The sequence below is a fragment of the Perna viridis genome, chromosome 1 (genome assembly GCF_037379345.1).
Source record: "Perna viridis isolate PV_CMFRI_1.1 ecotype Kerala chromosome 1, ASM3737934v1, whole genome shotgun sequence".
Lineage (NCBI taxonomy): Eukaryota > Metazoa > Mollusca > Bivalvia > Mytilida > Mytilidae > Perna > Perna viridis.
In genome coordinates, this window is record NC_142445.1 from 43,766,258 (window position 1) to 43,834,363 (window position 68,106).

Below are 68,106 nucleotides of genomic sequence, written 5' to 3' on the forward strand. Positions count from 1 at the left end.
GTTTTTGGATTAAGTGTCTGTTCAATAAGAAGTAGCTACTCTCTGTAACTATAACTGTTTTGATCGTTTTTAATTTCCATGCCAACCTTTTCTTGGTCCTTTCTGATTTTAATTAGAAAAAAAATTAATAAATTAAAAGTTGGTAATCTATCCTATCATGCCTCGTAACTTGTTTAGATGAGTCAACATTTTAATATATTTTTGTTATAGTCAGTAAGCAAATTACAAGAACACTCATTCTGTGCATGCAGAAAAGAAGACAGTGGACTTTGGACCCTACATTATTTAGCTGCATGATTCTGCCAAAAAAACAAGAAGGAAATACCATTTTGTTTTGCTTAGGTAATCAAATTGTATCGCTTTCCAGTGTTTTCGAGTTACATCTTGTTAATAGTTTTTCTTATTCCATGAACTAACATTTTTGTTTGAACGGTGTATAATTTCCAAAACAACGATTAGGCACCTATATACTAGTAAATATCTATTCGGACAATAATTGTTTTATATATTTAGACTACCGATTATCATCGGCCAAGGTTATAAGCTCTATTTAAAGTTTTGTTTTCTTTAAATTTCCACCAAGGTTATCAATCTTCTTTTAGTATACTCTTACTAGCAGTTTTGCCAAATGTAATAGTGATTATAGCATGCTATTGCGTCATCAGCAAGTTTTCATCTTCAGTAATGTTGACAGATTTTGATGATCGACATAAAAATGATGCAATGATTTACCGGTTTAATTACGATTGGCTAAATAGCACACACCTATTTTCTACATGTGCATTAGAGCATTTCGGTGTTGGTTTTTCTTAACCTTTTAAAACTCTATAAAACTTAAATATTAGTTAATAGTCTTAATAGGTTTGAAGAGTGGTTGGAATAAACCGCAAAGAAAACCATGGGGCACACTGTTATGTGCGTTTGCACCGTATATTTTACCGCAATTGTAGGATGTGCATTTTCTTCTCCGAGATTCAGCTCAGGAGAAGGCCAGCAAAATGATTCTAGTTCAAGTTATACTGAAAAAGACAACGGAACGACTGTAGCAGATATTTCCACTAAAGTTTCTAATTATTCCGAGAACCGTGAGGACGGCAAAGATATTCACGTGACCCCTGAAATCGTGGACACCGGAGGAGGGACGGCAAATGAAACAATTTCCACCCCGATTAATGATCAAAATAACGCGTCAAATGCTACTGCGGATTTCTATATTGCGCCTGAGCAAATTCAGAGACTAATTCAAGAACGGCACCTAAATGCCATAAAAGATCAAATTTTAACGAAACTTCGTTTGCCATTTCCGCCAAAACTGAGAGGACCCATGCCACAGCTGCCGTTAGAGGAAATCGAGAAAGTCTACTTTGAATCGAACAACGACGGAACTTACAGACCGAATTCTCACTATTACGCCAACACAGTGAGAAAATTTATTCCAGGGAAAGACGGTAAGATAGTTTTTGTATGAACTACATGTACTTTATTAAATAAGATCAATGATATTTTTAAACGTATGAACGTTTTTAAAATGCTTCCGCGATGTGAACAGATTGTAGATGATAATTTGTATTCTCAAGGACGAACAATTAAAAGAAGTTGTATTCAGTAACCTATACACCAATCTTAGTCATAGGTTTAGTATCTAAAATCAGTTTTCACTTCATTGGTAGAAAAAAATCTAAAACTGTAGAATGATTAACGTTACAAGTTGTCAACGAAGGGGAAAACGGAAAACCTTCTTACCATCATAAAATACGCATTTTTTTTTCATTTTATGCTAGGTCGATGTAAAAAAGATACGAAACTTTAATGATAACACCCATTTAATGCACATGTGACAATCTCTAGATACTTTATATTGCAGAACCAGCAACTGTGACGAAGTATTTAGTAATTTAAAAATTGGTTGAAATGCATGTGCACTCTTACGCTATTTTTATTTCCGATAAAAAAAAATCACCACACTTACTCAGTACTGTTTTGTGCGAAAATATCTTCTAGATTTGAGTTGTTTCCTGTCAGTTCCACAAAAATGTATATTAACACTTGCCCGATTCCTACATTGTCCTATATTATAATAAGTACATAGCTGAGTTGAACAATTTTACCTGGATTTATGGCGTAGCTGACCAGTGACGTATAAGGACCGATGATCGACGAAACAAAGAACATATTAAGAATACATTAAACCCAGTTTATACCGTACATTGGTGTTTTGTTCCGTAAGACAGATTAACCTTTATAATTTAAACGTCTAGATATACGACATTCATACCTCTAACTTGTTTTTAGCTCACATGGCCGAAAGGCCATGTGAGCTTTTTCCATCAATATGTGTCCGTTGTCCGTCGTCGTTCGTTAACTTTTTCAAACATCTTCTCCTCTGAAACTACTGAATAGATTGTAACCAAACATTAGATGAATGTTCCTTAAGATTTTTTAACGATTTTTGTGTGGGGATTTTTTTATCTGAAAAAAAAAACCATGGCTATCATTACAAAAAATAAACCAGTGGGTCAAATTGCAGAATGTTGAAAATAACTCGAAAACAGTTGGGTCCAGCTAAAATCTGACTGAAGTAAAATTCTTCAACATAATAGGATGGACATATGCCGACATTTTCAGAAAGATCCGTTGACGATTGAATGTGTGATAGATCATGAAATGGATTTTCCCCCCGAATTTTACATTTCCAACATTGAAAATCGTCTCTTCTGATTCTGAAACTACTAGATGGATTGAAACAAAACTTAGCATGAATGTTATGTAGAACATTTTTGACAATCTATGTGTGGAGATTTTTGATCTTGCGAAAAACATGGCTGTCGATACTAAAAAAGACCATCGGAGTCAAATTGCAGAATTATGCAAATAACTAAAAAAAAGTTGGTTTTAGCAAAAAATGACGAGAATACAATTTTTCAGCATGATGAGTTGGATCTATACCGACATTTTCAGAAAGACCCGTAGACCGAATAATGAGTTATGGGGCCTGAAAAAGTTTTTTCCTCGAATTTTGCATTTCAAAGTTTAAAAATCTTCTCCTCTGAGGCTAATAGTAGGATGGATTGTAACCAAACACAGCATGAATGTTTATTAGGATATCCTTAACAATTTATGATCTGTCGAAAAAAAATGGCAAGGATTACAAAAATAATGAGGATTTGTGGAAATAATTCGAAAACCAATGGGTTTAGCCAAATTTTCACAGGCTAAAATTGTTCGGCATGGTTAGACGCAGACATATGCCGAAATTTTCATAAAGATTTGTTTCAAAGATGGTTGTTGGAGTTATTTCCCTGGAAGAGTTAAAATGACTATGCGAGGTTTTTTATAATATGAAAAAAACTAAGATGCTCGATCTCTATTGATTAAAAGATTCTTGTGACAATAGTACAGTAAGGCTTTAGAAAGCTTAAAGGACTTTTTGATCAGGTGAGCGATTCAGGCTCTCTAGAGCCTCTCTCTTTTTTTTTTTTTTTTTTTTTTTTTTTTTTTTAAATCAATTGATAATCAAAATAATATACTAGTAGTTTTTTTTATCGCACCTCATATCAAGGCAAGACCCCCATATCATTACCAGGAGTTTGTTTGAGGGTCGAGGGCTAATTTGTGGTGCGATATATAAAAGAAAACACATGATTTGGCGAGTGTGCGATTTGCCTGTGACGGTATGGGAAAGCAGGTGTAAGATAACTTTAAAGCCACATTCAATTAATAGGAAATCATTCCTTTTACTAGGGATATTGTCATCGGAGTAGGTAATGAATTTAATAAATTGAAAGAAAACTCAACATAACAACAGATGATACCTGATATGAATTTGTTATATAACAATGAGTTGCACGCTTTGTCTATCAGAATTTTAATAACGACCGTCTTAAATTTAATAGATAGTGCTTCCTATGATTTCCATTAATCTGCGTGAAAATAATGATGGTTTAGTATATTTAGTATGGGTATAATCTTTAGTTTTGTCGCCCTTTGGTCTATACAACCTACATAGTCACATAAAATGAGATTTTATTCTATTCTTCGCGGATACTAAAATACGTGTTTTTTTTCAGTAACGGACAAATGTTTAAAGAAATCTACTGGATGCTACCACTTTGATCTGCGTGGTAGAGTTGACCCTTCAGAAGTAAAAAAAGTACAGTTATGGATCTACAAATTATTCAACTATAATAACCAGTATATGGAAACATTTATTGTCTCTGAGTTGGGACGAATCAAAAGAAATAGAAATGTCCTGCGAATGAAAAACTTGGTAGAAAGGTATGAGACAACACAGAAATATGGATGGTTGAAAATTGATGTCACTAAGACAACAATGAAATGGCTTTTGAAACCAAGACTTAACCATGGGATGGCTGTTATTTGTAAGGATTGTCAACAAAAGAACTATAAAAGGATTTTCAGTACCAAGAATGAAACTCAACCATTTCTCGTCATAACTACCAGAAAAGCCCACAACAGGGGAAAACGTAGCCATGACAACCTGTGTACAGACAAGTCGACAGAATGCTGCCTCATGCCATTCACTATCAACTTCAGCGATATTGGATGGGACGCCATAGCCTACCCCCAGTCTATACCTGTCAACTACTGCAGAGGAAGTTGCCATGGTAATCTATTTTTGTTTATTGCATTTTGGTGATTATATTGATCGTTGTTGATTATAATTTGTCGTTGATCATCTTTACATCAACAGTGACCGTTTGCTTTTAGATTCTATGAGAAATATAGATTTTCTATTACATTTATTTCTCCACACGAAATAGTAGTTTTAGCGATCGTGCTAAAGCATTATTTTTACTGTCGAGGGTGGAAAAATCTTTTAAATCCAGACTTGGTTGAAGAATGAATGTTTTCTCCAATGGAAACTTGATGAAACTCGGGAAATATGAAATGGCGGAAAACTGCTTGCGGAAATAACTCACCTCTTCGGGTTGTTAAAAAATTACTAATTTAAAAAGGAGACCATGTTATTGTGCAAGTCATAAATATCGAAACTAATCTGTTAAATGTTCATGAACATTAAATTGAAACAAAATAATTTCCTTTTCTTGACTAATTAATCGCGATTTATACATATGGAATTTTGAATTTCCCGCGCCTATTCCCGACTTGCGTGTATTTATAAAATAACGATATGCTCGGACTCATGATTTAATTTCAGTTGTTACGCGTTCTACGATTGCATAGACATCTCATATACCAAATTTCATTTCGCATTGCCATCATAGACCGAACATATATTGCAGTCATTCCAAAAATGAAGACTGGTCTGCATTTAACACACAGCAAGACAAAGACTAAAACTACAACGTTTTTGATGTAGAAAATATTACGTAGAAATCAAGTCAAACAATACAAGGTTTGTTTTCATACCAAGTTTGGTTTCAATTGGTCAAGTAGTGTCAGAGGAGAAGATTTTTGAAAGAAATTTAGTGGATACAGGGAAGGTTCCGGCGGTTTGAACCACCACCTTGATTTCTTTGAAAATTTGAGTATTTTTATTGAGGAAATATTGACCATTCACAACCTGGAACTCCCACCTTTCCAAAATCTCTGAATCTGCGCCTAATCAGATACACATAAATGACAATATGTATAAAGATTTATGTTGTAAATAGCATTGTAAGAACATTATATTTTATTTCAGGCCGGTTGTCAATGACAACAAACCATACAAGTTTAATCCAGACCTACCGATGGTTAGCCGCCAACGACAAAGAAATGGAACAATTGACGCCATGTTGTGCGCCAGTGTCATTCTCCTCTCAATCTATTTTGTACTTTGATGGTGACAAATTACAGGAGACCAGGATACCAAATATGTCAGTGACTCGATGTGGGTGCATGTAACTTTACTTTGTATTGTCTTGTTGAATCTCTGTTTTATTTCCCCGAAAATGTTGATTTCGACGCTTTGTTTTAAAACTTTTTATTACGTTTTTCGTTTTTATGTTCAATTCTAAGCTGGTTTCTATCGATGCATTTTACACGCTCCTGTGTTTATTTTCAAGAAAAGCTACTATATAGACAAATATAGCAAATTTCTAATGATATTAATTTTCTTAAATTCTATTTTGTACTGGCACTACTTTCAGGATGTAGATATTTCTATTATTTACTCTATCAAACGCTCAAGATTTTATGTTTTTCAGCCCTGAGATATTGTTTACTGTACGGAAAGTTCTCTTAATAGAAAATTATGTACTTAATACCTCTTTTGTGTATGGACTTTTAAATTGATGACGTATCAAAATGCAAATGCAATGCAAATATTTTATCACGATGAATACTCAAGGATATTTTACTGTAATAGAAATGGCAAGTAACAATGCAGTGTAAATAGACTTACTCCGTTTATATTCAATGCAAAATATACATTTGTCCTTTTTTAAAAGTTTTGTGATTATTGGTTTGTGAGAAAATAAATGCGTATTTTTATATTAATTCCTTCTATTAAAAGCATTTTTACAACTTTTGTAAGTTTTTGAATGCCTCAGTACTAAAATACTTATGCATAATCATTGTTGACACACAGTGTTCAGAAGTGTGTTATCAAGATGAGTAGTTTGTAAGCATAAACTGCCGCAAACCAGGTTATAGTTCATTTCGTGTTAAGTCGAGGATACTTCCGCGAGGTAGGACCTGAGTAGAACAAAACTTTCCTCGCGAAATGTATGCGTAGTGCATACTCATCGACTATTCCAGGATCCATCTCGTGTAACCTGCTCTATCCTTATGAAACATGATCTCTCAAAATGCATATATGTCGACATTAGAAATGGAGTTAAAGAGGAAATTATATTCCCTCGAACCATCAATATTTTATACTAGGGCTGAGAAGGAGGATATAACCGAAAATGCATTACTTTTTTTAAAATAATAACTAGACTGTTAGCATACATCACTTTGAAAGCACCATAGAAACTTTCTGAAATAAATTTTCACTAAGAACAAAATAACTTCAAAATTTATATTACAGATATATTTCAACATGCTAAAGAATGATACTTCTGTTCTTGATTTAGACATTCTGGAGGGAGTGGAAAGTTCTGTTAAGATGATAGGTACATTTTTAAGATATGGTGTTTTTTTATAATGACCACGTGCGTTTTTATTTCTTTTAACTTAACAAGCCTACACCACACCTAGATGAAACTGCACTGTTTATAGAAGATATGTTTAAACGTCGTGGACACGGTTTTGAAAAATTTGACCGCTTGATTCTGCAGGGAGGGTCTGGCAAATTTTTGTGGAGTCAGAATATGTATTTCTAAAATAAAAAAAATCCATTTTAGAAAGGTATGTCGCTTTGTGCCAAGTTACCTCAATTTTGCCTTTAGTTTGCAAGCTTTAAAAGTCCAGAAGTCATTTTTTTTATCAACGTTATCTAAATAAACATAAAAAAGTAAATTTTGATTAGGTTATTGCTGTTAACTAGAAATTAAGAATCCAGAAAAAGAAGACCAATGCTACCCGAAAACACGGATATTTCCGTCGTTGATTCCTTTATTGTTCTGGATGTGAACATAGGTACCAGTATCGTATTGCATATCCAAAAACATGGATGCTATAAAAATATAGTGCATTTTCTTTTTGCCTCTCTACAAACTAATGTTTTGTCAAAAGATATGAACAATGACTTATAAAATAGAGCAAACATCACACTGGAAGATGAAGAACTTTTTAAGAGAAAATCTAACATAATATCATAAAAATGTTCCACTGAAAAGGTTGGTTTGGTGAGTGCAAAACGAAAGTGAAAGTAGGGAAAATGGCTATTTATAGTTCAAGACTACTTTTCTGTCCGATCTTCGTGGACTCACCCTATTTTCTTTGCGGGAAATTATTTTTTCACATGTCCTTAGAAATGCTACATAAGTAAAAGTTTTATTGAATCAATTTACACATTTTTTTTAAATCCTAAAAATATGCACTTCACTATAGAAGTCTATGGGAAAATTAATATGATACTGAGACCATAAACGTCATCTCCAGGATTCAGATAAACAAAGGTGGATTGTGTCCCCTGGTTCCACGTGGTCGAATCTCCAGAATAAGTACTCACGAGTTGAATGCCATTCTTTACTATTTGTGTTTGTATATCCTCAGTGTCGTGACTCATTATCACTACATTAAAGAAGTATAGGCCGGAGACAAGAGCTTTAAAAACTTCCGTAACTCTATCGTAACCAGACCCATGCCCATGGCAGCCGAGTATGTGGAAAGATCTTGGCTGGTATGTTTTAACCACAGAAGCCAAGTTGCTCACAATTCCAGGCGGGTTCAAAATAAAGAGAATTTTCACTAATCTACAATTTATTACGATTATACAGAAAATACATGTTACAGGATGAAAAGTTATTTTGACATCAGAAAATTACGAAAACTCACTTGTACGGTGCGCTCAATCAAGTTATCAAATTCCTTAATACGGATTGGATCCACATGGCACAGGGGAACAACACGACATGCATCAACAAGCGAGGAATTCTCCATATAGCGATAACTTAGTTATACTATAATCAACAATATAACCTTTAACCTCGGACCATTGTCCGGAACACAATAACTTCCTGTTAAGGCATGTCATACTAACGTCAATAATTCACAATAACCTCAGGCCATTGTCTGGAACCTCGGAACATATTGTCCGGAATACAAATACTTCCTGTTAAGGCAAGTATACGTCAAAACGTCAAAGAAACATCAACAATAACGAGTTAACTTCCAGTTACGGCAAGTTGCAACTCTCAAAAACAACATTCCTCTTGCATCACTTGTCTCCAAAAACACACAAAATAAATCCAATCTTACATTCAGTATGCCATCGTATATCCCTGAACATCAAGTTGGATCGGCCAAATATGCCAAGTCTCAAGTCTTTATTTGACTGGCTATCCCATTATATTCCACTACTTAATTTCAATCTTCAATTCCTCCCCCCCCTAAAAAAAAAACCAACTGAAAATTAAAGCCCTAATATACTGTTCAACACCAATTTAACACCAAGTATGCACCAAATATTTTAATTATCATATCTTACATAACTGATCTAAATTAAGCACCAATTCAACACCAACTTACTTAGCACCAACTTTCGATAAATCAAAATCTTTGACAACTACTTAAACAACATCCTACATGGGTAACATGATACCGTACTTCATCACCTTTCCTATAGCAAATCACTTAAAATTATAATAAACTTCTGGATATAAGACTAACGGTACAATGACTAAATCAAAATATGCTTATCAAGACATGCAACTAATTATCATGAAAATATACTCCTCTAAAATATCATGCGTTATAATAATGTAACTGTTGACTTTTATCTGGACACTTAACCTACCTGTTACCTGGTACATATTTCCAGCTTTTAAATGGGTTGCACATTTGTTTTTTAGTTTCTATGCATATTTAAAACCCAGCATAAAAATGAGGGTACATAGAATGTCTGTACACATCTCTTGTAAGCATATCTCATCATAAGCCATTAAAGGGATTTTGAAGACTTTATTGGAATGCAGATGTGCATGAATGGATACAGTGACTTTCGGGGAACTCCAAAGGGAGATAATACAACTGAAGGGTTTTACATGTTAAAACCTCGTAAGCGCAACTCCTCCTAAACCATTCAAAGGATTTCGATGAAACTTGTAGGAAAGGAATCTAGATAATGGAGATATTCCAACTTAAGTGTTTTACATGTTAAAACCTCGTAAGCATAACTACTTATTGTTTTTATTGGAATGCTGTGCATCATATGCAGATATCCATGAAGGAATATTGTTACTGTCGGGGAATGCAAAAGGAGAAAATTTAATGCACTGGTTATTTTTTCAACAGCATTTGAAGCGGTCTATTCGTGTGCAGACAAAAAGAAATAATTCTACTTCTTGTCATTCAGTTTTTAGATTTCCGCCTTAATGATTATTTAAATTTATTATTTAATGACTTGAAGTAACTGACTTTCAAGTTTTTTTCCATCACTTAAACTAATACACTTAAATTTGATGCCTATTTGCACAATTACAGCAGAAACAAGAGTTCAAACTACAGTCCCTGTTTTCCACAATAACAGATTTACATAGAACTCAAGACAAATGCTAGCCCTAATAAACTGATCAGCAATTCAAATAGCTTCCAACAATGGAAGACCAAATTACAAAATCAAGGCCTTAAACCAAATTTAAATCTAGTGAAAAACTGGGTCCTTTATATCGTATAAATGAATCAAGTGAAGTCCAAGACATAGGTCATAGAAATTGTTAACGTCCCGTTCAAGATAAGATGTGCCATTGAACCGCAATACTTAAGGAGGAAGACCTGGGGTAAGGGACATAACTCTTGAAATCAGAAATATGCTTGTATCACCATAGCCTTTCAATCTTTCATTTGAAACCGAATGAAATAAATCAAAGTTACTTTGATGCTTACTTAAGATTGATGTAAAATGGTGAATAAAAACGTTCAAATGATTTGTAAGAGTTGTGCCCCTTACCCTAGATCTACCTCTTTAAATAAGCTTAACATTTTACATTGGTTCTATTTTCAGGTAAGTTGTCTGAGACGTAAGATCAGCAAGTAGTATCAAAGTCTACTAATAATCAGCTAACAAAAAAGATACAGATATTGATCAAATGATACCATGAAGCAGTCATTGTTTAGCTCTAACATTTAAAACTGAACTTGTAAAAGGACTCGCTACTTAAATTAGCACCCATAGATGGTTATGACGCATTGCTGTCTAACAAGAAATTCTTTCCTTTCTTATTTTGGCGTTGAGTGTCAAGGAAACGTTTGTTGATTGGTTTTATTTTTTCTTGATTTAATAAGTATAATGAAAAGCCTTAACACTTTAATTCATGAACTATTTTTTAGAGTTGTATGTCTGTTGGGGTTTAACGTCCGAGCAGCAACATTTCAGCCATATTCAGACAATGAACATGAAATGGATGATAAAATGAACATGAAATGAAAAAAAGAAAGGATGGGTCACAAGGATAATATGGTCGACAAATTTTGATTGCCACTGGAAAAAGGGGGGATGGGTGAGGTCGGGCAATTTAGCCTCCTGTGGCGGAGCGCAAAGGTTCCTACTCCTATCGAATACCACAGCAGGGTTCTTCAACGTGCGAGGAACGTGGCATCTTTCCCAACACGCTGCACCGCTATGGTTTGCGTATTATAGCCTGACAACCCCAGCATGTAACACGCCAGGGGTACCCCATTCCACCACCTGGGGCACACATCCCAGTTGCTCTGTGGACAGAGCGCCTAGCCCCCGGCTAGGTTTCTGAGCACTATTTAGTCGCCTTATACGACAAGCTTAGCGCTGCTGCAGGCCTATTCTTTTAACACCCGGACCTGCACGGGGCTTTTAGAGCTGTATCATTTCTTTTTTTCCCTTGATTTGATAAGTAGAATGAAAAGCCTTCATATTTTATTATTAGTACTACTAATATAATATTAGTTGCATGATTTTAAACGTCAATTCCTCACTCATTCAAATAATCCATACAAAACAACGTTTCGAACAATTAATAAAACATTTGGACAAGGACTACCAGTAACATTCGTTATAATTTAAATTATAAGGAATTTTACTAATTTACAAACAGATTATGCTCAATAACTTGGTTTGGGTTAGTTTACACTTTGGAAAGCAAGATTATTTCGTATAACCTGTTTAAAATTTAGAAACATTTCTAAATAAGATGATACACAAATATTTTCATTTATAAATACTGATCGATATTTTCCTCATTAATACGCTTTTGGAAATTTAACTGTGTTGGTTATGTTCAACGCTTTAAGTAGCCGTCTTTTAAAAAAAAAAGCAGACAGGAGGTGATTCATGCATGTCAAAAACCACTGAATTAATTTTTATTTCTTATTCAGAATCAGTTACAGACAACATAATCAGTAGTCATAGTTTTTCATTTGGGTGTTGCGCATTTGAGATAATATTTATGTAGATTGTACAAAAAATTGACCATGGCATGAGGAATTGTTCTTGATTTTGTTCGATTTTGTTAATTTTAGTGGGAGATAAATGTATGATTTTCTCAAAAGTACAGATCTTAGTATGGGAAGGACAACCGTTACGTGAAAATATAGCATATGTAGATTGAAAAAAGCATTGTTTGTTCGGTGTGTTTTTCTTCGCAATGAATCAATTTAATGTGGACAGTGCGTGAATATTATATGGACTGGTACTTAATAGTATACTTATTGGTCTTTGAAGTTAAAAAAAACTGGGAACCTTTTTATTATACAATAATAACAGGATAGTTTATTAACATAGAAATACCACTCATATTAATATTGCAGATTTCGGCTCGCTGTAACTGCATTTCAAGTAGTAACCTCTCATCAGCGGCATAAGAACCAAATATACATAGGGAAATAAAAAAATACATAATAAAAAAATAAATTTCCTCGAAGTACTAAAAAAAATACTGAAACATGAAGCCAAATCCAGCACTAAGAACTTCTACCATGTGCAATACAAGGAATGAAGCCTTGGTGTTTTAGGGCTTCTGAATGTTGAATCAATGATATAAATCGGACCAGACAAGTCTGGATACCGGGCTAACTTTTATTACGAACCGTTATAGAACAAATACCTATACATGTATAACTTCACGATCTTCAGTTTTGCATTAGGGAAGAAAAAAAAACGATGATAGTAGTTTAACAAAAGAGTTAATTGCATTTCATGATATGATACATCTATTACTTTTAGAAAAGCTATTTTTTGTAAGTTTATATTAAGTTATATTGAAGTGCCATGTTCAGTCTAAATTACAATATAGTCTGTTGGATTTGCATGTATGAAACTGTCATTTTCAGTTATGTCTTTTTGATACAAATCTTCGATAATATGTTCGTTTTGGAGAGTTGAACTAGAAGTTTCATGTTCAGATGATATTTTCATAGCATTTTCTTTTGCTTTTTTCAAATAGGAATTTTCAGATTCCGACGTGCATTCCTGATTATTTGATGACAAATTATTGTTCGTTTCTATTAGCACGAAAGAGGTATACCCAATATTTGATCCATCTACGACATTAGTCGTCGTTTTATTTAGTTGTTCCTCGTCTGTTTGTGTGGTGAATGCTTCTGGTGCTTTAATATATGATAAACAGGACTGATCTAAGTCTTTTTCTTGTTTCTGGCATCGTTGTGTTTTACAGGGCGATTGCGTTGACTCAATACAGCCAGAATGACAACTTTTTTCTTTAAAGATGGCTAAACTAATATGATTTTGTGGTGTCTTTGACTGCACATTGCAATCGTTTTCAACACATGAAGAGAGAGCTTCATGTAATGTTTCAGTATGTTTTACATAGGAGTCTACATTATTTTCAATACTCGAACTCATGGGACCTGATGGAGATTGAGTATGCTGTAATTCATCAGGTTTAACAAATAAATTTGTCGGAAATCCAGTCTTTTTCGTAGAACATGTAGCGTTGGCAGACATCTGATCGGCAGTTATATAAGATTTGACAGAGCAGACATCGTTCGACGTTCTGTTTTCCTCCCTGAACGAAGTACACTTCTCCATTGAAATTCCATTATCATTTGGGGACAAAACTTCATAGCTATAGGCACAGTTTGTTTTTCGTCGATCCAGTGATACAATCTGCAACATTTGTTCCTGATTAGCATATGAATCATCTGTCATGGTTTGGGCACTCGAGAAGGAAATAAAGCCTTCATGAGTGTTTTTCGGACTTATCTCGTTTACGTTTACTTCTATGTCTTTTAAATAATCTAAATTCATGCTACTTGACAAAATTGATGTAATTGTTTTGTCATTCGAACTGATAACCTCATTTAACGAGTTAACTAAATAGTCGTCGCTGATTGATGCAAATTTTTCAGACTCATTTTTCCATTTGTTTGAATTTGAGATTGTCATTCTGTTTAAATCTGTCTTTTCATTAATCACACTTCTGTTTCCAACCTTTAAGAAAAAAGATGAATGTCTTAAAATTACCATAACTACTTAATACTGTTTATAAAAATGATGTATTTACACACCACAAAGATTTTCACAGTAAGCAAATTGAATGGAAATTATTCTGTTTGTATTTTCATATGATCAAATTTCAGTAGTAAATGCTTCCTGGTTGGATAGAAAATCATTTCATATACAAATTTTGTTATGTGGTTGTGACGTCATCAATACTCGATTTGCTCACTTGAAAATAATCTGTTTTTCCGGTAATTAAATGTGCATCGAGATTATTTCCTCATAGACAGGAAATAACTTTCTTTTGCAAACGGAATAAATACCTCGATTTCAACTTTCCAAATTTCATCTTGTGCAAAGAAGTTTTTCACAGCTTTAAATACTTCTGCAATTTTTTTTCTGAAACTAAAATTGAAGTAACATTTTCAGACTTTTTCATTTGGATAATGTATAATGTTAAATACGACCAAATTACAACCTCTTTCATTGTTGCAATATGGAATAATCAGTCACTCAATGAAACAAATGTAATGGAGATTTTTGTAATACATTCGTTTCCGTGTGTAAATTTTATGTTTTTAAATGCCTTCAAATATACTCCTTTTTAGTAAACAAGTAAGAAAATTATAGAACTTTCACTTCCGGCTGACATATTCTTATAAAATCATGAGGATACAGCCATCCTAAGTAAAAATAAGGAAACCATTAAGGTATTTAAATGGTTCAAGGTGCTATGTTTGCATCCTCTAAGTCAGCGGTAAAATCAATGTCACTCTTGCAGAAATAAAACAAAAAAATGGATTCAGATCAAAAATCGAAACAGCAGGTGAAAAATTTCATACCCTGATTTTATTTCACAAGAATTTATAACATGATTAAAAGGGGTTTGGGAAGGGGGGGGGGTAGATAGGTTGTGATGAACAGGAGTTACATGTAGCAGCTTGTTTCATATAAAGGAAACGTTTATTTCACACCAATCTCGAAACCCCTTAATCAGTCAGATCGACAACTAAATATGCGGGATCAAATTGGCATTACATGATAAATATTTCCTGAAAGAAACATACAAAGCAATAAAGCATCTTAGGAAGTGTTGAGGGTACAAAATGGGTACCCTTATTACATATCCCATATCTGAAACAACGGAGAAGTCTATGTTATGCTATTATGACCTCACTTAAAAAAAATCACGTATTCTGTAAATAGTGAACTGTAATGGAAGCTGGATGTTTAGCGCACTATAAAACCAACTTTTAGTTTAACGCACTTTAATTTTGAGGTTTGTACCCTGATGTTGTCATTGGTAATACGGACTGCCTATTTTTATCAGTTCGGTAATTTTGTTATTACCCTTCACTTGTAATATAACAAGTAAGGATATGGTGAATACTAGTATGTCAACAACTCCACCAAGATGAAAAATGACAGTTTTCATTGGTTTCAAATTTTTCATTTTTTGAGTTATGGGACTTAGAACACAAAAGTTTCTGGTTGCATCATGTGCTTTATTACAATAGTGTGTCCATATGAATAAGGATATTTTTGATTTTGTTCTTGCTAGGTATTTGCCATTAACAGGCAAATAGAGTGAATCTAAATTCAGACTTTTAGAAATATCACTTATTCAAAGACACGGATGGTTTGTAGTTTATTTCTGTATTCATTTCTTTTTATGGAACAATCAATTGTATAAATGACTATGTGTTTCAAATGACTCAGTCATACAGAATGACAGTTCAGGTTATCATTTTAAAACTCACTATTGATGAGAATTGAAATACTCTTGTCCCAAGAAGTTTCTTTTTTTTCGTGATGCAATACCAGTAAATGCACAATGTGCAGAACATTTGTCGTGGTTTCCAACTTTCCGGTTTTTACCCTGATATTGCAATTTAATTACACGGACTTTCCTTTTGACTTCTGACTAGATTTTATCAGCTCTGAAATGTTTTATTATCCATTTGGGTTTAATAATTCATCTGCTTGAGTTGGAGATTCAAAGATGTGACGAACAGTAAGACGGTTAGGCGGACAAGTCATCTTGTACACTATATACCACCTGTTTTGGGTTATGACTATAATAACATACATGCACGCTAGGTATACCTTTAGATAATCCCATGAAAAAATGATTTGATATTTGACCGAAACCAAAATCGTTGACAAAATATAATGAATAAATAAGTAAGTTACGTACCTGATACCCAAAACAATGACGAACACTACAAGTACAGGTATAACACCGTACATAATTTTCATATTCCTATCAGAACCTGTCTCGCTACGTACCCCTGAAACAAAAATCATGATATTACTCGGTATAAAACCAATTATGATAGACACGTCTCGGCATCTAGCTCACAAATATGGTCTTTTTGTATTGTTTAACACATGATATTCATGAAAGTTTTCTGACTATGTTGGCTTGATGCAATTATTACCAACTATTACTTACGCAAAATGATAAATGACAAAAACAATGATAAAGACATTTAAAACAAAGAAGGCATTACATGGCTTAGCTTTGTAAGAAACGAATAAGCGCAATACGGACAAAGTGAAACCGCAAAATAATAATCCTATCCCTTTAGAATGTAAGTAAATAATTTGTTTCATAAATAATAACTTTTTACATTTCAGGTATCTTTTCATTTGCAAATAAATAAATTATTTCCAATCTGTGTATTCAAAACCTACCGGATTTTGGATAATTAAATTCAACCTTTGGACCTTTTCCAAATCTGTATTGAGTATAATAGACCATCTCATACACTGTTCCTGGGGTGATATTCGTCAGTGTGATGTTACTTGTAGAACGTCTTGCTAGTATTGTAGAATTCCTCCAAGTTACATCTTAAAAAAGAATAACAAAAAATCAGGATCATAACATATCAATTTCCTAACCTTCAAAACAGTGTTTGATATTATCAATAAATATCAAATTTACCTAAATACAATTCGTTTTTTTTTATGAGACAAAATCTGTTTCCTTCACATGTTATAATATACACGGTCTGTAACTCGAATTTCTAGTATTCAAAATTTTAATGTCATTATTCTAACAATGTGCAAAATCTATTTATACAAGTTATCAAAATAAAACTTGTATACCTTTTCCAATTATTTTCAGGGTGAACTCTTGTATTAAAGACTATTAAGGTTTATTTTCTCTAACTTTTTTTTAAATCGCTTTGGATGTGTAAACTAAGGTTTAAAGAGTAATCAAGGGAACCATGATTCTTGCGGAAATAAAAAGAATGCAATCCTGGGACAAAGAACAGACACATTATCTTTTGTTTAATTTACACAATAAACTGATTATTTGATTTTTTTTACACAACCGATTGTCTATACACTATGAACCATTTTTTTGACGCAATGAACTGATTATTTGTACACAAAGAACCAATGCCTTGTACGCCATAAACCGATTGTTAGTACGCCATAAACCGATTGTTAGTACGCCAAAAATAGATTTTTTGTACACCTTAAATCGAAGTATTGGACATCATAGACAGATTGTACATTATAACAACTACCTTGATGTTGTTTATAGTGAAGTATATAGTAGAGTGGTCTGTATCCCAGTACCTGACAAAATGATGTCGGTATCATAACCGCCACAGAGTCAAAACCTATTTCTATTACTTTGGGTTTCATTACATGGAACTCTGTAACACGAAAAATACAGGAAACTGAAATTAGACTACACTACTGAATGAGGCAAACATTTGTACTGTTAAAAGTTTATTGATATTTATGTAATTAAGTTAAATATGATAGAAGTAAATTTATTTTCGCCAGCTTTACTTGAAAATGTTGAAAATATGGCTTCAAGTTATCAGAAGTTAATTTGTACTGAAGGGGAACATCTCTAACCTTCATGTAATAATTCATTAACCTCTTTTAAACAAGTGAACAATTAATAGATTTAAGTAATTCATGTGTTAACGTTTACCTTTTATAATTTGCTTGAATAAACAGTCTGCCCACACCACTCCTGATGAGTATTGTGCAATGGACAGAGCAACACCAAACTTCAAACTGTCAAAATCACGTCTAGGAAATTTCCATGATAAAGAAGAATTTGTTGATAGAACCCATTGAAGATTTTCCTAGAAAATGAATCATTATTATAACAACAGTAAACAATTTCAAGGGAAATAAATAAATGACAAGGAATCAAACAAGGAACTAGTAACACACACACACGCGCGCGCGTAAAAAAAAACTTGAAACATAACAAACATGCGCACAAATCACAAGTAATGTTAACTGCATGATAAAAATGAATCTTCTCGATCAAGTTGAATGGCAGTTCCCTTGTTATCATTGTCATGAATGAATCTTCTAGACTAACTTAAAATGAAAAATCTCTCCATTTTTATAGACTCAGATATAACATTTCTATTAAGTTCAAGTGACAATACAAGACCATACAATTGTTATGATGTTACCTCTTGATGATATTAAACGGAAATTCCCCTGTTTTTTTTTTTTTTTTTTTTTTTACATTTAACTCACCAGACAAATAACTCTGTTACTCTCATCTTTTGTTCCAACGCACCAGTAGTATGTCAAATTTACAGGGTCATTGAAAATTTTTTCAAGACTAATGTTAACATATCCAGTTTCTTTGTCAGCCTCTACAACGATGTCTTCCGGTTGTAGTAAGTCTAAATATCAGAGAAAAAAGACATGTAAAAAGAGTATTTGTAGATATATTTTTTTTATTATTCAAAGACTTAAGAATTACGCAGATTTGAACACCAATCGAAAGAAACAGTAGATTTATCTATATATTTGGTCTTTTCTGGAGTTCTAGAAGTCTATAAATTAAATAATAAAATATAAATATCCTCATTATTCAGCGACTTTGATTTACCTGGTTTCGGGTGAATTTCCAGTGTCGTTAAGTTATATGACCATCCGACGCTATTGCGAACAGTCGCTTCTACTTTAAATCTTGCCTTACTGTTGCTCCCACATGTGTTAAGTAATACAGTCTCTGTTCTATTTACAATGGTTGATTGAACACAATTGGTATTAAAATCTTTTAGTTCAATTTTGACTTGAGTTATATTTCCCTGAGCCAAATATCCATCAGGTACCTATAAATATAGGAGTCGTTTTTAAATATTATTTAACATTTAAATACCTCGTTATCTTTAATATTTTGATATTAGGGTTATGTCTTGGTTGTAACTTCTTCTTAATTGCAGACATGGTTTAACAAATTGTTTTTTTGTTGTTGTAGCACAGCTTTACACAGGACACATTGCAACATATGTTTTTCATATGTTAAGGACCGCCATGAAAAAAACATGTTTTTCTGACAAACAAATTAATTAATTAAAAACAATAAAATAAAAATAATATGGTAAACATTTGTTTTCCAAAGGATTTCATGAATGATTTTTTCGTATGTTTAAAAAAAACCCATAGAATTTCATGTATTTACCATGTGGTCCTTAAAATAAATTTCCATATGTTTGAGCCTGTGCTACATGTAAATAACATTATAGAAACTTAGTTTGACATTCAAATTTTAAAGACATTTATGCATAAATCCTCGGACTAGAGAAAGCATTTCTTGAAACTTTGAGCTAATATTTCTTTGTGTTCACAGGAATTGTATACGGACAGAACACACATATCACGTTAAAATTATTGCACTCGTCCCATTTCATTGTTTAAAACTACACTGAAGACAACAGTAAAAATGCCTTGTATTTTGATCTTGATTAAAAAAAGGAATTATACCAAACACTTTGAATAAATGTAAGAGCAAAATAATCTTCGTCATAAAAAGACAGTGTTTACGAAAAGGGTAATCCATTAATAAAGTTTTCTATCAAAAGGTACATAAAGTCTACGTATGCATTAGTGAATGATTATAAAAATGGTTATTTCTGATTCATATCATTACCTTAAGGTATATAAGTATCCAACTGTAACCCAGAACAAACCCATCGCTTGTCATCTCTGCCCCAGACAATGGAACTAAAACGATTCAATACATGGGAAGTTTTGATCTGCTTGTTCTGCTCACTTAATATAAAATCGAAGATTTATAACCTGAAATCTGCTTAGTAATACTTTTGCTAGTGACCGAATGCGATACTATAAACCACAAGTTACTAGCTTGATTAACTTAATTTACCCTATGATGATACCCAGTTTTTTCCACTCGATTTGATATCCATTGAAAAAATGGCTAGAAAGTCATGCGAATCATCATATAAATATGAAAGTGATTTTATCACTGATCTGTTTTGATAATCTATTTGTGTGTCATTTGCTTTTGTTATTGTATACCAGAAGCAACCTGACAAGTGTTCATCTCAAAATACATGTTAAAAGGAATTCCATCGCCATCTCACTGCATTATACTCGGAGCCTCATTGATTAAATTGTTTGTTTGTTAATGTAAATTAAAAACCGATCAATAGGATTTCGTCACAATACTGAACAACATACAATTATTACTCCTTGTGAAACTTAATTTTATTCCATGTTACAAAATAGTTGTTTATAATGCTTGAAGTTAGATGTCAATAAAGTGCAATTGCAAGTTCTAAAGAACAATTATGATAATGATAAGAAATGAAAGCGAGACAAATTATTTACCCACATAACCTGACCGAGCTTGTAGATCTACAAAGTCACTCCAAATGATAGAGTATTTAGGATGACATCGTACACGTATATTGTATTGAGCTCCAGGAACTATATTGTTTAACCTTTTCCTCACAACATCATTTCTATATTCTATTGTTTCCTATAAATATAAGATAATACTAAATAAAAGCTATATTAAACAGGCAATACCAGAAAGACATAAGGATATATCCAAAAGCCTTCAATTTGTTCAGTTTACTCAATACTTTTTAATAGTCCGTCAAGAAAATTGGATTCATTTACATTGACTTCAAAATAAATTTAAGATACTTAAATTTTGGACAGATTTAGATCACAGTTAAAACTTCCCTGATGATACATAATTAAATGACATTTTGATACCTGAAAAGATCTTAATTTTTTCAGGTAAATAGATGCAGTGATGGCGAAAACTGTTAATTGTCTACATGAGTTTTCTTTTTTCCTAAGCGATTTAATGTCAGGTAAGCAGAGTCATTTTATACTAACATTCTGATAAGTGAATTCCTGGTCGGTGGTCCAGTATAACACTTGGCATATAATTCTCATACTATCGTAATAAAAGGGCGGTGTTTCAAAAGTCCATTTTATGGTCATGTTGTGTGGTGAAGAATAAACCTTGGCATATTTTACTGGCTCCATTTTAACTGTAAGGAATCAAATCGAGATGAAATATCTTAACGTTGAATTCAATTTACTCCATTTACCTTTCCAATTGACGTCATTATTTTTGGAGTAATAAAATTCTAAAATAGCAAACAGTAAATAATGCACCTTATGTTTAGTTAAGTTTAAGTTGCTGATCCCCTTTTGTTTCTTTGTTCATGCTATTTTATGTTCATTGTTGTGTCTGTCTATTGCCCTGCCTTTTCCTTGTCCGATTATATTCATTTGATTTCCGCTGGAATCGTGGTTACCTTGATTACTCTTTTTCTATTTGCCACACAATAAGTAATTTAAAAATGTATAATAATACACATAAAAGAAAGACTTTAAATTAAACACACACACACACAAAGCACAAAGCACCGACTGTTATACGTTGCACATAAGTTCTTTAAAAAGCCGAAATTACAATAGAACGTATGATTTGATATTTCATTTTCTTGTCGTAAAGTTTATTGAATTCTTTAAGTTGTGTTTAATTTTGTTTTTAGGTCAACTGCAGTCTGCCCTGTGGTGCGAGGGTTTCCTAATTTAAGGACCCATGGGTGGCCTTGAGCTGATATTTTTCCTCCCAGTGGGCTTGTTGCCTGTTAAAATATTCACCATATCTATTTTAGTTATATTTATTTCTATTTTTTGAAAAAAAATATATTAGAAGTATTTTCTTAATATTATTTACCTAAGGATTCATTTATTGGAACCACAAATGAAGCCGTGGCTGTGGTTTTATCGTTACAAACTCCACGAATTTGAAAAATGTAAGTTTTGTAGTCATGGAAACATTTGTAATCAATCGAGTCACAATCTGTATTCTCAATGACCTGGTTACACTTCTGTTGAAGCTTTGGACATTTACCATAACTGACATCACATTGTTTCTGGTTGACATCTGAACAGTTGTAGTGATGTTCCGGGGAGTGAATTGTATGATAATCCCTATGATAAGATAAATATTAATTCATCGATAATGCCACGGTTTGTGTTTATTTTTTTTAAGTCGCTAATAGTGTCAGCGACTTCATGCACTCGTAATTTCTGTATTTAATATTCGCATTTGATTTGCATAAATTTGTAGTTATACGCCACATTATCTTGCAGGTCTTCGCCGTGTTCACCGCCACAGCGTTATAGTTCTAGCTTCATACAAGATACAAATGTACCCCTTAAATATCATACACGTGTGTTCTACGTGTGTTTCTTGCTTGTAAGAGAACGGGAAGTTCACATGATATGTTCGGTTACTTTAAACATTACCCAATTTCCGATTCAGGCACTGAGGCTAGTTACAAGACTATATAGGTCATATACATTAGCACGCCCCGATATTTATAAATATTTATTGCCAACTGCTTAATCTGGTTACTAAACTGATTCCCTGTTCAGTATCAAAAGCGACCCAAACTTCGCTACAACTTTAAAACATATCATACACATGTCTATGCTTGTATTAGAACGGGAAGTTTACATTTAAAGATAAAATGATCGGTTAGCATTGAATTTATGTAATGTTACCCAGTTTCCGATTCAAACACAAGCGTTCGTTACAATTAATTATATAATAGTCATTTATATTATCAGGACACCGATATCAATGTATAGCCATTCGGGTCATAACGGTTACGAAAGGGTACGCAATAATATCAAGGGAAACAATAAGTTAGCGGAAGTCACCCGAATATAGAGCATACCGCATTTGTACCGTTTCGGATGTTAAAAGTATGCCAAAATCAGTCACAGTAAATATTTGACTATTATCGACTTTGAAGAATATAGTCTTTGATTTTATAAAGAGAGCATTACCTTGTAGTGATGCACTGGGTATTATCATGCGGTTATACCCTCTTGACATTTAATTCTCCATTAATAAATATAAATAAATATAAGAAAAAAAAATGTTTTTAATGTCATTAAAAAAACTATATTTTAAAACTATCTTAAAATTGTTATTTAATCAAGTTAAATCTCACCTTAATTCATTTTTAAAGTAACCTCCCAGAAGTTCTCTAGAATTTAAGAATAACGCATAACTTTGTAAAAAAACATTTATATGGGTTTCCATATCAAACGACCCACATTTTTGTTCTTGCCTTGTAATAAAAAGAGGATCATAGGAGCCTGAATCGTTCACCTGGTTAGAGTTTGTCTTTCAAGAGCAATGCATTTAAGAATTTTGACTCAAGAAGACTTTGGTAGGACTTATCATAGGGATCATTTCAGCAATTGAAAAGTTCTTTCTATCTATCATAGTTTTCAAGATATTGGCTGAAAACTGTATCGTCATTTTTCATCGTTCAAGGGCAATAACTCTTACTAGGAGTCGCCTGACAGCTTTGATCCCTGAAACTTTAGGAGGCCTTATAATAAGGATTTTTTCCAACAATTGAAAGAGTTTGGCTAAACATAACGTTTTGGAGATATATGCGAAAAACCTCTGTCTGACTCCCATGTTCTATGATAAAAAATCTCCACATCAGTTCTATGCAGGATACCCCAAGAAACATTCCTACAAAGGTTGGTTCCAATTGGTCAGGTAGTGTCAGAAGAGAAGGTTATTGCAAGAAATAACATTGAAAACATCAAAAGAACGTTTAAAAAAGGGGCAATAACTCCAACATGGCTTTACAAATTAAAATGAAAATTTGACCACATATAGATCTCATCATGCTAAACACTCTTATTTATGTCAAAATTTAGCTAAACATAACGGTTTTGAAGGTATATGCGAAAAACTACTGTCTGACTATGTTATATTTTTAGTAACTGCGCCCATGTTTTACGACGGATAAAAAATCCCCACATCAGTTCTATGCAAGATACACCAAGGTGTACATTCTTATGTTTTCATCACAAGAACATATCTAACTATTTTTTAAAAACCTACGATGGTGGTTTTTTGCACCTTTACTGCTTAAAATGCTGTTTTTCAAAACGCAAAAAAGCGGAAAAAGTTATTTAAGCGTAACTTTTACGTATTACAATTGAAGTTTGTTATATCCAACGCAAAGTTGCAGAGATTTGATGTTTTTGACCCGTTCATGTATCTGAAACCTTGGTAACGCCTCGTTTTTTGCCGATTTACTTCAAACTTAGGTGAATGATTAGTAGCAATAAATTTCTTAGACGCTTTTCACAGACATTTGTCAATGGGCAATATTTTATTTGGACACACACAACTTTTAATGTTTCAAGAAGTTCGAGGCAGTTCTTTACCCGAGGTTGCTTTTATGGCTTTTTGATGATTTTGATTTTGATGATTGCTCAGTGTGAACAAAACGGCATATGAGATTGTCATACGTTGTATACGTGCTATAACCTTGGTTCCCTTGATTACTCTTGAATGAGGCATGCCAATTTCAAGGCCTGTCAGCTATGAAGCATAAATTCTATGAAATTGTAAGGCCTTGATTTAAACTTTTGACAGACATAGGTCGATGGGCAATATTTTATTTGGACACAAAAAGTTCGAGGCAATTCGTTACGGTGTATCCAGCTGCACCATGAAAACTGATTTGTTCATCGTGTCATGATTTTCCGTTCCTCTTTCGTCTGTTCCGGAATTTTTTCAGAGCAACTAGGCGGGTGTTTCTAGAAAAGCAGAGGACGCTTACCCTACCGGTGCACCTGGTCCATGCTCCAAGTTACTCATTTGCTCATTTGGCTCGGACGTCGTCCAGTATAAAAAAAGGTCCGAATCTGACGGCAGACCGAACACACTGTTGACTTGTAAGGCTGTGATGTTCCCAGATGGAAATGCTAGCACGCTCACATCTGGTATGGATAATTACAACAAAAAGTACCCAATAACACGTTCAGTCTGCAGATCAACTATTCCAGTACAAAAATTTGGACAATATTAAAGTAATCAAATCATGTTCCATTACTTTAAATGATATATTTGACTACAAATACGGTCGAATTCATGACAGATCAATCCGCCTAGTGCCTCCGAGGGTTTTCTTTTGTGTAACTAGAAAGGCTGAGGTGTTCCGATTGATCTCAATATATTATTACAAGCTTCTTTGAGATATCTAAGAAACATGACCATGGGAAACGTTTACAATCAATCAAATCTTATGCTATGACAACTTTTCATTCAATCCATACCTGTGTGATAGCTATGTGTTAGGTAAAGAGTAATCAAGGGAACCAAGGTTATAGCGGTAATCAAAAGAATGTAATCCAGAGACAAAGACCAGACATGGAAAACAGACATACACAACAAAGAACATAAAGTAACTAAAAGCATACATACAAAGTAACAAAAGTAAATGAGCAACTCGGACTCCACTAAAAACTGGGAGCATGGACCAGGTGCACCGGTAGTGTAAGCGTCCTCTGCATTTCTAGAAACATCCGCCGAGTTGCTCATAAAAAGTCAAGTCCGGGGTAGACGAACGAGGAAAGGTGGACTATGACCCGTTGAATAAATCAGTTTTCATGGTGTTGATGGATACACCATAACGATCCACGAGTTCATGATGACGACCATAAAACTTCTGTAGTGATGACTTCAATCTTGTAGCAACATAACCCTGTTCCAGAAGCCTATTTGTTAGAGTTCTAGCGCGATACAAACAAAAAGTCTGCGTAGTTTCGGCAAGCTCTGGCATAAAGTATGAGTTGTGATATGAACACAAAATGCATTAAAAACCCTAACTAAAGGCTTTTTTTCCAAATTGGCTCTCGCCTACATGTTAAAATTTGTTCTATGTGAAATATTCGAAAATATATGCAGTAAGAAAATTAAAAATGAAATATATTGCTTACGAAGCAAATTGTTGGCCTTTCAATCAATTGTCTTATCTTTCTTATTCCTATTTAAGAAAATAAAGTCCACAGTTAAACTGCATACCAAAAAAAGGTACTTACTTCAATCCATAATGAAATTTCCACGAAAGACAATCTGAGCTTACGAGCCATTCGCAATACACTTTCTGACTGTACATATAGACACAATCAAAGTACTCTGAAATAATTGTGAGGGTAAATTACTTATATGTAAACTTATGCTTAAATCTTCTATCACAGTTAATTTATATTGTCATATATGTTTCATTGTTTTTTTAATCACTTTTTATTTTGCAATCTAATATTCTTATTTCCTTCTTTAACTTGCAGATTTCAAAAATTAAAAAAAAAAAACAAAACAAAACAAAACAAAATAAATTGCGAAGACGAATTTGGTAAGCGTAACCCTTTGTTTTCTCTGTTCAACCAAGCGAAATTTTCAGACCTCAATTGTTACCAGTTAAGTGCAGTTTTGACTATACATTCCCATGTGTGGCTTTCTGTTAATAATTGCCATAACTCGACCTTTAGTGCACTGTATTTTGTTGACCTTAAAATTAAATATCGCTCTTTCAGGTAATTTGTGGATTTACACTTAAATAAATGTTATGGTATATACAAGGTTTTTTTTCTATCCTTCAGTTGATATGATATTCTGAAATGTATTTACCTACGTACCGATTTTGTCGTCATCATTAGTACGACTAAATACCAAGTTGTTTGTTATAGTTGAAGTTGTAACATCATGATTGAAAGGCATGTTGTTAACTGTTGTGGAAATCGTCAACGTAATGCATACGTAACCCAACCATGGGTTTAAATAAAATTCCATTTGCATGTAGTCAGCTTACGTCGTAAGAGAATACCAGCAGCGAATCTGATTCTCTATCTTAGCCACAAACAAATCTCTCGGACATCTAGTAATAAATAGTGCCCGGAAAGTAATTTATATTAGTAATAAAGAGGACTTTGACAAACAGGAATGGTTACTCTACTCCCAGACTTATAGTTCACAACATTGTTTTCATCGCTGTTGTATATTTAAACAATTGGTGACTAACACGAGTTTGACTCACGAAGACGCGGAAGTACCCACAATATTTACAATAAATATTTTGGACTTCCGGTACTTTTTATAATGCGGAATAATGAAATATTCTTAAAAATCAAATCGGTGTATATGGTTCATATCAAGGTTCAATTAAGTAGGACGGGGAAAGTTTTACATTTTCATTTGTTTAAAAGTTAATGATACAAAGGGTAAAATTATCCGAAAAGTGATGGTATTCATAACCTGTCTTACCTTTTCAGTTTTTTCATTGATACCGTTCGTTAATAACACGCCTTGTTAGTAATAAAATTACTTCAACAAACTTGAACAAAATGCAGAGAATAATTTTTCACCCCTCATCTCATGATAGTTGAAGACAAATATTGATAAATCCTATCCTTTGTTGTTTGTACGATATCTTTAGATAAAATATCTCCATTCAAGAGTGTGATAGGTTATAACACAAGTTTAAAATAAAGACAATAGTTTTGTTTCTTCACAGTTTTTAAACATGCAGCACAATATACACGACCATATTCTTATTATTTTAACGTTTACTGAGATAAGTAGAAAAGTAGAGGTCTTCGAGATTACTGAAATCAATTTTAAGACGCAGATTATTCTTGTTCATTTGGATTATCACCCCATTTCCTCACAAAAAATAAAATACTTGCAAAGAAAGACAGAGGTAGACGTAGAAAATAATAGTAGTAATAAGATCTATACTGCCACTACACTCCCGGAAGTAGAGACAGTGGAAAACCATAAATTTATGTTATTCTCTTTTGGTCTCTCTGCCAAAAATGATGATTGCGATTTTCCTTACCGCCTATGTACCGGATTCCTAACTCCACAAGAATCCAGACAAACAACGTCACAAAGCTGGATCTGCAAAATGTACCACCAAACCTATTTCAAAACTTTTAACAGCTGTCAAAGAGGGTCTGCAGACCTACAACAACAGTTGTTACTCCTGTACGGATATTAGTTCAATGTAGATCCTGAAAAATTAATGGATTTCCTTCCCCTTTTCGTCTACCCAGGACTTGACATTTTATAAGCAATTCGGTGGGTGTTTCTAAAAAATCAGTGGACGCTTACCCAACAAGTGCACCTGGTCCATGCTCCCAGTTTTTAATGGAGTACGAGTTGCTTATTTTCTTTTGTTACTTTGTATGTACTATTTTAGTTACTTTATGTTCTTTGTTGTGATTACCTGTTTTCCATGTGTGGTCTTTGTCCCTGGATTACATTCTTTTGATTTCCGCTAGAATCTTGTTTCCCTTGATTACTCTTCCAAAACAACTAGAAGTAACAACATGTGCACCGGGAAGATTGCATTCATACTCCTCCTGCGCAATCTGTCATATTGCATATTTCAAGTAAAGAACATGCGGCAAGATTCTAGCTATGACAATAGCTCTCTCGACATAAATATATATTTACGAAGCAAATTGTTGGTCGTTCCCTCCGCGGGATTCTAAGTCGTACCGCCGTGACATCTATGGCAACACCGCGTGCACAAAGTCCAGCATCCTAGACCACTCGGCCTGCTAGGCAATACGTCACAGCGGTACGAGTTCCAGTCCCGCGGAGGGAACGACCAAAAATTTGCATCGCCAATTTGACAGTTCTGACATCGTTGGAAAATTTTCAGACCCTTCTATAATTTTACAATATCTTTCTTGTATCAGTTTCATCCGATGGAGCAGTGTAGCGAATAGAGTTGTCACATTCTGAGTCGTTTGTATAATATTGATTTTTTGTGATATGTATCATCAAATTGATCCTCTATTTTACATAATAACACCTAAATAAGCTGTCCCATACTACCATTCATCGTGTACTTAGTTATATCCCTAGATTAATTTTACGAGGCGCAATGACCTCGGCCAGCGAAGGCAATATTTTTATATAGCTGACCGAGTGGTCTAGGGCGCTGGACCTTGTGCACGCGGTTTTTATATAGATGTCACAGTGGTACGAGTTCGATTCCCACGGAAGGAACTACCAAAACTTTGCATCGCAAATTTGACAGTTTTAACATCGTTGGGAATTTTTCAGACCCTTCTATATACAGAGTGTCTTTTAAAGTTGATTCTAAAAATGGTTTTTAGATATACAGGAAAATATGTATCATCAAAGTAGTTCAGTAATGTCCTTGAACATTGACAATGGTCTCACTAAACCACTTCTATCGTTTTCATTACATTGCATGTTACAAAAATAATTTCAAAGTTTCACAGTGAATTCCATAATGAGTGAAGCTTGAAAAATAAGACTTTCAAAATCATTGTACAAATGGTAAGATGATTGTAGAAATCTTTCACAAAATTGACTTAATAAATAATACTGAAAATCCACATTTTAACCTATTCAGAGAGAGAGAGAGATATTATGCACTTTCATTTGCATAGATCTAGGTTCATGTGTTCTGGGACACCATAGTGAGCTGACCCTATCACCCAGGAGTGGTAAGTGAGACCAATGGCACACAAACGCAACTCGGCGGGTGTTTCTAGAAAAGCAGAGGACACTTACCCTACAGGTGCACCTGGTCCATGCTCCCAGTTTTTAGTGGAGTCCTAATTACTCATTTGCTTTTGGTACATTGTATGTATGATTTTAGTTACTTTAATTATGTTCTTTATTGTGTATGTGTTTTCCATGTCTGGTCTTTGTCTCTGGATTACATTCTTTTGACTACCGCTTTAACAAACAACATGAAACGTCACAGTGGCACATTTAAAAATTAACAAAACATATCAAAGATTAAAAATGTCTTAAACGAGATTTAAAAGAAACAATTTCCAAAATAATAGAATGTTTATCAATATAATGAATTACTTCGATTGTTGTTTACCTGGATTTCAATTTTAACACTCGTTAAAAAGTATTATGTTCATCATTTAACGTTTTGACCGCCAATCCTATCTTAAACAAAGACATTGTTTCCTAATAATATTTAAACATAAATTCTGACGAGATAGCTGTAGTTAAAAAGAAATCAAGAATCCAGAAAAAGAGGACCAGTGACCACCAAAAACACGGATATTTCCGTCGTTGATTCCCTTATTGTCTTGGATGTGAACATAAACGTCATCTCCAGGATTTAGATAAACGACGGTGGATTGTGTCCCCTGGTTCCACGTGGTCGAATCTCCAGAATAAGTATTTACGAGTTGAATGCCATTCTTTACTATTTGGGTTTCTATATCCTCAGTGTTATGACTCATTATCACTACATTAAAGAAGTATAGGCCGGAGACAGGAGCTTTAAAAACTCCTGTAATTTTATCGTAGCCAGACCCATAGTTAGTAATAACGTTGTCGAACACAATCACTTGATGAATCCCAAGGTTTTCGAGGTGTCTGTTTAAAGACGCACTAAACCCAATTCCATTTGATCTCATCGGGCTTGATGTTACTGGGAGCAGCATTCTTTTTTCTGAAATAAATTTGTGTATTTAGGCCATAAATCATGTCTTCAGAATGGAAATTTATCAAAGTGAATTATGGATGAGAACGAATGAAAACATTTTTTTTTCCAAATTTATACTAATTCTTAGACGAATGACATTTTGTTTGAAATGTCATAGTAAACAGAAAATAACATGTGATTTTTCATATAACCCGTGGTTTTAGGAGATAAAAATTATATAGAATGCACCGTATATTTTAAAATTAAGGGAGATAACTCTGTAAAGGACTCTCAAATACAATAGAATCTACTGGATTTTCAATGTTAATTGTCTCCTAAGAGCAGGCAGATTTGAATGAATAATTACTCATTTCATGGTATAGACCCATAAAACAACTGAATTACAAAAATAAAAATATGTGGACTTTTTTGGGGTGTATCACATTTTTCAGAATTTGCATGATTCTTACACAGACTGCTACTAAAAGAATCCAGTTGTGAATATCTTATAGGCTGTGTTCCCTGCTGAAATATTAGATTGGTTATTTTGTTTGTTAATTTCGAGACTTTTTTGTATTCATATTTTCTGCTCATAGGTTATACACTGACGAAAGACAGTAAGTTGTTTACTAATGTGACAATTAAGTTTTTTCATAAATACGCACGAAATAAATCCTTAACCACTGATTCATTCATTCCCAATGTTTTTTCTAGCACTTGCACTTCTTTCACTGTTTCACGCATTGCATTTTTCGTGGCCATCAGTTCATATTCCAGAGATTGAATTTCAGTATCATATTTGTTTTTCACTTCGTTTAGTTCCCTTTGAAGATTATTCAGGAGTTTACTGTCCTTGGCTTTATCCATCAAGATGGTATTCACAAGATTCTCAAGGGCACAAACTTTAGTCCGTAGCGAGGAATCAATAATGTCACAATCAGATTGCTGTGCATTATACACTTGAATTAAAATTCCATGAAAAACCAAAAAGCGAAAATAAACCTCAATGCAAACCATCATCAGAATATAATTCCACAGTTGAAATAATCTGACCTACATTAAAGTGCATGTTAGAGATAAACTCTCCTATATTAAGAGAATTCAACCTTCAAAGAAATCTATGTTTAAACCAGAATTCGGAGAAAGATTATATACATAGCAAATGATTTCATGACAAATGAAAAAAATTAACATTTTAACAAATAACCGATGCATGTTCATCGTTGTGTCTGATTCAATATTGAATAGCATTCTTTTGAACTTCCTTTCTCTACTTGGGGAAGATCTATCCTAGGTTGGTAATTGCAGTATTTAGTGCAAACAGGTCTACAAAAGATCAAGAAAGACATTCAATTCCCAAATTAAATAATTATTACTTGAACACGTTTACATTTATTTATATAACATAGTAAGACGATTCAAATGGTCCAAAATAATTATATTGTGATGTGCCAATTAACAATTTAGTTTGTTTATGAAATATAATGCTTTGTGATCTGATGTCAAATCATGCGAAGTCCCGTCCTAATTACACATTTTTTGCCGAAGTCATTATATGCGAATTGTATTAATTGTATGGTTATCCTGAAGATGCATTTTTAAATCAATTTCAATCTTGCACAAAATTAAATGTAAATCAACTACCGGGAAATACAATAAAGTTTGAGATACTAGTATTCTTTTGAATTTTCTAACGGTACATGACATTTAAAATTATCTCTTGACATTCTTATCCATACGTACTGCCTGTGGAAGGTCAAAGCCTTAAAGATAGGGGATAGGGAAAATGGTGTTATTTATTCAGTTATTGGTCAGATTGTTTGTAATTGTATCGAATTATGACTTAGTTAATTTGTCTGTACCAATGATAGACAATGGAAACAAACTGACAGAGAGGATTAATAATTTAAAATCAACAGTAAGTAGTCTAGTTGACGAACAGCGAAATCAAAACGAAGAACTACATATTCTTTCCAATGTTATGAAGGACTTAAAGGACACCTCTGACTACAACATCGCTAAACTGGAGATGGAGCTGTGGGCTGAAAGGAGAAACTTCAGAAGAAAAGAGAACTATCTAAGATATCTTAAAACACTTCATCAGAAAGAAAATGAAGAAGCACAATTATTTATGAACCAAATACCAGGGCGTAAAGGAGATGTCGATGTTTTTCATAGAGGTTTGCGTAAAATCTTTAGAAGTTATCTAAGATAAAGAAATAAATAGATGTTAAATGTACATTTAAAATCAACCTTTTGCTATGCAAACGATGATAAACTTTCAAATAAAAGGAAAAATCAATAAATGATTCATGCAATGCTCATTTTTTGCTATAAACTCAATGGAAGTTTGGCTAGATCCTTCAATCTCAGTTTCCGCTATATAGATGACGTATTATCTTTAAACAATCCTAATTTCGGGGATTTGATACATCGCATCTACCCCAAAGAACTTGAGATAAAGGATACTACAGACACTGTGAAGTCAGCCTCATATCTTGACCTACAATTAGAAATCGATGGTAAGGGAAAACTATTGACCAAACTTTACGACAAACGTAATGACTTTTCATTCAGAATTGTAAACTTTCCTTTCATCTGTGGCAACATCCCTTCGGCTCCTGCGTATGGAGTGTTCATATCACAACTCATACGTTATGCCAGAGCTTGCCGAAACTACGCAGACTTTTTGTATTGCGCTAGAACTCTAACAAATAGGCTTCTGGAACAGGGTTATGTTGCTATAAGATTCTGTCATCACTACAGAAGTTTTATGGTCGTCATCATGAACTCGTGGATCGTTATGATGTATCCATCAGCACCATGAAAACTGATTTATTCAACGGGTCATAGTCCACCTTTCCTCGTTTGTCTACCCCGGACTTGACTTTTTATGAGCAACTCGGCGGGTGTTTCTAGAAAAGCAGAGGACGCTTACCCTACCGGTGCACCTGGTCCATGCTCCCAGTTTTTAGTAGAGTCCGAGTTGCTCATTTACTTTTGTTACTTTGTATGTATGATTTTAGTTACTTTATGTTCTTTGTTGTGTATGTCTGTTTTCCATGTCTGGTCTTTGTCCCTGGATTACATTCTTTTGATTACCGCTATAACCTTGGTTCCCTTGATTACTCTTTCAATATGTGCTGGTTAGGGCACATTACTTAATATTTCACAGAAGTTGCTAGTTGGATATTTTATAAATAATAATGGACATCCTGTATCCCATGAAATACTGGTATTAAGCTTGTCTTTAAAAAACAACAATACACAATAACACTACGAAGAGCAGGGATAACACATCATTTCTTCAAATTAGTGTTGGATACATCACATAAATCAGAAAAGTAAAGATAGTAGCCACTGATTTATAATAATTAAGTCATGAAATTAGTATAAAGCATTATTAACAATACTTTGTTCAAATCTTTTAAAAAAAAATCCTTAATCCTTTGCAATAATTCGACGAACTGTTTAAAAGCTATTACTTATGTATTAATCGAGATCAAAAGTTCATTCTTAGATTCGAACCATATGTAACATCAAGTATAAAAATAACCTTTCATAAACACACTTTTTGAATTCATAGCTACGTGTAACTTAGTGACCATTCCATATTTTAGCAGGCAGATTTCTAGTGACAGATAATACCATGAATACCAACGTAGGATTTAGTGCAATAATGAATTCACACAAAGAACATTTAGCAATTCACCAGACAGTAAAATTTGAACACGTTTGGACAAATCTAGGAAGTGGATACAATCCAAGTACAGGATTATTCACGGCCCCACAACCAGGATTATACTTTTTTTCGGTGGTTATTCTAAGTCATCAAATGGAAGATATTGAAACGGAAATTGCTAAAAACGACCAATCCGTTGTCATCACATATTCTGGGGATTCGACCACTTGGAATGCTGGATCCCAATCTGCAGTTCTTCGTCTCAATAAAAATGATGTAGTACGCGTCCGTATTTATAACTATACTGTTGTGAACGACGGTAATGTTCGTGTTTTCGGACAAGGATGGTCATCGTATTGTGGTTTTATGATTTCACAATAGAATAAAGCTACTCATAAGTGCAGTTATTAACGAATAATAGGTTCTTGCATGAGTGAAGATATATATATATATATATATTATAATTTTCTTTCGATGTAAATTATTATTAAAGAAATATCATTGAATACCATAAAACGAAACATAAAATGTAGGTATTAAAACAATGTACAACATGTAAAACCCGGAAAGAAAACGTAAAGTAACACAGTACGCTATCACTTTATACCATTCTTCAAACGGGGAGGGGAGTTGTGAATGAGAGAGTAATCAAGGGAACCAAGGTTATAGCGGTAATCAAAAGAATGTAATCCAGAGACCAGACATGAAAAACAGACAAACACAACAAAGAACATGAAATAACTAAAATCATATATACAAAGTAACAAAAGCAAATGAGCAACTCGGACTCCACTAAAAACTGGGAGTATGGACCAGGTGCACCGGTAGGATAAGCTTCCTCTGCTTTTCTAGAAACTCGGATACGAAATTCTACTATTTTCACACACAAAATTTCAAGCACACCATACACAGAACTGAAACTTACCGGAAAAGCAATAAAATGATAACGAATGAAATTACAGCAATACAGCTACAGACTGCAACAAATGAAAGAGTTCCATTTGATGTCGTCAACGTTTCTACAAAAGAAGGAGAAACAAATCAAGTTAACTGATGAAAAGTTATATATATCAATATCATGAATTTTACATTAAACTAGAACAATAACAAGTCGATTTGTTACAGCTGCACTTTCTATTAAACAAAGGATTGTTTCTTTGAGTATATCATATCTCAAGGTCTCTATATATGCGTGTATGTACCAACTTGATATTCGCAATGTTACTCCTCAAGTCGATTTTTTTTCTATAAATAATAGTCAGAGGGTGTAAAAGTACACAAACATAATACAAACAATTAGTAATCATACAAGACTGATGTTTAAAAACAGCTAAAGGTGTGGGTCTACAGTTTTCAGTCTGTAAAGCAATTTGAGACAATAATTTGATCATTTCAAGCAAGTGAATGTATGATTTGTACAGTATCATTTTTTTTCATTAATTTTGTTGATTTTACTGTTAAAGATAATCAACGTATAAATCAAAATAATCCACTGTAAAAGCAATAAAACACCAAGGAAATTGTCGAAGACTTACTACAATGATTTTGAAGGATAAAGATCAGACAGAAGAACTGTCTTTTATTTCTTAAGGCCGCCAGAGTATCTCAATGTAACATACCTGTTCTTGTGAGAAATCGTATAACTGTAGCATTGCTCATCTCGGAAGACTTTGATTCAATTCTTAGAGATATTTCATACATCTTATTGATGCTGACATGTTCGAGTGAAATGTTTTGTAGGAATGGAGTAGCCAGTACTGTTTTGTTTCTTGCTACAACGAGATATTATAGATTTGCAATGATTGATCTAAAGCAGAATAATACAGTATTTTTTTTTGCATGTTAACAGTTTTATCTGAACCACGAAAACTGATTTTTTCAATACGTCATAGTTTTCCTTTCCTCTTTCGTCTAACCCGGACGACTTTTATGAGCAAGTGTTTCTAAAAAAAAAACAAAAAAAACAGAGGACGCTTACCCTACCGGCGCACCTGGTTCATGCTCCCAGTTTTTGGTAGAGTCAATTGCACATTTACATTTGTTACTTTTAATGTATTATTTTAGCTTTTATGCTCTTATGTTCTGTTTGTATGTTTTTATGTCTCGTGTTTGTCTCTGGATTACATACTTTTGATTTCCGCTAGAATCGTGGTTCCCTTGATTATTCTTTTAAATATTACAATGTACTAAACTAGATCTTATCCATTCATATTTTTGAAAAACAATTTTGTTATGATTAATACTTAATTAATCACAAAATAGCATTTGATTAAAGATTCAACTGTGCGATTAAACGAACAGTCAATGATATAACGAATAAAACAACACTCTTTAACTTCGAAAAACCGACCAACCTGGTATGGTACCATCAACTGGATAAAATGTTACATGATATCGGAATGGAACCCACTGATTCTGTGCACAAAACCCATCTTTCAAATGTAAGGACAAAATGTTTGAAGACAGCCTTTCTTTACCAATATTAGGCGCTGATGGCTTGGTGGGAACTAGATAATGATGTTAACAAACACATTTTTATAAGGAAGTTTTACAAGTAACACTACTTATAACAATGTACTACTTATTTAACATCAATTCTGTGTTTTTTTTTAATTTTCAAACAACATTTTGCAAATTAAATAAAAGTAGCCGAGAGTTTGTTACAGCCTTAAAGACACATTTTCCAATAAATTATACAGAATACATATCAAAAGGAAGCTTTCCGTACAATAATGTTAAAAAAAATGTTCAGTTTTGTAGCATTTAACTAAATAATTCATTGTTCTATAACATACAGCAGAAACGGCAATTGAATGAGCAGCCTCGTTTCTCCCAAACGATGCCATCTGAATGTTCCAAGGTGACCCCAAAGAATCTGTTAACATCCGTTGTGTTTGCGATATACATACTTGTACTTCCATTGACTAGCTGCATGTGAAAATCAGACTAAAATAAACAGGATGAACAAATATTTAGCGAACGGATACCTTCCAGTTATAAATGAAATGTAAATGGTTCAGGGTCATATGCGGAAAATTCAGCTCCAGGTGTACATGTTAAATAATTATATGTCATCACTGTGAAAAGTTTCAATAATTGTGGTTTGATCATTTTTGAGTTACAGATTACACAAAGTAGGTATAAAATTGACACAAATGGCGAGGTTCAACATGCAAAAACATGTGGAAAAAGAAAAAAAAATGATAATCAAATTTCTCCATAAAAAGAGGCACATATCTTCAATACGTATATAATCACTGTACAAAGTTTCAATGATATTGGTTCAAAGCATTTAGAGTTACAGATTACTCAAAGTAGATACCCCTACGCGTGACATCTGACCGGCAAACGATGGGAGGAAGTCGAGCGGCTACTTGACCTGCTTTCACCGTTGGTGACGCAGGTAAAAAAGACACAACGACCGCTTTTAAACAAATATTCAAATTTATGCTCTTGCATTTTATAAAGTTATCATGGTCCTTTTTGGTTTTCTTTGTTCTTTATGGTCTGGTCTCAGTATGATTTTTCAGACTGCATTTGCGTTTTTTTAATAATGCCACAATTTCAACTTATTGGCTAGTGGCACGTTAAACCCTTAGCAGCTTTTCATTGGAAACTATGAAACAGAAACAAACTGTGAATTACACTGCTTATCACACATATATATCTATTTCTAGTAGAAATACATGTTTGCTAACAATAATTACATTAACACAATTTAAAACTATCAGTTGTCAATTATATACATTAACTGTCTATTGGGAGTAGCTTGCGCACACCAAGAAATAACTGTGTGGGTTGCATGTACTGGATGGTACCAATCTAAAGTATACACACTTACACACAAAGAGAGAGAGAGAGAGAGAGAGAGAGAGAGAGAGAGAGAGAGAGAGAGAGAGAGAGAGAGAGAGAGAGAGAGAGAGAGAGAGAGAGATGTACCTCACACGCCACTGCTCCAAACTTCCATGTACCTCTGCAACTGTATACTTTAATAACTTTTCCATCGACTACGCCATTTTTCCCATATGTAGACAGCCATATCATACTTCTCCCTGGGTCTTTTTCAACTATAACTTCTATTGGTGGGAATTCTTAATAAAGTTAAATATTCTATTCAGAACTAACATTTACAAACGATTATTTAACTTAAATTGTAAATCAATAGCAACATTTTTGTTTGAATATGAACAGTGGCATTTATACAATAGTGTATACAAAGTATTTCTTCTTGGTAAAGATTCCTCATACTTCGTAAGAAATAATCCCAAATCATCTTCCAAATATACAGAGGAAGATGTTTACAAAATGCTGGAATTTTTAATTAACAACATATTTATCCAGTGTGGAGGACGTTTTTTTCAACAAACGCTCGGCATTCCAATGATAACAAATTGTGCTCCTTTACTTGCCGTCCTATTCCTTCACTCTTATGAGGCTGACTTTATAGCTGATCTGATCCGAAAAAAGAATATCTTCCCGCTATAAATATGACGTATTATCTTTAAACAATCCTAAATTCGGGGATTTAAAACATCGCATCTACTCCAAAGAACTTGAGATAAAGAATACTACAGACATGTGAAGTCAGCCTCATATCTTGACCTACACTTAGAACTGGATGGTAAAGGAAAACTATTTACCAGACTTTAAGACAAACGTTATGATTTCCATTCAGAATTGTCAACTTTCCTTTCATCTGTAGCAACATATCTTCAGCACCTGCGTATGGGGTGTTCATATTACAATTCATACGTTATGCCAGAGCTTGCCGAAACTACGCAGAATTTTTGTATCGCACTAGAACTCTAACAAATAGGCTTCTGGAACAGGGTTATGTTGCTACAAGATTAAAGTCATCACTACAGAAGTTTTATGGTCGTCATCATGAACTCGTGGATCGTTATGGTGTATCCCTCTGCACCATGAAAACTGATTTATTCAACGGGTCATAGTTTTCCTTTCCTTGTTTGTCCACCCCGAACTTCACTTTTTAGGCGGGTATTTCTAGAAATGCAGAGGACGCTTACCCTACAGGTGCATCTGGTTCATGCTCCCAGTTTTAGTGGAGTCTGACTTGCTCATTTGCTTTTGTTACTTTGTATGTTTGATTTTAATTACTTTATTTTCTTTGTTGTGTATGTCGGTTTTCCATGTCTGGTCTTTGTTCCTGGATTACATTCTTTTAATTACCGCTATTACCTTGGTTCCCTTGATTACTCTTTCTCACATTGCATGCGGTCTCATTTCTTTCTTTAAGATGTTATGATCATTAATAAATTATCGTGATTTTTAAACATAATTAACCATGATCATTGTTAAAATATTCATCATTCGCAGAATCATTTCTATCTGATTTTGTTTATAAGTCATTTATATTTCATAAGTTTTGTATTCTTAAAGTGTATAACTATATTATTTATCAACAAAAATACATAAAATTACCATGCCTAGTTATATCAATATGTGTGTAGTTGACTGAAACTCCCTGATTATTAACTGAATAAATATCTAGCTTAAGTTTCGTTTGATTATGTTTGATTGGGATTGAAAGACAAATAGAACTCAGGTTACATGCATCACATGTTGTGTTATCAGATGAAACAACTTTATATCCAATGATAGTTCCCCTTGATAACCATTTGTCCATTTCCTGTAAAAAGTAGACAAAAAGGCGTCTGTTCTGCGGTTACACAGTGCTAAATATAAACACATAAACATACTGATTTGAGTAGTAAGAACAAACAAGACATTTTGATACAGTTGCTTTTTTGTGGGGGGATGTCTAGTAATCTATGGCATCTTAAGCAATGCGTTACTACCAAGAAACAAGATCGGTACTGAGCCATACTAGTTATAACGTAGAAAAACCATACTGTGCGATAATGCTTAGTAGTAAGATGGGCATTTAATCATTCAAATTAAACTACACTGATAGTAAGGTGGGTACGGGGTTACAAAATCAACTAAAAAGATTTGTAAGAACTGAGTTATTCTAGTATAAAGATGGGTACTGAATGGGCGGTACTAGTAATAAGATGAGTACAGAATGGGTGGTACTACTAATAAGATTGGTATTTAATGGGCGGTACTAGTAATACGATTGGTATTTAATGAGCGGTACTGGTAACAAGATGTATACAAATCAGCGACATCAGTAATAAAATATGAACAGACAGAGCGTTTTCTTTTAGTACATAGATGGCTAAGGACTAGGCGATTGTAGCAAAAATATGGTTACAGGATGGGAGGTACTAGAAATTGGAAAGGTATAGACTATGCGGTGCTCAAAATAAGATGGGAACAGACTATGAGAAACTACTAATAAGATGGACACGAGCTATGTTACTGAAACGAAAAAGACATCAGTGGTTTTGTCATTGAGCGCGCTATCTAGCGAATGGTGGCCGATTCCTTAAATTATTTTAAATAAATGCTATTATGAGGAGGCATTCTTTTCATGGACACTTACCTTGAAATAAACAAACAGTCTTGATTTAGTCAGTGTGTAGGAATTTGGTTGTATTATTGGTCCCGAAAGAGGCCCTGTGTCAGGGAAAACATAACAGATTATCAACCTGTTCATAAGATTTCCGTTCAATTTGTATACCTACATAACGAATTGCATTAGAACCCTTTAAAGTTTGGTTTTGTATGAAATAAATATTATTTATTCGATGATTTGCATACAAAAAAAATCAGAAAAAGAAAATGCAAACAGTTGACAAAATGACTTACGCTTCAATCAAACATAGTCCATATAATGTGTTACAGGAATTGGTGTATTTTACCAAAGAGTCAGACTTAAGCTAATACATGAAGAACGATATGTCATAAACTGCTCATGATATTTAACCATACTTGCAGATTCTGTGCTTGCTATGACGGAAGACGAGTTGCTCCACAATTCAGACTCAATCAGCTTACACTTTATATCAATATCGTATTGTGTCTGTGGTAGGAGGTCACCAACTAGAATACTGGCGATTCTTTCAGTAGCAGTAAGAAACACCTGACTCTGAAAAAAGTGTTTTATTGTTGCCTAACATACCGGCACAATAAAAATACCTTTGCAAATAAAACATTTCTGAGATCGTTCGGAAGTTTTCATACCATCTATACTTTATCATACTTGTATTCCGCTGTGTTGAACCCAGTCGTACTGATTGTAGGAACGATAGAAAATACAGTAGTATCAAGCAAGAACTTTTAATACGTAGTCTCCGTTTGAAACCAAGAAAAGTACTCAGTTTCTTCTACACTAATGAGTAATGATGGTTTATGTAAATAGTTCTTTGTACTGATATGACTGCTGATTTACCTATTATAACGCAATAGCATGTAAATGATATTTAAACACCACTGGTATATTAACGCTGCAATGAAAGAGGGAGTTTTAGTGCGCTGTATAAACCACCATTTCGTTTGAAATGCTTAAACCAAGTCAGGATCATTGCGGTACCAGCTCTTCCGATTGTGAAATATCTATTTTGCCAGATTTATTTTGGACTTGACTTGACTATAGATCGAATTAGTTTCGGTATTTCTGTTGTCACCTTACTTGAAGTTCATTGTTTCGAAAGAGGAATAAAACATTAACAATATTATTCTCTCTTATTCTTATATTTCTCAGATAATGATACCTAATTGTTCAAATACTTACATGCTGATATGGAGTGTCCAAATCACTATCGGCAACGCATGTTATATTTGCAGTATCGTGGAATGGCAAAGGAAGCAAAGGAACTTCGAATCGGATGAGTAATGAGCTTAATGTAGATTTGACAACAGTAACATTCGAAACTGAAACCATTTGCACTGGAAAACAGAAAATTCAAACTTTGCTAAAGAAATATTCATGTACCATACAAATACAACAATTTGCAGACGTGTCAATGAGACACCAAACTTAGGAGTCATCAATGGGGTTTGCAATTCAAGTATCATTATTTTTTTTCATATCAAATTATCCTTGAAACGATAATCTGAAACAATGTTCTGAAAAAAGTATGATTCAAACAAATTTGTTCAGTCAAATTAAGCTTTCGATCCATTTAAAGACCTACCAATGCGTTCCTGTATAAAGATATGTCGATGAAAAGTACTCTCGCCCCAAAGATTATGACCATAAAAGGTGAACTTTATTTCCTCGTGCTTTGTTGTATATTCATTTAGTTTAAGTCCACATTCGGGACAAAAAGTTGCAGAGCTAATCTCCTTTTTGACAAAACATTTCGATGACGGACAAAAATTGTCACAGGCAGGCGATGACATCGTACAGTTGCCCTGTAAAGATCTTAAGAAAAAGACACTGGAAATGGTTATAAGCAAGATGGTTTCATTAAGGTTAGCTTCATCCATGTTTTAATGTTTGAAAATTATTTGAACAGCAAACTTTTTATAAGCCGAAATTCAAGACTAATTATTTAAGGAATGACTGTTATATTTTTTCGGTCTATGAAGAAATAACCACAATCACGTGGTGCACACTAAATGTCCAGCGTTTCAAGTGTGCGCTACGGGCATTGAGGTTATTTCAAATAGTCCGAAAAAATATAACAGTCATTCCTTATAACTAATTTTACTATCAAAATTCAACTAGTAAATCATTCTAAAAGGTCACAGTTACATTACAAAATTAGGTCTATGAGATGATGGACAATTTCTTTATCCGATCAGAAAGCGTGTTACTTCTTTAATTATAAGATAATTAATTCACGAGTGCCAAAGAACGCCTAGATTTAACGAGTGAGTGGAACTTGTTCCGCGCGCAAGTTAAATTTTAATGCGTTCTTGGCACGAGTAATCATATTTCAGTTATTCACGATAACTAATTGATTATCCTATTTATTTTATAGCTTTTCTCCAAGTTTTGTAACGTTTTGGCGGAAGAAAGTCCGAGAGTGAAAATACCGAACTTATTTACAGTGTGAATTATCCAAAATTCGGTAAATCGCTGCTATCTATATAATAATTGAATAGATTTCTTACTTGAATCAAATTGTGAGAAGATATGTAAGTTAATATGGCTATGTGCATAAACGTATCATTTATCTAGATTACTAGAAGAATGCGTTTTTATAAATATATATATTTTTCTTTTTTGGTGCATTTCTTTAACATTAAACGTTTGAAAATGTTTTTTTTTTCTTTTTATACATAACTGAAATAATAAGATAAAAAGTGTTGTAAATATGTGATAAAATGCTCAGTATGACGGAATTTTTTTCTATATAAATCTAAAACAAATGTTTATCTCAAATTAGGAACCTCGTTTCTTATCCTTGGCAAAAGCTGGCGTTGTTAATATAAACCTCCTCGGTGTTTTAATACATTTCTTAAATGACATTTGATGTAGTTTTGTAACTGTCTGGCTGCTAGTGTGTAATACAAGAATTATTAACGGTTCAAGACGTATGTGTTCAAAATGGTTTATAATACATAAAAAGCGTGTTTCGAAGCAGAAATCAATGAAACAAAAAATTACAAATGTTTCAATAAAATCTTGACATACAAACGATTCGACCTAACAGGTTATATAACCATTGCGATTTTAAACAGATTGCTTTTATGGACTTTCATGACCCTTTTAAATTCTCTAAACAAAGCGTTAACATTTATCAAATACAGGATCACCTTTGAACCAATCAGTTGTCTACTTTCTTTAAAGTGTATTTAACATATTCGATATGACCCCCAACCTCCCGCCCGCCCTTAGAGATTTGATTACCTTTTACAAGTAATAAATGAGGTGAAAGTGAAGAAACACGTTGACTGGCTCAAAGTGACCAGTAATAAAAATAAATACGAGAAGTATTATAACTTGATAAAAATACCCTGATTTTACTAATTTTATTGCCATTCCAACATAACATACGACTTTTTCAATAAATGTGACTGAAAAATTTAAATAAAATTTTGCTTTTTTTATTCTTTAATTGTTTGCACGATAGACCTGTACATAGTCCATACCTTGACATATACGTTACCTCCCACTGTATACAAGGGTCTGATGATTCCCACGTGCAATGTAAAGTATCTTCACCAAGTATTAAACAATTAAATGAAATGTTTATCGGAGGTTCCTCTGTCAATAATAAGTAAAGTTCAACTAAACAACTATAATATTTTAAACAAAAAATATAACGAGAATACATAAGATGAATATGTCAAAGAGACACCAACCCCATCGGGATGAAAAATAGTATTTTAAAAGATGTTAAGAATGAGTTGAGTGTATAAAAAGTTTAAAAAATGCATTACAATTAAATTGAAATAGAAATTTTATTCCTCAGAATGTTTGTTCTAATTATTTATTCTTGAAATATGGGTTATCAGCATGATTAAAACCTAGTTTGTATTCTTGTTCCACGTCAAAAACTTCTTAAACATTAAATTTGGCTATATGTGGGTGTTTATTTACTTTTAACACATGTTTCTGTACAATCTAAACTAACTTTTGTGAATGTACTTTAATTCGTGGATTAGGGAAGAAACACAAGTTCGTGGATTCTTGAATTCGTGGGTTTGAGGTTTTCAAACCAACCAGCGATATCGTTTAATATGAAAGCATCTGTCGTCAGTTGTATTAGTTAATATCATTCCAATGGAAATAAGTACAAATATTCTCTTATCCATCATCTCAGTTATTCTGAATGTCAAAAATATTTCTTTGGATATGTATGTATTTCATTCAAAGACGGTTCTTTAGTTTGTTTGAAATTACCATTCAGAGAGAATTTCAATCAATAGTTGTTTTGAAAGATTTACTTACATTCATAGATACAGAAAACTTACTACCAACGAACGCCATTGTGCTCCCTAAATTTTCACGGTAATTTTCACAGTTTCCCTCTGTACAACAACAGAAAGATAGAACTTCGTTGTTCCCAGTAATTTCTGTTATATCTGCAGTTATGACATTGTCGTACTTCTTAGTCGTGATCTTCTGTGTCACATTGTGAGATATGATCTGGTACAGATCAACGGCTCCAACTGATGTACCGTTAGGGATATCACAAGTCAATTTACATGATGAGTTGTAGGTAGGGAACTGGTCGTCAATGGCTACCCTATTGGGACTCTCATCTACATCAAAGGTAAAGTCCAGATTAATATTGATAAAAGTTTGTAAAGTAAGATTTAAAATTTATATTACTTTTAAAAATGATTTTTGATAGTATGTTTGCTTGTTATTTTAAAAAAAAATACTCTGATTTTTGCAACTACAAAAAATCAACACTGTTTTATACGTTATATTAAATTATCATGTTGACTACCAATTGATAAAGTGAGAATGTACCTTTAAACGATAATTGTATGACTTTTGAGACAGATATCTTGAAATACGTACATTGTGGACAGGGTGGAAAAGTATTTAGGACAGCAAACACAGTGACCACTAGTGGACAGTTAACCATTTTTATAATCTAGACGTGTTGACATGTTATTAACTTTGATTCTGGAAAATACATGTTTATATTATTTGCTCCGTTATTTTGTTGATAATATTAATATATAGATAATCATACTAATATCACATCATGTTACATGTTTTCACGTTTATGCCATGTACAATGATTTTGATGCATGAATTTGCCTTAATTTTGACGTTTCGGTATTTTTTTTTTATCTATATTCAATGTCTACCTAGACTCATTCAGAAAGCTTATTTCAAATATCGAACGAATTACTAATATATTCAAGTTCAAGTGAAAAAAAAAATATTCAGAATGTTTTTCATTGGTTGCTATAACATTAGTGTATCTGATTGTTGATGTTTAACCGTCATCTCATAGTACCAAGAAATCAAAAATTCTTTATACACGTTTACATTCCTCGCTTTTCAAATGCATGTCAATTAAATAGCAAAAAACAAACAATGGTTATGCTGGTTATATGTGCAAAACTTTTTAATGGCAGATGTGTGTGCAGAAATTTTTGACGATGCGACTTTGAAAAACATTGTATTATCTTAATTCTTCATTCTTTTTTTTTTTAATTTTCTGTCTTGTCACACATTGATTTTAATATTCAACCACTACGCATTAGGAGTAAAACAACTGCATCATATTTGATAAATACAATAATAAATAATACATGTAAATTATTACATTAATTTCCCTATTGTTGTAAAAGGAAGATAAGCAAAGTTAAACTTACTGTGCTATATATAATTATTGTCTGTAATTGATTTGGGTTTTCCAACATGTATACGCCATATCTTTATGAACAATGATAGATTTTGAGTTGTACGATAATATTTTATCTTTTTCTGATAAATACATCCGGCTTGTACCATAGTCCAACTAAGTCATACAATGGAAGGAATTTAGCATATAAAGCAAACGAATTTCCCTGAACTGTTTCCCTTTTATAGCTATATCATCTTCGCCTAACAACACTGTAAAAGCATTTCTCTATCTAAACAATGGTAATAACTTGTTTTATATCAAAGATAAGTGCACATATAATATAGTGTTACTATTTTACTTTAATTTGCCATTTCATATTTGCTATCCACTTGGGGACCTGTGGGTTTAAAGCTTTTTTCTTGGAAAAATATAAACAATATTCACAACCAATAGTTTTCCACATTAGTACTTTTCCTGTGTTAGCAAGTACAAAAAATACAAATTATGTAAAAAAAAACACATTAAATTCCCTCAAAACACATTGTGAGTAATATTCACAAGCTGAGAAAATTCCATATGATGTGAAACATAGCCAGTATTGGCTGCCTTACACCTGACCAGGTAATTTTTTTGGGTGAGTGGCTACCTATTCATCAACTCTTACAATAGCAACTGGTCAGTTTAAATGTCCCAATAGCTTTGTCAATCCATTGAATTGTTAACCAGATTGGTAACAGAAGACTGTCATTGTTGTAGGAAAGTCACTGTAAAATCTTTTTTGCTGTAAATTTGTTGGTGTAGTAGTTGTATTTAGAAGGTGCCATGTTGGTGTGTAAGTTGTATCTAGTCAGGCCAGCTGTATACTTCTTGTTGCATTAGTTGTATCTAGACAGCGCTATAGTGCTGCTAATTCGTTGATGTATTCGCTGTAACTAGATCGCGTCATTTTGTTGTATATTTGGTTTTGTATTAGTTGTTTCTATGCGGTGTCATTTTTTTGCTATAATTGTTGTTTGTTTTTATTCTTGTCGCATTGATTGCCAATCGATGTCCCAGTGAGCCACTGAGAAGCTGAATATATTTTGCAAGCAGGACGGCCGTAATTTTTCATTCTGAGAATTTTAAATCTCACAATTAAACAGGTAAAGTTTGTAATTGTACTAAACAACATGTAGGTGAGGAATAACAGCCAGTTTTGGTTTTTGTAGCTCATGTTTTTATTGTTGTCGTTATTTTGTTGTCCCTTAACATTTGCTGATCGAAGGAGGGTTGGTGTGGCGTTGGTTTCAAATTACATCACCTTCAGCTCTAAATATGATATCAAGAAATCTATGTGTGTCCTGGATATAACCTCATAAAAGAATATTCCGCTTTCCGTACAAGTAAATACAGATTACTATTCAATAAATTTCTGTTTCTTTATATTTTATGTATTTCAACCTACTACTTTTGAAACAAAGACGTTCAGCAATGTTTCCGATGAAGTTCCGATAAGGACGTAAAGTGTCATGCGGAAAATTCATCTATATATAAAAACAAATTCCGAAATTATTTGTTAGCACGTGGTTATAGATAGAACGGTACAATTTCTCATATTTAGGTTGGCCTTTTGTGTACCCTGCTTAAGTAAATACCCCCGGACTTAATGTTTGGGCAAGTTGTGCCGTTATATAAATTATTCTATTAATTCCAAACTATAACATTATTCTACATGGGGAAAATTGCATTATATTTTTTGTTAACAATTCTATATTAGTTTTTTTTCTAAATCTGAGTGCCATTAGCAGAAAAGGGTGAACTTTGACCCCAATCATCATCTGCTTAGAATAGAAAAGGGGCTATAAATAACAATTTTGCTATGACTTTGCTCACATTTTAGTTAAGAAAATGAAAGTATAACTAGAAAAAGTCAGTTTATAACTCAGTCATTGTTTTAAAGGGGTAAACTATTTTAAAAGTTTCATTATTGTCGCCTATGGAAAAAAAATAGTACCGTTCTACTGTATATACGCCACTGATATCTTATAACAAATTTTAATTGTTATGAAAGCGGGAATATTAAAAAGGACTATATTGAAAAGAAATATCGTGGAGATAAAATAACAATCATACCAATTGGAATACCGTCGAAAGGAAAGCCGATTTTTATATCAAGCGCATAGTGAAAGTTGGGAAGGCATTTATCAATACGGTTGTATAACTATATATAAAATCTCCAAGGAAAAAAAACAAAATGGAATCGCACAGTTATAACCGGGTTTATTTTTCTGACAGAGTGATAATAATGAAGATTTTGTGTAAGTATAACGAGAATTGATATAAGGAATAAGCCCAAGCGACACGGGATGGCCACACGTTTTTCTAATTGGAAAGAAATTCTCATTCGAACTGACTCAAAATATATACACTTGACTAAATAAAGAATATGTAATATGTTTTGAATTGTGAATTATAGTCATGATTTTTAGATATTTTGTTACACTATGAAAATAAAAATGGCCTGATGAAAAAAAATACTTCCGTTTCTTCATACTTTCAATTCTCAATTCATACAAACTGCTGGATCAAGCTGTTATTTATCACAATGTTAGATTGTTTTTACTCACAAAATAAACTGAAACGATTAAGATAGAATGTATACCCATGAAGACAATTATATATATATAAAAACTGCTACCTAATAATGTTGGTCTGAACATTTGAAGAAATGCTGATGGTTTAGCAGGTATACTGTTGACATACGCGTACATATAGTTAATCATTCAGATATGGGATACATCGCGTATACTAATATTTCAAAAAGAAAAGCAGAGCACGCTTAATTCGCCCTGTTCAAACTACATATTCGAAAGCTGTCATAAGTTCTTGCAATACTCTGTTTTTCCCGTCTTTTCAAGTAAAGACATGGTGATAAGCATGCTCCGAACAAAGGAATTTATGTGTTAGTATCAAATTAAGCAGACTTTTTTTTACATTTCCTTCTCATTACATACTAACAACTACACATATTATTTCAATTTATTTCAACTGAAAAAAAATGCCTTATATAAGGCTGTCTCGAGAAGAAGCCTCCTCTAGTTTGTGTAAACACGAATGGAGTCTACTCATCCTCAAAGGATGTCTAGCAATTAAACAGCTTGAATCAGTACTAATTCTCGGTGAAACCTCCATCGAACCAACACTTTCCACTGGCGTAAGAGTCCCAACTACTTGCATTCTGTCGCCAAGTTTTGTTGATTTGGTGTGTAATGAATGTCTGCGTTTAACAGGACTCTCTTGAGGAATATTTTCTGACACCCAAGCTTGCGGTAATATCTTATGTACCAATGACATATTGTAACTTAATGGTGGGGCCGTTTGTCGCCTTTGCATTTCCTGTTCAGAATCTGATGACCCTGTCCTAGATTTACTGTAATTTGATGATATTGTGTCAATTGAAATGCGGCTCCTTATTTTTGGCAGGCTGTCAGAAAGTACAATACTTGGTGACGATGCCACCCATGGTATTCTTGCATCAATTGAAGTTCCAATTCGTATGAACAAGGAGTCGTTACTTGTAGTGCTTGAGAACGACACTAGTCTTTCCCGCTCTGTGTATCGAGGTATTTCTCTTTCTGTTTCGCAACTTTCTTTAGGTGCGGCATTTTGGAATGTAGCAAACTGAATTTCACATGAGATGGTCGATAATATCGATTCTTTTCTTGATATTTCATTTTCTTCTCCAGACGATGGCATGTTAGATGAAACTTGAACGTGAATGTCCATCTCTTTATTTTGTTGTAGAAAGGCGGGTATTTCGCTAGTGGAAATAAGGTCACTTCTAGGTCGGGGCGTGTCCTGTATTAATCTGAAAGGCTGTGTAACGTGTACTGATGCCATCTTTTGTCGGAATAAAAGTTCAAAAATAGACGTTTTTAGTGAGTTGCTAAACAAAAGTAGAATACAGGGCTGTACCAGAACGGCGATACCAGTAAAGAACAAACTTAGTCGAACTAACTCATGACTGCCATCAAAGTCTACATATGAAACGTGTCTAGAGAGAAATGTTGTAAGAATTGCTGCTGCTAAAGGACTCAGTAGGACCGCAAACACTTTTGACGATTCCTTGTCTTTTGCTTCCGTTGGGCTTGTGTATGTCGCAGTATGGCGACTGAATCCAAGCTCGATGCGGTCAACATCTTGGTCTGATGCAGAAATTGGGTGTACTCGACATCTCTTCGGTCTGTGTACCGACAACACAGAGAACATTATTGTACAAAAACATGGGACAGCAACAGTAAATGTACCCATAGCCATCGTAAAAACATCATTTATCATATCACAAGAATAGAGTTCTCCAACATAGGTAAACGGTTCGGCCTTGAATGACGTAAGACCTACAACCAGTCCTGTGAAATAAAAAAAAAAATTAAATGCAAGACATTGACAAACCTCAATTATATTCAACCAGAGCCGTCGTTCATATGTTTAATACAATTAAATATTTTTGTCTTGGAAATGAAGAATATGCCTTACCCGAAAAAATAAATGTCCCGGGTATTAACACTCTGAAAATGGCCTGTCTTTTTTTTGTATGTCGATCTTCTTGTAGAAAGTACCTTTAAAGAGAACAAAATGAAAACAAATAAACAAAACAAAACAGAAAACAAAACAAAACAATGATACAACAGTATATTATCTCAATGTAACATTGATTCACGTTTAAACAATAAAGTAGATCGTTAAGCAACATCTAAAAATTGGGAAGTTATACCAAGAGCAAAAAAAATATATATTATTAAATCTGTTTGTGATGGTTTTAATAAAAGGTATGTATACAATTACAGCTACAATATGTGCATAACCCGTAACCAAAATTTAAGGTTTCGATTTTATAATGTTCAAATCATCACATGAAAAGAAATACACACCTTTCGGATGATTGGCACAGAAGTAACAGGGATGTGGTCATAAGACATACATTTGCCAGGAATCCTTGCATTCTGCAAACGAGCATATTCTCTAACCATGAGTCATTTACCATGGAAATACAAGGTGGTAAAAGACAAGCCACCCCAAGCCATGCATTAGATATGGTTAAAGCCTTTAGCCAATTTCCTGAAATGCAAACGATTCAACATACAGCATATCTAACATGATATTTTTTCATATTCCTGTCAAAATTTCTTTTCGTTTAAATACAATTTCGAGAAAAAATGCAGCAGAAGTATTCAAGCAAACCGATGGGTTCACTCATGAAGGCTTGTCATGTAAGCAAGTAAAATGTTACCGAACTATCTGTAAAATAAGATAAAGACCGTCTTTACAACTATAAAAGCTAGTAGGCACACAGAAGCACACATAGAACAATTCATTCCAAAATGGTAAAAGAGAGATTCAAAGTAGTTTTCAAACCTGTTATAGTGCTGAATTTCTTCTTAAACAAGGTGTACATAAAGCAGACATTTCCCGTTTCTGATGTCAGAAAAGCAATCAAAAGGAAAAATCCCAAAAGCGAATCTTTAAATTCTAACTGAAATAGAATAGATATAAATGATATTAACAAAGAGAACAAAGTTGAAGGATATAATGTACATTATTCCATTCATTGTTTTGAACGTACAAACAGGTACTTCGAAATTTTATGACCATAATAAACCTATTATTTGTTTTTTTCCTTCGCTCATTTATAAATCATTTTGGTCTTTATAGCCCTAGTTTAAAGGATAAAATTTTCCAAAATTTCCATAAACTTACTTTCTTTTCATCTGTAAGCTCTGTTTTGTTCATGTTGATGAGTATAGTGTGATCGTTGTCACGAAGAATGAAAACCTCAAAGGGATTCTTGATCTTATATATGTGTCAGGAAGAAGTGCTAATAGGATATTTTCAAAGCTCAGAGTGTCAATTGTTAAAGACCAATGTTGAGGTTGCATGTTGCTAGTGCCAACTTTGATGTAGGCGACCATGCTGGTTTTACATCTATTTCTCTATTTGGCCATTTTATCAACTTCTAGGACTGCTGAATATTTGCGTTATCACGTATTTGACCAGTTGTGTGCCATAGGCCGATTGGGTAAATTTGATGACACCAGAATAATCAAGGGAACCAAGGTTATAGCGGTAATCAAAAGAATGTGACCAAGTTACAAAGACCAGACATGGAAAACAGACATACACAACAAAGAACACGAAGTAACTAAAATAATACATACAAAGTAACAAAAGCAAATGAGCAACGCGGACTCCGCTAAAACTGGAAGCATGGACCAGGTGCACCGGTAGGGTAAGCGTCAATGTACACCTTTGAGCGCCAAGGGTCGGTCCAAGGTTAGCTTTTCAAAGTCAGCAACGGAACGATGGTACTCAAATGTTATATTATCAAAGTGGACCAATCGGTCCAATGACACACTTAATGTTAAACGACAATAATGTCCCTTTGCACTCAACGTCGCTTTAGCAGTCCACACTAACAAACGACAATAAATGTCGCTTTGGCACTGAAAGGGTTAGGCGGCTACGATGTAGAAATTAAAAAAAAAAACACTTAAGTTGATTTTTTGCGATATTTTACTTCCACTCGTAATGAAACATACAATTACTAAATAATATTACTAATTCAGGAATTTTTGATATTACAAATTGAATTTAGTGGTAGTATGAAATATTTTTTAATATTACAAAATGAACTTGTAATATCAAAAAATCTTTTTGTTATGTATATACAATTTTGTCCACAAGTCATATACTTGTATACTCCGTATAACGTAACTTGACATTAAAGTACCATTCTTTGTAAGAATCAGGCAATGGGTGACACATCATATCCCCTAATTTAATCATTTTTGCCTAAAATATATTCAGTACATCTAGAAAACTACCAAAAAGCTATGTAAGTTTATCCTGAAAAAATCTGTAACGTAGATATTTTTGACTGCTTATCTAGGGAAAGAATGCGTGAACATTTTCCCGCCATTTTTCCGTAGTGCATTTCAACTAAACATGACCTATCAACATCTTAAAAAGGCAAATTTTACAAATATCTGTGTTTTTTTCTTCATGTGCCACACCTTATCAACATTTTGCCCGATTCATAGACGGAGAAGTACTTAAACGTTAAAATATAACATTTTTTCATGTAATGAATATGTTCTATCTACTTATTACTGCTTCAACATCCAAAATGTTGCCAGTAATAAAAAGACCTTTTCTGCAAATAAACAAAAAATAACAAAACAAAACAAAAACAAACAGAAAAACAAAAAATCGAATGGTACGACGGCAGAGGGTAAACGTTGGTAATGCCATAATGTCAAGCTACGCTGAGGGCAATGTTCTCCTTCATACACCTACAAGAAGGGAATGGTTTCTGCTGAAGTTCATCTATACTACTAAAGGAAGAGACCGATTTCTTTAAGCCGCAACTCATCTGAAACCATACAAGGTCGAATATATTTGTGATATTAGGTGTAAATGTAGTGTTGTGTACTTCCTAAATTTGTCTTTAAAACAATCTTTTTTTTCTACGGAAAACGCGAATTTTTGGGAAAATATCCAAATTCAAAGACCGTCATTTGTTCATGTGCTATAATAGTTGCGCTTTCGCTGATGCTCAAACGATGTGTACATGTGTTACACGATTATTGTAAATCAGACAGGGAAAGGCGTAGGACGTGTCGAAATAAACCTTCCCTTCTATGTGTAAACATCTGCGCACGAAGTCCGTAACCTCTCCCTTTTTATGTGTAAACTGGCATGACTGGTAAACCCCCTACCCAATGTTTTGAGTAATTGAAGAATTTATTATGCACCTTTTAACTGGGTGGAGCAGAACTTTCAGAAAATTAAAGGGTGTTCAACTCAGCTCAAGTCCGGACCCCTCCCCCTTTTCATGTGTAAACCCACTACCCATTGATTTGATAAAAATATTGAATTATTTAAAATTTACGATTTTATTTTCCACCCATTTTTGGTGGAGCAGAAAATTAAAAAGAACATTTTTTACCAACCTCATCCTATATCCCCCCCAAAAAATATATAAAAAAAGACTGGATCATCGATAACATATAGAGAATGACAGTCATGCCTAAATTCCCCCGGACCAAAAGCAACGTCCGGCATGTGTCCTTGATGTCTTGTTTGCCAACTTCTCGTATTTTTCAACATTCATAGTAAAATTACGAAAATTTTCGTAACATTTTACTCAGGAACTACATATCATATGGTCTTGAAATTTAGTATGTAGATTCAGTATGGGTCCCATATCGTGGGATTGGATTTTAGGTCGGACACATGTCTACTTCCTGTATATCGACTTAGTTTATTTTTTAACATTTGTTTGATAATTAACAGGAAATTTTGCAGAATAATAGGACAAAATGTTTGAGAGTTCCCTTTCGACTATTCTCGCCAAAATCACCCATAAAAAAATTATGAGCTAACAAGTGCCCGTTTGGGGGTTGTTCACATATTTTTATATACATACTAAAGGGTGGTTACAGAGTGAATGTGCGTCTGAAAAAACTCACACGATACATGGAAAATAACCGATATCAAGGAACAGGGCTTTAATGCCTCTTCTGCGTCTTGACGTTGTATGAGGTTCAATGAAAAAACGTTGACACCCTCAAGCCAGAAATAGAAGACTCCCTATAGCGTGCACATAAACGGAATTCTTGATAACATAAAAATCAAGGTTTCTCTCTTGCTGCCCGCTAGCCATGGAGTGAAAACAGGATAACCAGCTAATAATACCAGTGCTTATAGGTAGAGAACTCTAATCTTGAATAAAACGATCGCTGCAAAAGTACGTCATTGACCCAACGCAAATCTGGAGCAATTAGATTGTTTATTGCAAGTGTATTTTAATGGGTTTTTTCTTTGGTTGTTAAAAATATTTCGATCCTAACTTTGGAGAAAAGATAATATGGTAAGGCAGGGTTAAAAAATAGGTAATGTGAATGAAAAAAAATAATAATAATAACGTTAGAAAAGTACATATTTTTGCGCGCTGCGCGCAAAAAAATAACCCAAAACAATTCCGAGTCAAAAAAGAAAACCAAGTCCACCTGAAAGGTTAATGGTCAACTACTCTTGAACCACTAAAGCAACTTGAACAAAACTGTACGTCACTGATGTATGGTAGTTGAACGTAGATCCTGTACAACGATTACTCATTTACTTCATGTGAATGCAATATGCGGTTTTCAAAAGTTTCCATTTAGCGGTTTTTTTAACATTTTTGTGTGAAATCTTAAGCTACCCAAAAGTTCAAAGTATCAGAAAACGCAAATACGTGTGAACAGGGCATCATTATGTTTTGATGATTGAAAAAAATAATAATGAAAATATCAAAGAAGGCTGTTTGTGTTGAAATACTTATATATCAACAATAATTGAATAAGTTGTCAATCACATTATTATATTGTCAAAATGTATCAAACAGGATAATATGAGGACGGCAAGTGCGAGAGAAAAAGATAGGTAGAAGAAAATTAAATCCAGCTGTTTTAATTCGTGACTGCTGATTCGTTTTGATAATTTATGTTCATTTTCTTGTTGCTGTTCAATTAGCATCACACTGACGTCTATATTTCTGCATTGACAACAGCTTTGTAGATATTTGCAGATAATATTGGATTGCATTCTTTTATCTCAATATAAGTGAATTAAACAGGTAAGAACAGTTCTTATAACTAATCTAAAATATATTTACAGCGGTTACAATCTTATGGGTTGACAAAATAGTTTAAAACGTTCTAAGCGTTAATATTCACATAAAGAGTGAAAAAAAACAGTAGACAGACATTACAAGGTTATGTTGTATGAATCTGTTAAATGCAAACAAGAGAAAAATTGTTCGAGTAAAATTCAAACTGGACGTTAGGAAAAAAGACGGGAACCCCCCTCGCCACCCTCCCCACACACAAATGAAATAATAAAAAAAAAACAAAATAAACAAAACAAGAAAGGCAGCTGTCAATCAAAAGAAGCAACACCACAGAAAAGGAGCATAAATCAGGTGCATTTGTATGGTGTGCCTCTCTAGTTATTTGTTCCCTTTTTGACTGAAATACTCATGTCCAAGAGTATGAAAATGAGAGATATAGAGTTTGTGAATGTATGGTATTATTGTTAATTTTTTTTTTAATGTAACCCATTGTAAAAGTCATATTGCATGCGTTTTAATCATGAAGCAATCTAAAACTATAGAATAATTATTCTGAATCAATCGGCATGATAGCTGTCTGCCAAATATCTTATCACTTCTAAGCTTCCTATCAACAAAACCATATGACAGAACTGTCAAAACATTTTATTGTTGTGTAATACATGTATATACAATAATTTGGCGCCTTTTCAGCTTGAGACTCATAAGTGCATACGTCTGCATCTTTGAAAGAAGTGTGTACACATTGTATTAGTATAATGGACTTCTAATGTATTGATGGCGTATCTAACATACCGAGCTATGAATTTGTAAAATTTAGTAGAAACTCGATATTATCATCCATTGAAAGCTTTAAGTGAGTTACCTTTCTAGGCTTTGTTTCCTTTAATAAAGTATAAAGCGCCAACTATTTTATTATCGAAAGGGGGGCTGGGATTTACAAAAAAAAATCAAATATAAGCGAAAATGTTTTCACCCAACAGTGGACATTAAACACATGATTCAATATTACCCCGATTTCTTTACGATGTCGATCCTCAAATAATGTTTTACTTCAGGTAGCTGCTGAAAAAAAAAATCCCCACCTACCCACTTTTTACGGTGTAAAAGGAAGCACATTTTTTTCCTTGGCCTCACTCAACAAAAAATGTCAGGCATGCCCCCTTCAACAACCTCAAGAAAAAAATGGTCTGTGCCTATCTACAGGTCTTTGTAATACTTCTCTATCAATAGGAACATATTAAACACGTATAAAGTCGAAGCTTGGAGTATATTTCGTATTATCATATCTTGTAGGAATAGAAAACCAAAAAAAAAACAACACACAAGTGGACCTCCAATGCCTTCTTTAAAGATTTGTGTGTGTGGCAGTGGAGAGGGTGCTCATTGCTTAGTTGGACTTGCATCATCACAGCCGGATGTGGAGGTCAAAGTTCTGGCTTTACATGATGAAGATGCTAAGACGTGGAAAAGGGAATTAAGGAGAAATGATTTTGTTGTAGTCATGAATGAAAGAAATGGGAACAAAAGAGAAATTAAAGCTAACCCTTCGGTAATAAGTAAAGACCCGTCTGATGTAGTATCTGGAAGTGACTTCATTTTGATAGCTGTTCCGCCCACTTTTCATGCAGATTACATGAAAGAAATTAAATCATACATTGGTAAAAATGCTTTGATTGTGGGTCTGCCTGGTGGTCCAGGCTTCGAGTATCAGTGTAGAGATATTTTGGGTGAAAAGTCTATTCCTTGTTCCCTAATGAATTTTAACGATCTGCCATGGAATAGCAAAATTGTAGAGTTTGGTAAAAAAGTTGAAATTCTAAACTTTAGAAGCTCTTTGTTAGGATCTATGATTAGAGGACGCGGCATATGTAAAAGACCTCCTCTAATGACTCTCCAAATGATCCATGGTGCCGAACCTCTCTTCCGACAAGCAAAGAATTGTCTCGAGTCTACTCTAATGGCACAATCGTATGTCCGTCCGGCTATTATCTATGGAGAATGGAGTCGTTGGAATGGTAAACCAGTCAATGAGGCTCCTCTCTTCTATGAAGGAATTACTAAGGAAACTGCTGAAATGATTTCACATTGTAGCGACGAGTGCGTCAATATTGCAGGCGCGATAATGAAGAAAAGTACAAAGAAGTTAGATTTATCAGGTGTGGTGAATATATTGGACTGGTATAAAGAATTCTGCTCGAGGGATGTTGAAAATTGCAGAAATCTGATGACTGTAATATCTACAAATAAAATATACCAAGGATTCAGACACCACATGAAAACCATGGACGGGGGACTAGTTCCGGATTTCACATGTGATAGTTTATTAGAGGATTTACCCTTCGGTATCGTTGTTCTTAAGTCATTGGCTGAGGTGGTAGACGTTAAAACTCCACACCTTGATACACTTATAGAATGGTGTCAAACGAAAATGGCAAAAGAATACATTGTAAATGGGGAGCTAAAGGGGAAAGATATAAAAACTGCTAGATGTCCCCAACAGCTAGGATTCCAAACATTAGTTGCTATTGTAGACTGTCAAAAAGACGAATCGAGTTAGTTGCATATTTAGTCTAACGGTGGATGCAGTAAACAATTTAAACGAGAAACCCTTCCAGATCTTTACAAACTTTTATTTCACATTTTTATCGTTTATTTAGTGCCTTTAAAGTATTATATTTATTTTGTAACTCTAAATTTGCCTCGTTTTGAATACACAAAAATCTAATTTTCTTTTAATTAACACATTTCTTTAATTTGTAAACTAGAGTTGTCTTTCTTTATTCACCGTAAAAAATAGACCGATGATTTGTCTTTTTCTTTTTGTTTGCTTTCGTTTTGTGTTTATATACTAGTTGGGTTGTATATTTGATAGTAGGGGCAAGTCCATATATAAATAGTGAAGGATGTCACATAAATTCTGCACTTTACCGTGGTGCAATTACTGGTAAGGTAAATAACAATTGATGTCTAGACACTTCTATCATTATCATACATGTTTAAATTGCTGGTTTTAGGATTCTAATTCTGCACAAATGTTTTTTGATGTAGGAATCATAACTAGGCATACATATTTTGGGTCGATAGTACCGTCTTTTTCAGTCACTAGGGCTTGCTCCTATTAATATACAGCCCGACTAGTATATGAACACGAAAAAGGTGACCCCCGGTGGGTACTCTTTTTTTTTCAAATAAAACCGATTATCACATATTTCATAGAAATAGCTTATTTTTTTCATATGTAATAAATGGATTGAATTCTGTATCTGTTATTTATCTGACAATTTTGTGTACGTACATCATCATTCTCGATTAGAACAAAAGACGTGTTTTGTGACCTCGGAAGCGGTTATTGGTCTAAATACATTAAGACGATTGAGTAATAAAGGCACGAGAGAACTTACAAACACATTTTGAAGAAAATTACAATTTCAAAGGGAAATAAATCTCGTAATATTAGACGGACACATTTTCTAAAAGATTCATGATAGCAACTATCGGTATATTTTTTTTCTAAGCCATCTAAGAAATGTAGGGATAAAATCACTGGCATGGTATGCCGGACGGACGCACGGACGCACAACAGCCCTACAGTGTTTCGACGGGTGACAGGATCATTCAGTAAAGTGCGTCAATGAGGTAAGACGCGTTTCATTTTTGATAAAAGGCTCGTCAATCATGTGAATAAAACGTTTATATCATGTTTAAGAAGAGTATTGCCTGGGTTATTTTACTGTAAACAAGACAAATGGTCGTAAGGTCTAGTACGATGTGGGATTTATATAACTTACCTTGCTATGATAGCATTTCTTCCGACACTTCATGATTGGTCATATTGGAACTTTGACTGAGGGTTATTTCTATAGATCATAATGGAACATTGATACAGCATGTGTTTATATGTTCCGAGGAATTGTCTTAAATATGTTGCAAATGTCATGTCCGGTTGATTCTTTCCAAGTATTTGTAAACATGTTTTATTTTCTAACTAGTTGATGTACATTACTCATAATGACAAGTACAAGATAATATTTACTTAAACCTTACAAGTGGAAAACATCTCCATTGCTATTTTTAACCCATTGTAATATTTATTTTATATTTATTGATATCAATAAGTCGATATGAATAAATTAATTATTGATATTAAGGATTAATTATTGATATTTATTGTCATTATTGGTATATGTAAAAATGTTATATTTATTAACATGTTATTAAATAAATATTGATATCAATAAATGAATTATCAACACGTACTAAATGTTTTTCACAAGATAATTAATTATTGATATCAGTAAGTTGAACGATTCATTAACGTGTTACTAAATATTCATGCATTTATTAATATCAATAAATAAATGAATTGTTAACTTTTTTAATCATGGTCTCAATTATGTTGGTAAATTTTGTTATCGAAGTTTGCACATTACCAAACATGCAAGTGTTCTGGATCAAGATTTAATTTCATGTAAATAAATGTTTATAAACACGATACTTATTAATTCAATTTATTTATATAAATAAATGAGTTTTCAAACCGTTAACAACGGCATATAACCAAGTTAATTGCAGCGTTAACTTAGCGAAACTACACGAAATTCCATTGTAGTTTTTTGGTTTTTGCCGAATATCTTTTCAATTCAACTTACGTAAAAACATAGAGTAATCAAGGGAATCAAGATTCTAGCGGAAATCAAAAGAATGTAATCCAGGGACAAAGACCAAAGATGAACAACAGACACAAACAACAAAGACCATAAAATAACAAGGATTAAAATCATACAAAGTAACAAAAGTAAATGAGCAACTCGGACTCCACTAAAAACTGGGAGCATGGACCAGGTGCACCGCTAGGGTAAGCGTCCTCTGCTTTTCTAGAAACACCTTTTGAGTTGCTCGTGACACGACAAGTCCAGGGTAGACGAAAACGGAAAGGAAAAATATGATACGTTGAAAGAGTAATCAAGGGAATCAAATTTATAGCGGTAATCAAAAGAATGTAATCCAGGGACAAAGACCAGACATGGAAAACAGACATACACAACAAAGAACATAAAGTAATTAAAATCGTACATACAAAGTAACAAAAGCAAATGAGCAACTCGGACTCAAATAAAAACTGGGAGCATGGACCAGGTGCATCGGTAGGGTAAGTGTCTTCTGCTTTTCTGGAAACATCCGCCGAGTTGCTCATAAAGAGTCAAGTCCGGGGTAAACGATAGAGGCAATGAAAACTATGACACGTTGAACAAATCAGTTTTCATGACGCAGATGGATAGACCGTAACGATCCACGAGTTCATGATGACGACCATAAAACTTTTGTAGTGATGATTTCAATCTTGTAGCAAAGATACAAAAAAGTCTACACAGTTACGGCAAGCTCTGGCATAACGTATGGGTTGTAAAAGTGTGAAATGTCAATTCAAATGATCATTTATATTGTGAAAGTTTTAAACTTTTTCAACTCTTTACAAATGATGAATATTTCATGATCTTTTAAATTTTCAGTACATTTACTTAATTGTTACGTTTAGAAGCACTCAGTGCGCTTAAGAAAGAGTAAATAATTATCGGTTTTTTCCACGCAAAGATCTCCAAAATTTGTCGAAGTATGCACTATTACAGAATTCAAAAGCCCGAAAACACTGAGGCATCATTCCTTGAAATAAATGCACTGAGTAAAACTGTTCGTTGTTTGATTTGGCTTCGAATATATAATTCTATAAATTGTGTTTGGATACTTCTTGTACACAGTTTATTTGTTTATAAATACATTCGTATCTGCCTACGTATTTGGTCTGAGTTTGTATTCAGACTTCACAACCGTACTTTTAAATTGATGAAAACACGATGTTGAAATTAAGGATCTACTGCAAGGACAGAATTCCTAGTTTTGACTCTGACTTTAACTTCGAATTTTCACTATATCTATTGAAACTCTCATTTTTTTTCATTTAATCAGAAACATTTAAAAGTAAAAGTAATGAAAGTGCTGAGGCACTGAGTCAAGGAAGACCTCAAAGTCATCAAAAATATGTATGTAACCAAATTGTAAGCTTAAGGTTACAGACCACCAATTCAACCAATGAGCATTTGGAACGTACGCAAAAATAGTCCTACGCAGAAATTACCCCTGTTCCTCATAGTGCTGTGAAAAAAGTTCTCATCTTATTTAAAAAATTTAAACAGTTTCTGAAAGGAAAAACATTTCTGTACATTTTATAGGTGCATTTTGCTTCTTGTGATGTGAAACCTAATCTCCATAATGATTTTTAAATATACCCCTATCTTGTGAAAACACTGGGATTTCCCATGCTATTTATAGACCCTTCACTTCCGGTGACCAGTACTGCACTGCAAGTCTGCTAACCCCACATGCCATTCTGAGGATTGTGAGCTGACATATGTAGAATCATGCTGATATATAGTCCTCTGCAGGTTAAAGTTAAGGTAAAGTCCAGAGAAGCCATTGAATATTGTGAAATTAGCATAGAAGCCTATGGAAAGTGGAATTAGTGGTTTTTAGCCTTAATAAACCGATCAAAACTTAGTCCTTTTAAAGAATAACCATTTGTTTTAACTCAGTGTATATTTATACAGTCTGTTCATCAATATATATTTTTGGATCTTTTTTGTAGTATTGCTTTTGGTCTTCCTGGCTGTACACGTACGTTGATGTCCTCAAATTTCCTGCACTTAAATCAGCATTTCTTACAAAATATGAATTCCGCTGAGAATCACTGACTATCAATATTCGGTAAATTTTCAAAGTAAGAATGGATCCACACCTTGAAATTTCGATTTGGAGATGCATGAAATAGAAATGAATCTTGCAGTCTGGAGGAAGTTGAACAAAGGCCTAATCTCAAGGGCGAAATGAGCAAAAAACTTTTCCTTATTTGTGCTCACTTTGATGTAGATATTTTTGTAATAAATTAAAACTAAAATTTGTCCTTGTCATTGTTGTCTAGATTAGGCTTTGGGTTTAACTCGTCGAAACTGCACGTATTTACAATAAATGATTATCTTTCTCCAGGAATTTTTCAGTTCAAACAAGGATAAAAACTCTTGTCGTAAAAATTACTATGCAGTTTAAAGATAATTAAACTAAAAACAACTTAGTAGCTCATAGATTTGAGCAATTTAAGATTCCAATTAAGTTGGAAAGTCAATAAATAGGACAGAGATGTGGTGAATACAGGGAATATGATGTCGTAATCACACATGCACTTTTAGTATATCTTTTTTTCTCTCCAAAACAAAAAAGGTTACTAGTGAACCCATACCCCATGAGCACTACTTTTTTTTGTGATGAATCACTATTGCTGAGTGTTTTATACCTGTCTGCCTTCAATAATGTATGCTTATTTCTTTCACTTTTTTCTACATAATTGTTTCACAAATATGTATAAGATTACAATACAAGTAACTCTTATGTTTTGCAAATATATAAGTGCCAATGTTTTTATAGTTTTTTTATTAAGAGGTGTTGGCATATACATTTACGATGCTTCATGCTACACATACATGTACCAGCACTTGAGAATCATGAACTTTGTTTCATGCTTAAATAGGGTCCCAGCACAGAAATCGTCTGTTTTACTTTTGCTTAATTCTCACTTCATCTAATGATACTTTAAAGTGATAACCACTGAAAAGAAATCAAGGGAAAAAAATCGTAACAGTGTCTGATATATGCAAAATGTTACAATGTAAATTCATGAAAATATACATGTATTTTAACCATATGATATGGAGAAACCTCCTATTGTTGGGAAATATTGTTACATGTACATATAGTTTCGTGCAAATCAGACAAAAACAAAGGTTGGGTGGTTATAACAGTACCAGGTTTTTACTGGTTTTGAAACCAACTGGTCAATATTCCCAAAGTGATCAATACTGGTCGATTGAAAATTTGCAAGCATTATTTCTGTCATTATTTATAGTTTTTGTCCTACATTAAAAATGTTAATATAGTATATACCTACTATATTTCAGTGTTCTTAGGGTTTATTCTTTTAATATATCTATCAGCTGTATTAATTGAGAAAAAATAAATGTTTCTTTCTCTAAAATAATTCAAATTTATCCGAAATAACATAACAAATTTTACAAAAATGTACAGTGTATTTCATGAGCACATCTTTGTTTCAATAACTATTAATAACAGGTAACATACATGTAAGTAAGAGTAGAACAGGTTACTTTTCACCTGTCATTGTTAAAACAACATCCCTTCATAACCAGATAGATCATAAAAAGTGGTTTGAAATGATGATTTTAAAACAATAAATTAAAGTCATTTCATTTACCAGACAAAAACCTTCTAAATACAGAAAATGGAAAGTTTGCTAAAGATATTGCTTTAAGGCTCCTTCCATGTATGATTTTAGCTACTTGCTGATTTATTATGATGTATGGACCCCCATTTCAAATCTCTGGATCAATCCCTGAATGTTGATTTATCTATGAGCAATTAATGTCAAATTGTAAAGTAGAACACAAATTAGATACATGTATTACTATATAACAAATGTCATAATTTGATGTATGAAACCTTTAATTGATACTGTACTGCAAATGCCAGTAACCATAGTTAGAGTACATGCACTTGTATTTTTGTAGTTTTCAGTGTAAATTTCTTGTTCACAGACATACAAATGTAAACTGCAAATTTTGCTAAAAAATATGATTTCACTGTTCTACACTAGCTATAAAAACAGTATACCTATCACCAGTTTTGAAAATTTTAAATAATTGTGTACATACAAAGTATTTGAATAAATAATGTATACCTTCAACACTTACCTAGTACATTGTACATGTAAGAATGTCCTTGAAAATCAGCCCTCAGAAAATGTCTACTTTTGGTAGCCTTGATATCCAACACATTTTCAATGCACTTTCATGGACACAGACTTTCTAACATAACTGAGTCTTTCTTGAGTCATGAAAATGATGTGTCATCTTTACCGTTGGAACAGAGTCATTGTGTATGTCTCTTCTTTGAAATCATAATAATTTAACAATTCTGTCTATTTTCTATTTTAAGTACTTTATTTGCTACATGTATGTACATGTGTGTTTATCATTTTATGTTATTTATGTACATGTAGTAATTAACATATACGCACACAACGCTTGTGTTTATTTAAGAAGTTAAATTACTGGGATCATATTAATCGCAAATTTTCCAATAAAAAGGAGGGTGTCAATCCCATGTACCCTCCCCTGGATCCGCCACTGTAATATATAATTACTCCACAAAAAGTGTACATTGCAGCATCGAAAATCCTTAATTAAAGCCCCTGACATCTTCACTAAAAGGGTCAGATCGAGAGAAATAAATTTGCTAATCTCGATTGAGCTTTCCTCCCTGCGAGTGCGAGTGTTTGGGTCAACTTGACAAAATAGTCCAACTCTCTGCGTCAAAATTTAAATAGTTACTATCGTATAATCATTGAAATCTTGCGGTTCTAGATATATTAAATAGCCTTAATATTGTTATACACCCATGTCGTACGTAAAGTAAACATCACATATTTGACATGGCGTATGATCGGCGGCGGAGCGATATCTTAATGCAAACTTTGCAAGGAGAATAACCCACGGAGTGTTATTTTGGTAGTTTATATTGAAATGTCTACCCAGGTTACGTAATTTGGTTGCCGACGATCTCTAAGTCAAGTTCAGTCTATAAATAGACTTCCTTGACAAAAATCAAATTAAGTTTGACAATTTCTAATGATAAAATACCTTCAATGCACTTAAGGATAATAATAAAAGATAAGCAAACAAAACAGTTACCCGACTCGAACTCTTAATCATTCGTACAGTTCTATATTGAGTTCTAACGAAGCACAAATTTGGAATTTGAGTTTGATAGCAAAAAGTTCAAGTTTAATATGTTATATTTAACTGCATACAAAACCTTCAAAAGTCTTGACTGAAAAAAATCTCGACTGATGTTTGCGTAAATTTTAATAATTATTATTATTAAGGCACTTTAAATGATGCACTACACTAATGTGCACTTAACCAGTTAGAATCTAACCATAAGAATGTAAAGTTTGCCTTCATTTACCATTAATAAACCTTAAAAAATGCTACCCATCACGTCATTTCCTGTGTCCTTATTTTAGAAGATTTTAATTCAATTGTCGACGTCGAACATATTATTATTATTTGATAAAAGGACTTGTATTGTATCAATTACTCGCGTTTAGAATTTTAAAGGACGTAACTGTCATTTGATTTGTTTGAATGGAAAGTGCTATGACCTCGAATTCCAGTTAATTTGAGGAAATACAAAAGCAATCATATTTTCGACCCAATAACTCATTAATCTCATCTTGTCAAAAGTCAAACTTGTTAATCAATTCCTAATTTTCAAGAAGGTTCGGTCATATAGTATGCTAAAATTATACTGATGGCAATATCGTATTGAATATACAAGACACTAGAGACATACAATGTCAGATCACTTGTCTTGCTAAAACCTTTCTCACAAAGATAAGCCGTCATTCATGTCATTAAATCGATAAGAGCAAATGTCTGCTATACCGAAATTTAACTGGAGAATAATTTCTTGTCTAAGGTTTGTGGTGTTGAGAAACTGATTAGTAAAAAGGTTTCAGTATAAATATCATGCATTCTTATTAATTCTCTCGCAAAATAAGTTATTTCTTCTCACGGGAACAGAGATTTAATTTGAATTGGGAATTGTTTTAACCAGAAGTGTGTGAAATTAAATCGAATAAATGTATTTGAAATTCAAATTACTGGAGCTGATAAAGTTCTACAAGTTCAAGTTTCTGGAACGAACGGTGGTTAAATTTCAATGTGTTCAATAAGATCTTAAAAAAGCATATTAATATTTTACACCGGTTTCCCCTAATCTCACGTATACTCATTGATGGTTATTGGTTTTGATTTATCAAATGCATCTGCATATGCACCAAGCTCCGAACCGTGTCTCGCTCCAGAATCGTTAAAAGTCGGGAACTAGTGAATGATATTACGCGACGTTAACCAATTGTCAAACAACGTTTGATTTGAACAATACTCGGGAATTTCTGCAGCGTTTAGTAAGGCAGGAGATGATCTTCTGCCGCTGCGCAGAGTTTGTGTATCTGCGTGATCTCTACCATCGTAAGCGAATAATTTTGTGAAAGTATGATATCATTGCCGTCATGATTGATTAAGACATTTCCAAATTGCATAATCATAGAAGGAAAATTATGGTGCATCTGTCTCCTGTTGACTGTTATTATCACAATGCAGCATCAGTCGACTATGCATCATGGATTGAAATTAAGTGCAAAATTCAATTGTGTTACGTTAGAAGGTAATTAAAACACAAAGCCGATGTAAAGGCAATGCTGTCAAATGGCACAGGAATAAAATGATTGTTGTAGAACCGTGTTGAACTCTTTGATATTTAGAAAGCGGTTATCAATCTAGCAGCAACAGTTGCTTTCATGTACTAGAAACACGCATACTGATTGATTTAGAATTTATAATGCTAGAAACTACAGAGTTTAAAATGTTTATACCGGCGTCACCAACGGTGAAAGCATGTCGAATAGCTGATCTACTCCGTCCGTGCGTCCGTCACGCTCAGGGGGTACATTCTTCTTGTTTTGGTTGCTGTGTTGTGGACGTTAGTTACTACATGTAATCTATAATAGCTCAAAAACGATTTAATCAATATTATTCAAGTTTTCCACAGTGTCCATATGCATTTTGAAGATGTTAAGCTTTATTATGGAGAAATCTAACAACCCCCCCCCAAAACCAAACAAACAAAAATACGTATTGAAATTGAATATTTTTTCAGCAGTATATGCTATCACTACAGGCGAGCGCTAATTTGGAAAAAGGCCCCCCCCCCCCCTCCCCCGTTATGGTTTTAAATACACCTTCCGAACACATAGCTAATTTTTGGTATGGATTGAAAGCTAAGTCGTCATAGCATATGATTTGATTGGTTGTAAAAGTTTTCCATGGTCAACTTTATTAAAAATCTCGCAAGATCAAAGACAT

At 33.5% G+C, this 68,106-nt stretch overlaps 6 protein-coding genes across 8 annotated transcripts; 3 read left to right on the forward strand and 3 right to left on the reverse strand.

Annotated features, from left to right (window-relative positions):
• The first annotated feature begins 614 nt into the window (after nt 1-614).
• On the forward strand, nt 615-6,489 carry LOC148628899 (growth/differentiation factor 8-like). The gene is made up of 3 exons (XM_088540415.1): nt 615-1,448; nt 4,068-4,625; nt 5,666-6,489. Exons 1-3 carry the CDS (start codon nt 899-901, stop codon nt 5,866-5,868), a joined length of 1,311 nt encoding a protein of 436 aa, XP_088396541.1. The 5' UTR covers nt 615-898; the 3' UTR covers nt 5,869-6,489.
• Nucleotides 6,490-12,276: 5,787 nt separating this feature from the next.
• Nucleotides 12,277-27,581, reverse strand: LOC148628900 (uncharacterized). Of its 2 annotated transcripts, XM_088540431.1 has the most exons (15): nt 27,423-27,581; nt 26,798-27,036; nt 26,201-26,297; nt 22,011-22,267; nt 21,155-21,312; nt 20,636-20,786; nt 19,935-20,008; nt 18,891-19,116; nt 18,530-18,681; nt 17,964-18,120; nt 17,545-17,676; nt 16,703-16,858; nt 16,203-16,296; nt 14,329-14,410; nt 12,277-13,996 (listed from the first exon to the last, which is right to left on the reverse strand). In XM_088540431.1, exons 2-15 carry the CDS (start codon nt 26,955-26,957, stop codon nt 12,824-12,826), a joined length of 3,069 nt encoding a protein of 1,022 aa, XP_088396557.1. In that variant the 5' UTR covers nt 26,958-27,036; nt 27,423-27,581; the 3' UTR covers nt 12,277-12,823. The 2 variants fall into 2 exon arrangements, with proteins under 2 accessions (XP_088396557.1, XP_088396568.1); XM_088540442.1 differs by lacking the exon at nt 14,329-14,410 and having other exon boundaries at nt 13,832-13,996.
• A 2,897-nt stretch (nt 27,582-30,478) lies between these two features.
• Nucleotides 30,479-46,551, reverse strand: LOC148628901 (uncharacterized). Of its 2 annotated transcripts, XM_088540461.1 has the most exons (16): nt 46,433-46,551; nt 45,624-45,731; nt 45,068-45,358; nt 44,243-44,357; nt 42,337-42,566; nt 41,934-42,088; nt 41,132-41,288; nt 40,743-40,816; nt 39,716-39,923; nt 38,213-38,364; nt 37,069-37,219; nt 36,628-36,780; nt 35,893-36,045; nt 35,199-35,292; nt 31,799-31,917; nt 30,479-30,618 (listed from the first exon to the last, which is right to left on the reverse strand). In XM_088540461.1, exons 2-15 carry the CDS (start codon nt 45,688-45,690, stop codon nt 31,809-31,811), a joined length of 2,109 nt encoding a protein of 702 aa, XP_088396587.1. In that variant the 5' UTR covers nt 45,691-45,731; nt 46,433-46,551; the 3' UTR covers nt 30,479-30,618; nt 31,799-31,808. The 2 variants fall into 2 exon arrangements, with proteins under 2 accessions (XP_088396587.1, XP_088396579.1); XM_088540453.1 differs by lacking the exon at nt 30,479-30,618 and having other exon boundaries at nt 31,062-31,917.
• Nucleotides 32,316-34,691, forward strand: LOC148628902 (heavy metal-binding protein HIP-like). The gene is made up of 2 exons (XM_088540472.1): nt 32,316-32,771; nt 34,212-34,691. The coding sequence occupies exons 1-2, from the start codon at nt 32,378-32,380 to the stop codon at nt 34,652-34,654; spliced, it is 837 nt and encodes a 278-aa protein (XP_088396598.1). The 5' UTR covers nt 32,316-32,377; the 3' UTR covers nt 34,655-34,691.
• A 2,895-nt stretch (nt 46,552-49,446) lies between the features above and the next one.
• LOC148628903 (uncharacterized) lies at nt 49,447-52,173 on the reverse strand. Its single transcript, XM_088564744.1, has 5 exons — nt 52,141-52,173; nt 51,799-51,916; nt 51,315-51,501; nt 50,920-51,002; nt 49,447-50,792 (listed from the first exon to the last, which is right to left on the reverse strand). Exons 1-5 carry the CDS (start codon nt 52,171-52,173, stop codon nt 49,447-49,449), a joined length of 1,767 nt encoding a protein of 588 aa, XP_088420870.1.
• A 3,755-nt stretch (nt 52,174-55,928) lies between these two features.
• On the forward strand, nt 55,929-59,316 carry LOC148628904 (octopine dehydrogenase-like). Its single transcript, XM_088540485.1, has 2 exons — nt 55,929-56,059; nt 57,350-59,316. The coding sequence occupies exon 2, from the start codon at nt 57,393-57,395 to the stop codon at nt 58,611-58,613; it is 1,221 nt and encodes a 406-aa protein (XP_088396611.1). The 5' UTR covers nt 55,929-56,059; nt 57,350-57,392; the 3' UTR covers nt 58,614-59,316.
• Nucleotides 59,317-68,106: the final 8,790 nt, after the last annotated feature.

Excerpts from the sequence above, each read along its gene's own strand:
- LOC148628899 (XM_088540415.1), top strand. The coding sequence starts at position 899 with ATGGGGCACACTGTTATGTGCGTTTGCACCGTATATTTTACCGCAATT. Across the intron at positions 1,449-4,067 it reads ATTTATTCCAGGGAAAGACG|TAACGGACAAATGTTTAAAG; the intron begins GTAAGATAGTTT and ends GTTTTTTTTCAG. Across the intron at positions 4,626-5,665 it reads CTGCAGAGGAAGTTGCCATG|GCCGGTTGTCAATGACAACA; the intron begins GTAATCTATTTT and ends ATTTTATTTCAG.
- LOC148628900 (XM_088540431.1), bottom strand. The coding sequence starts at position 26,957 with ATGCAAATGGAATTTTATTTAAACCCATGGTTGGGTTACGTATGCATT. Across the intron at positions 18,682-18,890 it reads GGAAATTCACCCGAAACCAG|ACTTACTACAACCGGAAGAC; the intron begins GTAAATCAAAGT and ends TCTGATATTTAG. Across the intron at positions 17,677-17,963 it reads ATTCAAGCAAATTATAAAAG|AGTTCCATGTAATGAAACCC; the intron begins GTAAACGTTAAC and ends TTCGTGTTACAG.
- LOC148628902 (XM_088540472.1), top strand. The coding sequence starts at position 32,378 with ATGGTGTTATTTATTCAGTTATTGGTCAGATTGTTTGTAATTGTATCG. Across the intron at positions 32,772-34,211 it reads TGTCGATGTTTTTCATAGAG|CAGGCAGATTTCTAGTGACA; the intron begins GTTTGCGTAAAA and ends TCCATATTTTAG.
- LOC148628901 (XM_088540461.1), bottom strand. The coding sequence starts at position 45,690 with ATGGTTAACTGTCCACTAGTGGTCACTGTGTTTGCTGTCCTAAATACT. Across the intron at positions 45,359-45,623 it reads TTTTCCACCCTGTCCACAAT|ATGAGAGTCCCAATAGGGTA; the intron begins GTACGTATTTCA and ends CCTTTGATGTAG. Across the intron at positions 35,293-35,892 it reads ACGATTTCTCACAAGAACAG|AAACGTTGACGACATCAAAT; the intron begins GTATGTTACATT and ends CTTCTTTTGTAG.
- LOC148628903 (XM_088564744.1), bottom strand. The coding sequence starts at position 52,173 with ATGAACAAAACAGAGCTTACAGATGAAAAGAAA. Across the intron at positions 51,917-52,140 it reads AGCTTACAGATGAAAAGAAA|TTAGAATTTAAAGATTCGCT; the intron begins GTAAGTTTATGG and ends ATTCTATTTCAG. Across the intron at positions 51,502-51,798 it reads GAAATTCAGCACTATAACAG|GAAATTGGCTAAAGGCTTTA; the intron begins GTTTGAAAACTA and ends TTTGCATTTCAG.
- LOC148628904 (XM_088540485.1), top strand. The coding sequence starts at position 57,393 with ATGCCTTCTTTAAAGATTTGTGTGTGTGGCAGTGGAGAGGGTGCTCAT.